General features: G+C 46.4%; 3 protein-coding genes across 4 annotated transcripts; all 3 read left to right on the top strand.

Moving 5' to 3' along the window:
- Positions 1 to 1,059: 1,059 nt before the first annotated feature.
- Positions 1,060 to 28,238, top strand: UBOX5 (U-box domain containing 5; the record flags this gene model as incomplete). The annotated part of the gene is given in 6 exon segments (XM_081876903.1): positions 1,060 to 1,083; positions 1,085 to 1,224; positions 1,226 to 1,304; positions 20,008 to 21,187; positions 24,291 to 24,452; positions 27,705 to 28,238. Coding segments are annotated over 6 exon segments (1,794 nt in total). The 3' UTR covers positions 27,914 to 28,238.
- A 15,760-nt stretch (positions 28,239 to 43,998) lies between these two features.
- LOC309350367 (vasotocin-neurophysin VT-like) lies at positions 43,999 to 49,882 on the top strand. The gene is made up of 3 exons (XM_081877411.1): positions 43,999 to 44,221; positions 47,386 to 47,587; positions 49,543 to 49,882. Exons 1-3 carry the CDS (start codon positions 44,090 to 44,092, stop codon positions 49,710 to 49,712), a joined length of 504 nt encoding a protein of 167 aa, XP_081733537.1. The 5' UTR covers positions 43,999 to 44,089; the 3' UTR covers positions 49,713 to 49,882.
- Positions 49,883 to 55,478: 5,596 nt separating this feature from the next.
- Positions 55,479 to 59,472, top strand: LOC309350379 (neurophysin 2-like). 2 transcript variants are annotated; one of them, XM_081877426.1, is made up of 3 exons: positions 55,479 to 55,743; positions 57,908 to 58,109; positions 59,323 to 59,457. In XM_081877426.1, the coding sequence occupies exons 1-3, from the start codon at positions 55,579 to 55,581 to the stop codon at positions 59,358 to 59,360; spliced, it is 405 nt and encodes a 134-aa protein (XP_081733552.1). In that variant the 5' UTR covers positions 55,479 to 55,578; the 3' UTR covers positions 59,361 to 59,457. The 2 variants fall into 2 exon arrangements, with proteins under 2 accessions (XP_081733552.1, XP_081733553.1); XM_081877427.1 differs by lacking the exon at positions 55,479 to 55,743 and adding an exon at positions 56,355 to 56,853 and having other exon boundaries at positions 59,323 to 59,472.
- Positions 59,473 to 60,507: the final 1,035 nt, after the last annotated feature.

Here is a 60,507-nt window from a genome sequence, read left to right as displayed (position 1 = left end):
CGCTGTGAGATCACATTCACCCGGTGCTATACCAGCTGCACTGGCTCCCGGTGGAGTACAGGATCAGGTTTAAGGTGCTGGTTTTAACCTTTAAAGCCCTATACGGCCTAGGACCCTTGTACCTACGGGACCGCCTCTCCTGGTATGTCCCACAGAGGAACTTATGGTCTTCAAAGAAAAACACCTTGGAGATCCTGGGCCACAGGGAGGTTAGGCTGGCCTCAACCAGAGCCAGGGCTTTTTCGGTCATGGCCCCAACCTGGTGGAACGCTCTGTCACAAGAGACCAGGGCCTTGCGGGACTTGACATCTTTCCGCAGGGCCTGCAAGACAGAGCTGTTCCACCAGGCCTTTGGTCAGGGCGCAGCCTGACCCCCCTCCTTCTCTGGCAATCTGCACAGAATTTTGCTCATTGGTTGCCATCAATTTGATTTTAATTAATTTTTATAATGAAATGTTTTTAGAATCGTTGGATTATTTTGATTGTTGTTAGCCGCCCTGAGCCCAGCTTCGGCTGGGGAGGGCGGGATATAAATAATAATAATAATAATAATAATAATAATAATAATAATAATTATTATTATTTAATATTAATAATATTAATAATATTAATTTAATATTAATAATATTAATAATATTAATTTAATATTAATAATATTAATTTAATATTATTAATATTATTATTATTATTATTATTATTATTATTATTATTATTATTAATAATAATAATAATAATAATATCATTCGGCTTTGGCCTGTCCAGAAATGGAGGAGAGGAAGTCACGCAACTCAAAAAAGTAACGGGAAGGCGCTCCGCTGGGTAGCAGGCAGTCCGGACCGGCCCCTGGCGCTTCGGGCCTGTCTCGGAAGCGTCCCTTGACGACGCCGACCGCGCTCGCCCCTAGGAACAGCCGGGGCGACGCCTCCCTCTTGCGCCTGCGCGGCGGCGGCGGCAGCACTTTATTCCACGCCCCTTTCCCCTTACTGGAGCATGCGCACCGCGGAGAGGCACTCGGGCGCGTGCGCAGAACTGAGCTTTCCCCTCGGCGCGCCTGCGCGGATGCGGACTTTCCCACCCCCTCTTCCCTCACCGCCAGCACTTTACGTCAAGCACGCGGAGGCAGTTGAGCCCACCCGCTTGCCGTAGGGCCTCTCCCGGAAGTGCGCGGCCGAAGCGGGAGGCACCGGAAGCGTTCCTGAGGAGAGAGGTCGCGCAGGGCGGGGGAAGAGGAGGCTTGCCTGACAGGGGCCAGACCCGGCGGCAGCGGAGGAAGGAGGACGAGGACGGAGGCAGCGCCGTTCCCGGTGAGTGAAGGGCAGGCCGAGGAAGAGGAGGAGGCGCTGTCGGTGTCCTGAGGGGGGGGGCGGCCCTCTCGAAAATAAATACACCCCCCACCATACAAAGCGGGGGGGGGGAGGGTGACGCGTTGAAGCGGGAGGGGCGATGCTTGGAGCCCCTGCGCGGCACGTCACAGTCGCCTCTCCTCAGCCCCCGCCCGCGGCTCTACGCTATAGGACCCTGGGGAACACGTCATCATCTGGGAGTGACGTAATCTGGCCGGTGCTCTCTCTCTCCCCCCCCCCCGCTTATCTCCCCCCCCCGCTTATCACGCCCCCCGTGTTTGCGTCATAGACCCCAGGTGCCTCCTCTCCCCCCCTCTCTCTGCTGGCACTTCCAGACTTTCATTGATACCAATGGGAGGGGCAAAGGCTGATTTTCCTCAAAATAATAACAATGCAGGGTGAATTGGTAGCAAATGCGTGTCTGTGGAAACACCTGCAGGGAGCACCAGGGACTATGAATGGCTCCTAGCCACGATGGCTATGCCCTGCCCTCTGCGGTCGGGAGCCCTGATGCTTCTGAATGCCGGCTGCCAGAGGCCACAGGAGAGGAGAGTGTTTCTCTCGTGCTCAGGTCCCGCTTGCAGGTTTCCCAGAAGAGGCACCTGGTTGGCCACCGAGAAGACAGGATGCTGGGCTAGATGGGCCATTGGCCTGATCCTGCGGGGCTTTTCTTATGTTCTCAGTGGAAACAAAATAAAAAAATTCCTTCCAGTAGCACCTTAAAGACCAACTAAGTCAGTTCTTGGTATGAGCTTTCGTGTGCATGCACACTTCTTCAGATACACTGAAACAGAAGTCACCAGACCCTTCTATATAGTGAGAAGGTGGGGAGGGGTATTGCTCAGAAGGGTGGTGGGAATGGGTGATTGGCAGATAGCTGTGATGAGCCTGTTGACGACTCTTAACGACTGCAATAGGTCTTACAGGAAAAAGCAAGGGGTGAGAAGGTGAAAAATGGCTTTGTCATGTATAATGAGATAAGAATCCAATGTCTTTGTTCAGACCAATCAGATCGCACAGCAAGCACTTTCCTTAATGCTAGCGTGTGAAGCCGCCCATCCTCTAGCGGCCCAGGATTGTCTGCTCAGCAGCCATCTCTTAGGTCTCAGGCAGAGAAGGGTCAACGGAGGAGGCCTTGATATTCCGCCATGTGTATTCTGCCCTTTTCGTGGGTGACATTTGCAGAGCAGCACTGCAGTGGCAAGTATCACATGTACAGACACCAGGCACCTGCAGATTTCTTGTGCATGGTGTAATATGATTATAAAGAATGCCTAACATTCCCTGTGGGGGCTATGCATATGTTTCTTCTCCGTTATAATAATAAATTAGTAGTAATAACATTTCCAATGGTCTTCTGTAAATGAGGCACTATACATAAAATACACAGGCTGAACTTTTATAAGCTAAATAAGACAAGGTACACAAGGTAAAGTGAATTGTTTTGGGTATATATCTGTTAATACATCACAGGCAAGGAGAAACACACTGAATGCATACACCATGCACACAAAAGATGGTAAATTTCTCTTTCTTGGAAATCATAAAATCATATAATTGTAGAGTTGGAAGGGATTCCAAGGATTTTCTAGTCCAATCACCTATACTGCTAGAATCTCAATTAAATCATACATGACAGATGGCAATCCAACCTCTGCTTAAAAGCCTCTAAGGAAGAAGAGTCTGCCTCCTGTACTGGGAGTCTGTTCACTGTCAAACAGCTCTTACTGTCAGAAAGTTCTTCCTGATGTTGAGTTGGAATCTCCTTTTTTGTAACTTGAAGCCATTGATTGGTACGGGTACTACCCCTGAGTGGGAGGAAACAAGTTTGTTCTATCTTCTGTGTGTCAACCTTTTGCTAATAATAATAATAATAATAATAATAATAATAATAATAATAATAATAATTTATTATTTGTACCCCGCCCATCTGGCTGGGTTTCCCCAGCCACTCTGGGCGGCTTCCAACAAAGATGAAAGATACACTAAAATGTCACATATTAAAAACTTCCCTGAACAGGGCTGCCTTCAGATGTCTTCTGAATGTCAGGTAGATGTTTATCGCTTTGACATCTGATGGGAGGGCATTCTACAGGGCGGGCGCCACTACCTTCTGCATATTTAAAGATGGCTGTCATATCTCCTCTCAGTCTCCATTTCTGGAGGCTAAACATACCCAGCACTCTCAACTGTTCCTCATAAGGCTTGTTTTCCAGATCCTTGATAATATTGGTTGCCCTTCTCTACACACGTTCCAGCTTATCAATATCCTCCTTAAATTATGATGCCCAGAACTGGACACAGTTTTGTGTCATCTGCAAATTTGATGAGCATCCCCTGGATATCTTCATCCAAATACAGTGGTACATTGGGTTACAGACGCTTCAGGTTACAGGCGCTTCAGGTTACAGACTCCGCTAACCCAGAAATAGTGCTCCAGGTTAAGAACTTTGCTTCAGGATGAGAACAGAAATCGGGCCCCGGCGGCGCGGCAGCAGCACGAGGCCCCATTAGCTAAAGTGGTGCTTCAGGTTAAGAATAGTTTCAGGTTAAGAACGGACCTCTGGAACGAATTAAGTACTTAACCTGAGGTACCACTGTAGTTTGTAAAGGTGTTGAACAACAGTGAACCTCTGACAGAACCCTGTGTCACCCCACTTGTCACTTTTTTCCAGGATGGTGAGGAACTGTTAGTGAGCACTCGGTTGGTCAACCAGCTACAAAGCCACCTAACAGTAAACTTGTCTTCCAGCAGATATTGGAGTAGTTAAAATCTCCCGTGTCTCTTTTTTGAATGTTTTGTAATCTTCTCTAGGAGCGCGTCACCCAAGTCTGTCATGGAAGTCTATAGCAGACACCTTCAGTAAGGTCACTGTTGTTTCCCTCTCCTACAGTTTTTGCCCATATACTCTCAATCTGCCTTTCATGCTCCAAGTCATGCATCTCTTCACAAGTGTAAACATCCTTTATTTATAATGCTGCCACTTCTCCCTTCCTGTTTGAGGTATTCCTTTTGGACAGATTTCTCCATTTCAGTCACGAGTCTCATCCCACCAGGTTTTAGTAATGCCTACATGGTCATATTTGCTATCCTGTTTTAAAAGCTCCAATTCATCCTACTTGTTTTCTATACTCTGTGCATTCGTGTAGATACAACTGAAACCATGAGTCATCCTCTGCACAGTGGCCCTTCTATAGAAACTACATGGGGGCCTCTAACACAGAATACGGGCAGGTGTCTTTTAACCCATTTCCACTGCAGGCTGCAGTCTTTTCTGCATCTTTTGCACTTTGATTCAGCTTCCCTAGATGTGCATGAGCCACCCTAAAAAGGCACTAGAAGCCCCATTTTCTCTGTACTCCCTTAACAAATATGGCCTCCCTACTCTCAATTCACTTATTTCCTCCCCACCAGCCCGGCAACTTCTTGTAGCAATGCAGGAAAAAGAAGCCAATCAATTAGTCCGGCCTACGTATTACAGGCATACTGTTCTGACATGTTTTGCTTTTGCCCACTGCATGATGGGCTAGAAATCTGAGCGGTTTTCCAAAAAAATAATAATTGTAAGCTCTGGGCCTTTCTTTTTTCTGGTTCTGTGGTGGCTCCACTTTCTCAACACCAGGTGGCAGCAACAGACTCTTTTCGTCTCATCTATGATCAATTACTACTGACAGAACAGCATATTGTGTGGTTCTGCTAGTTTTTGAAACAGAATTTATTTTATTGTGTTTCCGAGCACAATTCAAAGTGTTGGTGCTGACCTTTAAAGCCCTAAACGGCCTCGGCCCAGTATACCTGAAGGAGCGTCTCCACCCCCATCATTCTGCCCGGACGCTGAGGTCCAGTGCCGAGGGCCTTCTGGCGGTTCCCTCATTGCGAGAGGCTAAGCTACAGGGAACCAGGCAGAGGGCCTTCTCGGTAGTGGCGCCCGCCCTGTGGAACGCCCTTCCAGCAGATGTCAAAGCGATAAACAACTACCTGACATTCAGAAGACATCTTAAGGCAGCCCTGTTCAGGGAAGTTTTTAACGTGTGATATTTTGCTGTATTTTTGCTTTCTATGGAAGTCGCCCAGAGTGGCTGGGGAGGCCCAGCCAGATGGGCGGGGTATAAATAATAAATTATTATTATTATTATTATTATTATTATTATTTATTTGGTTTACAGAAAATCCTCAGAGAAAGAGCTGCATTGAGAGTTTAATTTTGATGAAGAAATGGGCTGGGGAGCAATGGTTTAAAGAACCTCTCTTCTCCTCATCAGCCTTCAGATTGCCGTCTCAGGTTATCTATATTTTGTAAAACAAGAGTGTAAAGAGAATTTCAGGCCAATGCAAAAATACGGTGTTCTACTTTGCAATTCATCAGGGTTTTGTTTGCTTGGGGAGGAGCTTAACACAGTGGTAGATCATAGGGTTTTCATGGTTGCTGTGATCTCAATTAAAAAGGATCAGGTAGTAAGTCAGGCTTCCTCAAGCTCGGCCCCCCCCAGATGTTTTTGGCCTACAACTCCCATGATCCCTAGCTAGCAGGACCAGTGGTCAGGGATGATGGGAATTGTAGTCTCAAAAACATCTGAAGGGCTGAGGTTGAGGAAGCCTGTAGTAAGTGATGAGAAGCATCTTCTGCACCCCACCCTGGGGAACTGCTGGCTGTTTAAGATGGGCAGTACTGGGCTAGGTTTACCAGTAGTTTCTGTCCTGATATGTCAGCTAAATAAGCTGCCTCTGTCCTCATGTGGATCATTTGGTTCATAGCCTAATTTGTCCTGAGGTGGGTGGGCAGCTATAATAGCTCCTCCAAGGGTTCTTCAATTCAGTTGTGACCAACCCTGCTACTACAGTGGTGCCTCGCAAGACAAAATTAATCCGTTCCGCGAGTCTCTTCGTCTAGCGGTTTTTTCGTCTTGCGAAACAAGCCCGTTGGCGGCTTAGCGGATTAGCGCTATTAGCGGCTTTTAGCAGCTTAGCGGCTTAGCGGATAAGCAGATAAGCGGCTTAGAAAAACGGGGGGAACCCGTAGGAACTCGCAAGACATTTTCGTCTTGCAAAGCAGGCCCATAGGAAATTCGTTTTGCGAAGCGCCTCCAAAACGGAAAACCCTTTTGTCTAGCGGGTTTTCCGTCTTGCGAGGCGTTCGTCTTGCGGGGCACCACTGTACTTAAATTAGACCACAAGCTTAACACTAGTCAACAGTGTGATGCAGCAGCTAATGCTATTCCAGGCTGCATCAACAGAAGTTTAGTGTCCAGATCAATGGAAGTAATAGTACCTCTCCACTCTTCCTTGGCCAGACCACACCTGGAGTACTCTCTCCAGAAGAGACTGAGAGGAGATATGATAGCCATCTTCAAATATGTAAAGGGTTGACACATGGAAGATGGAGCAAACTTGTTTTCTCCTGCACTGGAAGGGAGGACCTGTACCAGTGGCTTCAGGTTACAAGAAAGGTGATTCCGACTCAACACCAGGAAGAAATTTCTGACAGTAAGACCTGTTCGACCGTGGGGTGGAAGGTGGTGACCTCTCCTTCCCTCAAGGTCTTTAAGCAGAGGTTGGATTGCCATCTGTCATGTATGCTTTAGTTGAGATTCCTGAATGGCCAGGGGTTGGACTCGATGACCCTCGGGATCCCTTCCAACTCTACAATTATATGATTCTGTAGCTATTATTTCCCCACTCTGACACATCGCTCACATCTTGAGGAAGCAAAGCAAATTCAGCAGATTAACTAAAAATACTACTTTTTTGTCCTGCATCTCCCACCATTCATCTTCATTGGATAACCTCGTTGGGTTTTAGTATTATATCAGAGTGGGGAGGGGAAAAAAATATCTCTCTACTCCACACTTCTTCCATGTTCCCTCTTTTCACATTTCTTCTACACCAGGGGTGCCCAAACTTTTTTCAAAGAGGGCCAGATTTGATGAAGTGAACATGTGTGAGGGCCAACCAAAGTTGTTGACCTTTTTAAAGGATTGGACTTGTTGAACTTTTTTTTAAGATAGAAGTTGTAGAGCTTTTTTTAGGATTTTACCCCAGGAGATAGACTGCCATAGGGGCCAGATTAAACCGACTGGCGGGCTGGATTACACCCCCAAAATGGACTTTCCACATGCCTGTTCTACACGAAATAGTCTCAAATGTTTGTAATATTTCCTCATAGGAGAGTTGCGCCAGGCCAGTGAAAATTTTGGTTACTATTTTTGGCATCTTCTCCAGGTCTCCAATATGCTTTTTGAGATGTGGTAAACAGTATTCCAAGTATGGTCGCACCATAAATTTAGCTATAGTACTACATCTAGACTTTGGCGTCTGTTAAGTTATTTCACCATGCTTTTGCTTCTAATTAACCCTCTGTGTAAGCAGATTAGACACAGAAGAGAGTTAATGGTTGTTTTGCTGGCTGGGGGTGGGGGTCTTTTTCACTGACTTGACTTTGAAAAAACTGCCTTCTGGGAAGTGGTGGCAGTTCCTGGAGAGCTAACTGAAAACCGTTTTAACACCAAATCATTTTTTTTTTTTTTTACTCAGTTTCCTTGTCATCAGTTACACTGCATCGACTCTGTGGTTTAGCATTTGAAATCAACGTTGCAGTAGTAGTTTTAAGTTGTGCTTAACGCTAAGCAAAATCCTTTGGACTTAACTCAGACATCATGTTTCCACCTCCCTATTCTTCCTCTTTCTACATGTGGATTTCCGGGCTTGCTAGAATCATAGTTTGAACCAGATTATGTCTGAACCAAACCAGTAACATCTCACACTGTCATTGTGTGGCAGACATACAAATGTGCTGAAAGCCTCTGGTCTTTGCTGATTCCAGAGCAATACAAATTCATTTGAAATACAGTCATACCTCCACGAACATCCACCCCCTTGAGCGTCCATTTTGGCGGACATCCATGGCAAACCCAGAAGTACCGGAACGGGTTACTTCTGGGTTTGCTGCTTTGCACATGTGCTGAAGTGCAAAACCGCTCCACGCGCACAGCGACGCTCTGTCAAGCGTCTCTTTCGTCGGGCGTCCAGGGCTCCGGAACGGATCCTGGATGCTCTATGAGGTACCACTGTACATTCAAAATGGAACTGCCATTTTGTTGGAAAGCTGGATGTTGCTGAATGTAAGGTGGTTCTTCAGGCATAAATCCAAAGCCATCTTCTCTTGCCAAAGCCGTATGGACCTTTACTGAATCAGCAGGCCCATTGTGCGTGGGGCATTCATGTAGCCCTCAGCCGTGGTAGAGCGTTCAAGAACTTCCTTCTTCCATTTTTTTACATCTTGTGGTGAGCATCTATGCCTAAAGAACAGCCTGATAAGGCTTCAAAGTTCACAGCTTCTAGATATCTGAGTGATCCTGTTAAAAAAAAGGCATTTTAAACTACCGTATTTTTCGCCCTATAGGACGCACTTTTTCCCCTCCAAAAATGAAGGGGAAATCTGTGTGCGTCCTATGGGGCGAATGCAGGCTTTCGCTGAAGCTTGGAGAGCGAGAGGGGTCGGTGCGCACCGACCCCTCTCGCTCTCCAGGCTTCAGGAAGCCATCAGCAAGCCTGGGGAGCCTGCGGAAGATTCCGCAGGGCTCCCTAGGCTACGGATAGCAGCCTGCTTCCTGGAGTGCGGGGCGCACTGAAAGCAGAGCGCCCCGCGCTTCGGGAAGCTATCCGCAGCCTGGGGAGCCCTGCGGATAGCAGCCTGCTACACGGAGCGCGGGGAGTGCTGAAGCAGAGTGCCCCGCGCTTCGGGCAGACATCAGGCAGCCCCACAAGCTCGGGGGACAGCGGGGAGGCACAGCGCTGCCACCCCGCTGTTCCTCGACCTGGTTTGGATTCCCCGACCTGGTTTTGCGTCCTATGGGACAAAAAATACGGTATCATTTATTTCCCATTTTCTGGGTCCAGCATGTCTCCAGTACCATTGTCTTCCAAAGACCTGAAACATTTCATATGTCCTCATTGGACTTGAGGGTTGGGGTGCTATTTGGTAGTTATAAAGAGCTTTCAACTATAGTTGTCACCATCTCAATTGGTTCCTCAATGATGTGAAAAAAGAATAAGAACAATAGTCCTGCAAGGGAGTGAGAATGCTTTTGATAGTGCTTTTTCTAAGGACTTGAAAACAATTAACCAGGGCATTTGATTAGTCAGTCAGAAGTCTGAACATCACAGCCCGGCTTCTTGCACTTTTTAAGACTTTGGATTGGATCCCTTTCCACTTCAGCCAGCAACCGCTTCGGCCACTGATAGTGGATGTGGGAGGTTTGATCACGCTAGTCATTCAAGCTTGCAAAGGCAGCACAAAGAGTTGTTTCTTTATGGTCAGGAATGGACCCCAACTGGTGTGTCCAAAATCTTTGTTTGAATGCTATTTGTGAATTTCTTATGTAAAATGTTTGAGAACCACTGTAGGCCGCATACTGCTAAGGGGGCTTGCTGCTTCTTTCATACTAAAGATTTGCACAAACCTTAAATATTCGAAGTTAACATAGGATATTATCTGCATAGGCATGCACTAATGTATGGATACAATTCATAGCGTATTCTAGTCCTAAAAGAGATTCCTGTAGTAACCGAGCACCTAATCTCTTAAGATAAGGGACCTGTCCTTCACTTTTGCAGAATACCTTGGTTGCGTGAGAGGATGGAGCAGGATTATTGGCTGCTGAGTATAGTCAACTTTCTGGTGGATATCCATGTGCTGAGATTGTTTGACGTGCTGGGTAAATGCTACCTCTCAGGGCATGTCTTACTATAGTGTTAAATGGTTAAGTCTTTTTAAAAAAGGAAAAGAGAAGCCATCATGACGGATAAAAGCCACTCATTCTTCATCTGCCCTTTTTTCAGTACCTGGGACCATTTCTGACCTGGTAATTGTGACCATGGCTACGAGGATAATATGCCGAAGATTTGCAGGGCAGCCTTGCAGGGCAGCTGCGTTTTCTACTACAAGCAAGGCTGGGGGCAAGACAGTATTCTTCCGAAAGGCAGAAGAAGGCGGCCAGCCCAGCAAAGAGGCGGGAGAGGGCTCTAAACCCGCCACCATGCTCATACTGTGGAAGCCTGCAGGATACCGGGTATCTTTTAATCCATCCGCCTACCCAGGAACCAAAGCCATATCTCGTAAGGAAGCCTCAAGAAGTTTGGAGGAGGGTCCGCTGGAAAGTGACTGTCCCAGGATTAGTGCCAAACCGTTACAGAATGCCTGCAACGTTACCTGCTCACGGAAGCTTTCGAGCATGCAGAACACACTTCTGGATTTGGAAGGCAATCACACTCGGCCCATCCGACCTTCTTTGGAGCAGCCAACTAAACTGGACCCCATGAAAGGCAACGGGGAAGCAGCTGACGTGGAGGCTTATGACCCTAAGGAAGATATCAGGCTGTTCCAGAAGCAAAGGCCCGAATACAGATCTCTGTGCTACAATCGAGATGAGTTCCCTCAGCCCATTTCCATGGAAGAATGTGACCGGATATTGCAAAAAATTGCTGTGTTGAAAAGTAGCCTGAAACCAAGAGCAATCGCAGAGTATTTCTTCAAGCTGAGCTGCTTGCCAGTGGAACAACAAGTAAGCATGAAGTCCAACCCAAGGTTTTCTGTGCTATGCCGCTATGGAATTGAGAAGGTCCAGCTCTTCGATATTTCTGAGCTCATGATGGTTTTAGAAGCATTTGTCTGCCTGGCCATCCCACCCTCCCACTCTATGTTGAATGTGTACGAAGCAGAGTACTGCCGCCGGGTCTGGGACATGACCCTAGACCAGCAGCTGATGGTGGCTGACCTGTGGCGGTGCTTAGGCCGCAGCGTCCCCCAGTACTTGGAGAGCATGTTGAGCTGTGTCAACGTGCGTTGGAAAGAACTCTCTTTGCCCCACCTGGTCCAGCTGGTCTACATCATAGGCGAAGGCCGTAAAGCCCCTGAAGAGTTAATGAAGAAATTAGACTTCTTGGTGTTAAAACATCTGGACTCTCTCAATCTAGAGGAAGTGGGTGCCATTTGCTTAGGGTTCTTCAAGTCACACAACGGTCTTTCAGAACATACCATGCGGAAAATTGGAGATAAAGTCTCTGCCCGTATGTCAGACATGAGCTCTTTTGCTTTGGTGAATGTCCTCAAGATGTACCGTTATACTCATGTTATTCACCTTGACTTCATGAATCAGCTTGGGAATGTTGTTCCTCCCATGATACCAACTATAGGCATTCAAGGCGTCATGCACATCACCCTTGCCTGTTCAGCTTTGCATTATCTGAATGAAAGGATTATGAACGCTGTTGCTGCCTCTTTGCCTTCCAGAGTTTCTTATTGCCGGAGCAAAGATATTGCCAAATTCTTGTGGTCATTTGGATGCTTGAACTACGAGCCCCCCAATGCAGAGGAGCTTTATGCCAGCCTTGAGGAAGAGATGCGCGCAAAGATGCATGAAGTCCAGAAATTCCCGGAGCATTTCCTCACCTTTTTGTTAGCTCTGGCATTTGCAGAGCGGTTCCCAAATGACTTGATAGACTATGCTTTGGGTCCTGAGTTTGCAGAATTAATCAGCAAGAGTGAATTTGACCTTAGCAAGGACTTGTTCACTCTGGATGGCACGGTGGAGATTGAATGCCCCAGTTACACAGGCCATCGCCTTGAGCCGCGGCTTAGGCAAGAGGTAGCAGAGATGCTGTGGAACGTTGCCAAGAAGGATATTTTAACGAAGCCGGAATCGACTGAAGCTCTGTCTCTACTGGGGGAGATGTTGGGTGGGCCCCAGTATGTCAAAAGTCACATGCTCTTGCCTCATACCAGATCTGTTGATTTGGAGATTCGTTTCGACTCTGACCGAAAGCCGTTGCCGTTTAACTCTCAGGCAGTTGTAAAATTGGAGCTGAATGAAGGTGGAGTTTCCCTTACAGATGACTTGATGAGTCAGCTTTTAAACAGTAGGCCTAGTCGCCAATCTCCCGTGAATAATACTGAAAGCAAGATAGAAACGTCTACCCCAAACAGAGCAGCAGCAGCAGCATTGCCACAGGATCCGCCCCCGCCCACTTGGGATCATTTTACGTTTTCGAACGGAGTTCCACTGACGGGCGCCATCTTGAATGCTTTAACCAAACCCAAGGCCTCTTCGTGCGAAGGTCCAGCCCCTCGGTTGAATGAGCTGCAAGGCCAGGATGTGAAATTAGCCGTCCAGGTGTCTAGCAAGAACCACTACTGCTACAGCACCAAACGCCTTCTGGGGTTCCACAGTTTGAAAAGGAGGCAACTACGTCAAATGGGATACGTAGTGGTAGAACTGCCCTTCTGGGAGTGGCTGCCTTTGCTCAGACGTAGCCGGTCGGAAAAGCTCAGCTATTTGCACCACAAAGTGTTTGGCGCTTTAGATGACATAAGTAGTCAGTGACCCATCTGCAGGTTTTCAGAACCAAAATTCTGAAAAGTTTCCTCACACACTGATGCTCTTGGTCTCGGGCAATGTAGCTAGGTAGTTTAGCATTGCTGTATAATGTACCTTTTTGAAGCGGCGCGGTTGCCAGCATCTCTTTGCAGGGTCTGTGCTTCAGTATTCTTAGGAATGGCAACATGCCCCTGAAGTGGTCCCTAGCTTGTGAATGTCTCTCGCAGTGATTATCCTGTAAATAAAATGTTTATTCTAATAGAATTTTAAATGTGGTCTTTTTCCTCCCTGGAGTGACAACTAGCTTATTTGAAAGTGAACAGGGAGCAGGGAAAGCTCTTCAAGCGTTAATGGTACCGATATAGACCAGTGGTAATGTCTAGATGTAATCCCCAGTTCACTTATCACTCTAAATGAGTCTTATTCTCCATCTGCAAAATGAGAATTAGCTTTGCCTGCACAACCGGGTGGGCTAGGAGAAATGTGAGCGAGAGTGATGCTGTAAAGTGCTTGGCATTTTAAACTGTGTATTTTGTTTTTCGCAATCTCTTCTAGAAGAGGCTCTCCTTTGTTGGAAATTTTTGAACCGAGCTTGGGTGGCCATGTGCCAGAGATCCTTTAGCTGTGACTAGATGGCACTTGGGGTCCCTTCCAGCTCTGCAATTCTATGATTCTAGGAAAGGCATTGTGGGTAATATGGAGTGTTTACATAAACTTAATAGGTTTCCTCCATCCTTTATTACACTTTAATCACCTCCTTGTTTAGAATTCCTGGGTGGATTTTTCTGCTGCTCCAAATGAATGACTGGAACACACTTTGAATGGGTTAATACACATTTATTGATCTTGAGCGCACAAAACAGTGATTAATAAGGAATTATCCTTAATCAATTCCTTAATTAATAAGGAATTGCCCACATAAGATTCCCAATTGTGGAAATATAGGCAAATAATGTTAAGAGCCACTTCCATTCATATGCAGTTTTTCTGTGACATGGGATTTATTGCCTTGCCTTGCCTTTGCTTTACAAGTGGCATATAGTTTTTGAAAGGGGTTTTTCATGATTTTTTTGTCAACGTCCCTATAACATTGCATGCGTCCCTCTGTCAAGGCCTTCTGTAGGGTTTAGAAAGTCTCAGATTTTTATTTATTTTTTTTTTTTTTTGGCAGGGGCACAGGCGGCAGCGTTCTACTTTTAAGCTAAAATTGGGCTGTGACCTATAGCTGTTTCCAAGTTTCATACATATTCTCATCTGGCTCCGTAAGCTGAATGCTTTCCTGGCAAAGGGGCATAATTCTCAAATGGAGAAATGTGGTAGTGATATCTTTTAGCTTCCAGGACAGTGTTGTCAATAGCTACTCCACTCTGGCAAGTATGAATCTCATCCAAGCAAGGAAGCTTTTGTAAAATGGAAGCCCCTGACCCTTAAACAGCTTTTCATGTGCCACAAATGGCAATGCAGGTATGTTTGCTCACACAGGCTTACTTTAAAAAAGAATATTCTGCCGGCTAGTTTGCAAGGCAGATGTGGTCTGTTACAACGTGGGCTTGGCTGAAAATGAAATGTTTCTTGCATTTCGCTTGACTAAGCTCCTAAGATAAACTGGGTTTTGAGGGAGAGGGGTAGGATGTAGAGCTGGGTGACAAGCAAGGATTCAATAGAACACCACACAAGGAATATTCACTCAGAGGAGAAAATGGGCATCAGCACAAATAAGATGAATTTGGGACAGCAAGGGTCCTTTTGGGGAGCCTCATAATGGAGAGGAAAGGCTTGTTGCACCACCCTGTTCCCCTCAAAGCATCTCATCTGTGGGCTAGTGGAATGAATCCCTTTCCATCTCTATACCTGCTTCTGCACTCCCACCTTAGGGACCTTTCCTCAGCCATCATTGCTCCCGCAATAGGGCGGTACAAGCAACACCTGCTGCATGACCTCAAGTTGTTAGATTTCTGGGATACCTTCCTTGGAAACCCTTTAGGAGACACTCCTTGCTGCAGCACTCGTAGTCAAAGTAGACATCATTCTTAACTGTGTGGCTAGGAAACTGCCTGCTGGCTTCCTACAGGCATCTGGCTGGCTGCTGTGAGAACAGCTGGACTAGCTGGGTCTTTGGTCAGCTCTTCAATACGCACAGGTTTTATTTCTTTTTAATAATGGTGTGAGTGAAGGAGCATTGTTCACCGGGAGTGCAATGCCCAGGGAGGCAAGGTCACTCTAACCTTTCCCTTCCCATATGAGATCCCCAAGAAAATTGCATCCTGCTAGACCAGTGGTTCTCAAAACATTTTTCTCTCGGACACACCTTTAGAATAAAAATTTCCTTGCGCCACACCATTTTTAAAATTATGATAAATACATTGGAAGACAAAAAAAGAAACAACTACCAGTGCCTGATTCATAACATAGAACACAACTACTTTATAATATGATCATGGAACATCCAGAAAGTATAAAACGGTCCAGCTAAATAAGAATGTGAATGATTTCCAAAATATAATTATAAATGAGCCTCTTACGTATGTTCATTAAGCAGGTATACAAACTTAGTGAGGGGTGTGAGATTGCTTTTGCCAGGTAATCTCATTCATATTAGGTCTAATTTGAGACTAGCACTCATCTCATCAACACAAAGAAGCTTTTCTCTTTTCCTCATTCAATGTCAGTCCTGAACAGCTGCAATTTGCAAAGGTGTCTCTAACCCACTCTAAATTTTCTCAGATGATGGGAAATAATGGTCAATCTTTTCTTGCAAGATGTTCTTGTACGAGGCCATGTAATTCATTGTCTTTTTACCTGTGGGAACATTTTCAGGGTATGTTGCTGAAGCTTTTTTTTTTTTATGCAGCTTGTTTTGTCTGTAGCTGCGAGGATATTGTCATTGTGGGCTTGCATACTGGCATTGATCTCATTCAGCTGGGTAAAGATATTGACCAAGTATGCCAGCCTTGCACACCAGTCCTTTTCATTCAGTTGGTGCTACAAAGGGTTCCCTTCTTGTTCCCAAAACTCTTAGTTTGTTCTTCAGTTCCAAACCTAATCTAAAACTTCTGCCCAACAGCCAGTGAACCAAACTACACTAAAGCGTTTAAATGTTTCTTTGATTGTCCTTGAATCTTCCCACTGCACTTGTCATCCTCTCCTGCCTCACCCTTTGAGATCTACTGTGCTAGACCTGCTACCTTTCTGTCAGCACTCAGCCTTTGCTGTCCTGGATTCCCCCTTCCCAAACAGATAAGATTCTGCTTGTTGAAGGGAATCGGAAGATGTCGCCAGTAGGCAGGCTTCATGCTTGAGGAGAGAACTAACCAAGCCTTCTCAGCGTCAACATAATCATGGATCAGAGATCCGTCTCAAAGACCTTTTCATTTAAAGTTATATTGGGAGTTATTGCTGAGCTAAACCAGAGAGGGTGTTGACGAAACTCAAAAGGGTTACCAAGCTGAAAGCAGTGTTCAAAATTAGCCAGGCACATTTCGCATCTGGCTATCGGCCACTTGCAACCAAGGGAAGATGCCTGGGCACCAGGAGTGGTGCCTGACGTCTCAACCATCTGCAGGTGCATGCCGGGGGTCTTTGGATCTTGACTGTTTCCACACACCAGCAACGCATCCTGTAGAATTCTGGCTGTGACTGGCCCAAGGTCACCCAGTGATCTTCGGGGCTGACTGGGGATTTGAACCCTGGTCTCCCATGTCTTGGACACTCCAACCATTATGCCACACTGACTCTTCTGTTTCCCAAGGAGAGGAATGCTGGTCATCAACCCTGGCCGTGACTGCAGGTTCTGCTCTCACATCCAAGGACCATCTTTTCATCCATCCTGCTCGAGCTGATATGATAGAAGCAGAGTAGTATAGTAGTATAGGGTTACCAGACGTCCCTGATTCCCGGGAACAGTCCCTGGATTTGCAGATCTGTCGCTGGACAAATTCTGTCCCCGGAATGTCCCCAGATTTGCAGATCTCTCCCTGGGAAACGTGGCAGTGGCAGCCTCAGCAGCCTGGAGCCAGCCTGTTATCGCAGTTGGCTCTGGCTGGTTTCAAGAGCTGCTCGCTGCCATGGCACCCGCCATTTTTCCTGCGCCACAGCAGCGAGCAGCTCCTGAAGCCTGCCAGAGCCAACTTCACTACCAGGCTGGCCCCTCCTGGGCAATGGCTGCCCGCCTGTGACTCCCAAGCCTCCCCTGATCTGCCAAAACAAAGGGGGAAGGCTCGGGAGTCACGGGCAGGTGGCGCGCCATTTCCCAGTTTTTTGAAAAAAAAATATGCATATTTATGTTTCACAGGGTGCGAAAGAAGGGCTTTGCACCTTTATACAATATGCATGTGTGCTTGGGCCCAGGGTCTTTTGCCTCACCATCCCCACGGCTGACTCCCTGTTGCTACTCAGCTTCAAAAAAAAGAAAAGAAAAAAGTGTCCCCGGAAAAAATCTGGTAAGCATACTGTAGTACGGCGGGTCCTAGCTACCCCTTTCTGGGGGTGGGGGCACATACAGTCGTGGCTGGGGCAATGAATGTAAATATTATTGTATAGTTGGCTGGTTTTTATACACACACACAAACACACACCTCATCCAGACAAGCAAGAGGCATTAACAGAGTCCAAGGACACATACCAACCTGCCCAAACGCTCCAGGATAATAAGGGGTGTACAGTGTTCAAAATTAGCAGGGCACCGGGCACATTTTGCACCTTGCTTTCGACCACTTGAGACCAGATGAAGATGCCTGGGTGCCTGGATGGCTCCTGACAACTCTGTCATTTGGAGGTGGATGCCTGGGGATCACTGGATCTGGACTGTTTTCACACACTAATACCACATCCTGTGGAATTCTATCTGTTATATTTTGTCTGCACAATCGGAATGAATTTCTAGGACCAAAATGCTTTTTCCGTGCAGCCTGAGCCAGGAGCAGCAGCCATTAAGAAAAAGAGGTTGGAATATGTGTGTGTGGACTGTCCCTGGATCAAATGACTTTTCTTCTCTTAAGTTCTCAGAGTTCTTAACCTGGTTTAAGGTTGTCTTCTGAACTAACCAAATGTTTAATCAATCACAGCCAGTCCATCATTTGAAAAAATAGGACTTTAGAGCCGTCCAAAATGGCAACTAGACATTCCGTTTCAGTGACTGCAACCTTGCCTTGGTGCGTCAGTCTTCCAAGGCCTGGAAAGCCCTATTTAGGCCTGGGCATCGCTTTGTTAAAACACAACATTACTATGCTGTAATGCAATCTTCAAAACACCAAAACAAATGTTATCATCAAAGCAGCAATTTCTGTCACATCACTTGTTCACCATAGTTATTAGTTATTTAGTTATTAAAAAAAACTTTTGTGTGCTTTATTTTAGAGCCAAGTTGAAGATTGGGGAGCTGGTTTCCACCTTGAGCCACAAAGATGGTGATAAATGTTTGCCTCCCGCAATTCAAGCCAAGAATTCACTGCAACAAGGTACTCCACCACCACCCCACAACCCACCTTGCTCCAGGTTAAGACAACAGAGGGTGGAGACTTGGCGCAGCATCTCAGGGTCAAAGGAGTTAACATTCTAGAGATCAAGGAGTGCTTTGACTCAGCGGCTGGTTGCAGGACTAAATTGACACGGCTTATGCATGGAGGCTTCCTGCTGCTGCCCCTGCTGCTCATGCATATCCTTTCTGAGAAAATGTGACTTAATGACACCCAGGGTTGTCAACGTCTGCAGCAGATCATTCTGTGCAGTGTAAGCCGCCTAATCAAGCAGCAGGTGGTTGGGTTCTGTAATCCTGTCCCCGCACCAGCATCACCCTGCAAACAAAAACTAGATTCTTCCAGCTTGCCACTTTCGGCTTGGACTGGTAGGTCCACCTTGGCCCTACAATCATGATCAGACAGCTGTTCCCCCATCCCTAATAAAATCAGTAGCTCAGCAAAAGCCTGATACTGTACAGTGGTGCCCCGCAAGACGAACACCTCGCAAGAGGCGCTTCGCAAAACGAATTTCCCTATGGGCTTGCTTCGCAAGACGAAAATGTCTTGCGAGTTCCTGTGGGGTTTTTTCCCTCCCCCCCCCCTTTCCTAAGCCCTAAGCCGCTTATCAGCTGATCCGCTAAAAGCCGCTAAACCGCTAATCCGCTAAGCTGTCAATGGGCTTGCTTCGCAAGACGAAAAAACCGCTATACGAAGAGCCTCACGGAACGGATCAATTTTCTCTTGCGAGGCACCACTGTATTTGTTTCTGGTGGAGCTAACAAAAAGCATGAATTTGGCTGGACCGCCTCCTGTTGCAAGTCACTGGCCAGGGAAGTGACATCATAATGGAAGATCAGAAACTAGAGTACTAGCAAGACAGGTCAGTGTGAGCCTTGCTACTTTACAGCTTGGTCAGTTGAACTCTCTTGTAGGCAGATGTTTTAGTACTGGAGGAAAAACCAAAGCTCCCTTGTGGTGGGAGCTTCAGGCTTAGAGAGAGTCTTCCCTTGAACACCACCAGAGGTTGAGGCCTACCTGGAGACTGGCCACTGTGGGGAGAAGGATGAAGGATGCTGGAGCAGAGAGGCCTTTGATCTGATCCAAGAGAGCTCTTTGCACGCTTTTCCTCCTCCAGCTTTTCAAGAGAAGGTTGTACGAGTGTATCTGCTTGGGATATTTAAGCTGGGCTCCCCACCATGTGAAGATTGCAGATTTAGAATAAGGTGGCGGGGTGATGAGAGGTTCTTTTGAAACAGATGCCCCCCGCTTTAACTTTTTCTTCTTTCGGTAGGGTGCAAAGTGCGTCTGTGTAACTCGAGCCAATCAGCCACAATAAAAAGGTGGAGAGATTAGGGGCATGCGGTAAAGAAAGCTAAATGTTCCACTCCCAGTTATTTCAATCAGAGAATTTTAAGCATGTGCTTTAACTCTCCTGTTGAAATCCACGGGAGCTTTCATTGAGGGTGAGTCCAATTTTGTTGCTGCAACAGGATTCCAGTCTCTTTCTGTGTTGTTACTCCGGCATGCCATGCAAAGACTGCAGGAAAGATTGTCAGTCCTTCTCTTTGAGAGCCAGTGTGGTGTAGTGGTTAAGAGCAGTGGACTCGTAATCTGGTGAACCGGGTTCGATTCCCCGCTCCTCCACATGCAGCTGCTGGGTGACCTTGGGCCAGTCACACTCCTCCGAAGTCTCTCAGCCCCACTCACCTCACAGAGTGTTTCTTGTGGGGGAGGAAGGGAAAGGAGAATGTTAGCTACTTTGAGACTCCTTCGGGTAGTGATAAAGCAGGATATCAAATCCAAACTCTTCTTCTCTTCTTCTTCTCTACCCGTAGATCTCCGCTGACGGATACGAAGTAGAAAATCTGGTCTCAGAAGACCTTGCCAAACGCAACCGAGGCTTCCGCTGTGAATACTTCATCAAGCCCCCGGTCCACGTGACTCTCTCTTTCCCCTTCAACGTAGAAATCTTCCGGATTAATATAGACATCTCCTCTGGGGGCTATCAGAACATCACCGGGCTGGATATTTTCACATCTACCTCACCCAGCAAAGCCTCTTGGAGCAGTTTGGACTCTCCCTTCTCAGGTCTGGATGCTCAGCCCCCGTTGGACAAGGAAGCTTTTACGCTGGTGGGCAAAGCGGTGCTGAAGAATCAAAGCAAAGTGACCTTCAGCCACCGAGGCTTCCGGCCGAGGCTTCCATTCCATCAGCAGATGGACACTCTCTTCTCCTTCCCTGGCTCGGCGTCTCTGGACCTGTGGAACAAAGGCCCGAGCTCCCTGAGCTGCGTCTCGCACTTGAAGATCTGCATCACCCATGTGGCTGGTGGCGGTCTCCCTTGCATCAAGAAAGTGGAGGTTTGGGGCCAGCCGGCCAAATCCTGCCCCCACGAGGTGGTGGACGACGTGCTGCGGGCCGTGCAAGGCTTCGGAGGGCAGGCTGCTGGCCTCCCGTCGCCAATGGAGAGCGAGCTGGCGTCCTTTGGCAGCCCGGACAGCCAGGAGCAGAAGCTGATGGACGCCATCCCGGACATTCCCGAGGAGTTCCTGGACCCGATCACCCTGGAGGTAATGACTCTCCCCATGCTGCTGCCCTCGGGCAAAGTGATCGATCAGAGCACGCTGGAGAAGTGCAACCGGAGCGAGGCATCCTGGGGGAGAGTGCCCAGTGACCCCTTCACGGGGGTGGCCTTCAGCCAGCACTCGCAGCCCCTGCCCCACCCCTCTCTCAAGGCGAGGATAGACCACTTCCTGCTCCAGCACAGCATTCCCAGCACTCGCCTCCTGGGGAGGGCTCAGGCCACGGGGACGGTGGTAGCTTCCTCCATAGCCATGTCTTCCCTCAAAAGGAAAATGGACCTCGTAGAGCAGAAGCCGGGCGGCCAACGCAGCAGCACGGAGCCCTTCCGTTTCCCCGCGACAAACCTTGTTGCCACGTCTACCTCTGAGTCCCGTGCTAAAAAAATGAAAACCGATTGCGATGCCAACTCCTCCCAGATGGACTGCTCGACAGGTACTCCTCTGTCCTCTTAATATGCAGAAGGAGCCTGTTTGCGAACAACCTGGATTGCTGGCGCTGCTTCATTCAAATCCTCTTTTTTCCTTTCCTTTCCTTTTATTTTTTTAAAAAAGCTTTATTTGACTGTTCAGGTCTATAATGTGACTCTTTGAATGGCGAGTGAATGGGGAGCAGAGCTGTGGGAGTGGGGGGGGGAATGACTTTCCTATGCAAACTATATTATTGGATACTTTGCATGGGGCAATTTGCATGGATAAATTTTCAGTTTGCATCAGGAAATTTTCTGGCTCCTTAGAGCAGCCTTTGTCAACCTGCTGCTCTCCAGATGTTTTAAGTCCCATCTGCTCCTGCCAGCACCAAGAACATTCAGAGGGGCGTTGTTGTCCCCAGTGTTGCGCTGGCCGGGCTGGCTTCATCTAGGGAGTCAGGCATGCAGTTCTGCTGGTCTCATATTGCTGTGAGGTTCAGCCAGCATCCTTGCCTTTTGAGTTTCAAACATCTCTTGAGGACATTTTTCTGGCGATGGGCCCATGCAGCTGTTTAAATTGATTAACCAGTCACTTTAATGGTTATTTGCATCGTTTGGGATGGCATTTTAAGTTGTTGACGTACACCATTATGATAAGGCAGCACAGAAATAAATAAACATCTGGAGGGCACCAGGTTGGCAAAGACTGCCCTGGAGAGCAATCTAATTTAGTAGATAACAGTTAAAAACCTTGAAGCTGTCCAGCTTTCCTAATGTTGCATCTGCAATTGGCATCCATAGATTATTACCAATGAATTAACAAAATGGGAGCATTTTCAGCATTGGAAAATTAAGCTCCGCTGCAGCAGGAATAAGCTACACCTTTGTCGCTGCAGCTGTAAGATGGTTAGAGTGGCATCATGTCCGGGCCATTTTCACAGGGAAATTTTCTTCTGGGATTTTCACAGGGATTTTCTTCTGTTTTGGATGCATCCTTCCTCTTGGCTCTGCTGCATTCTTTTGCTGGTTAATTTTATGACCTCCATTACTGTTTGCCTCCTTTTCTGTTTCGTTTGAGTCAAGTCCTTGATATTTCCAGGCCTGTTCATTCTGCACGTCTCCATTGGGCAATAGGGAATTCTGATCTTAAAAGTATCTGAGAACCTCTCTAAAAGAGTCTTTAGACTCCATCGTTTCAAAGATAAGAAGCAAAACTGGTCAGTCTCCACCGAATATTTTAGCATTTTTGTCCCTATAGTGGTCAGGAGGTAAAAATGCCATATTCCACCCCAGGTTTTCTATTGCCCAGCTTTGGCCATCTCTGTCAGCTTGTAGATTGCCCTCCTGCCTTTCTGTTTACCATCCCACCCAGACAACCGTGTTCGGTGTCAATTTGTTTGCATGGTGGGGAGATGACCTTGCATCAAAATAAATGTCATCTCACACTTTGCAGTTCCTTTTCCTGTCACTTTCCTTATTGCAAAAAGTCCAATTTTGTGGTTGTTTGTTGCCCAAGAGCACTAATTAGGTACAATTTCATGCCCTAAATTTGCTGGCGTGTGATTGGATCCCACTTGGGGATGGAAATGCCCTCATCTTTCCAAAATAATACAGTCTCAGACAGTGCTTTTTTCCTAGAAAAATAGGTGCCGGTACATCGTTGTTGCAGTAAGTGCTGCATTATTTAACAACAACGAAAAAGGATGCCAGTACTGTGCATGCTTGAATACCCCCTGGGAAAAATGCATTTGTTTCAGACACGAGGTTACAAAATGTGTATCCTCCTTTTAAGAAAAAGAAAAAGGATTAGCTTCATTTTCATAATTTGTTTTTTAAAACATGCATAAATAACTTTGTGATTTTGCCACAAAGCTCATTACAGCTTCATGGTCTTCAGCCTTCTTCTTCCTGTTTCAAATCAACAAGACTTGGGTTTGTGCCCCTTGCCACCCTCCAACTCATCTTCAAGGGGGTGTTCGGAAGCTTTCACTTTTCCTTAATGAAAAATTGCTACATTGTCCAGTAAGTTGTGGTCAAACAAGCCAGCACCTTGAACCTCCGTTTGAAGTTGGCTTGTTTCAAGCTGGCCGTAGTTAAGGTCAAGTTAAGGCTGGGTTTGGATGATACAGCAAGCTGCGGTTATTGTTTTTTATTCAACTTCTGGCCTCAAAGAAGAGGAGGAAGTCTGTCAACCAAAAGCTCACAGTGGCTTGTTAGCTTCGTGATACACCACAGTCATAGTTTGTTGCCACGTTTGAGCAAGTCAGTGACGGTTACTTTCTGCCAAATCTACCGTATTTTTTGCTCTATAAGATGCACCAGACCAAAAGACGCACCTAGTTTTTGGAGGAGGAAAACAAGAAAAAAAAAATTCTGAATCTCAGAAGACAGAACAGCAAGAGGGATCACTGCGCAGTGAAAGCGGCAATCCCTCTTGCTGTTCTGGCTTCTGGGATAGCTGCGCAGCCTGCATTCGCTCCATAAGACGCACACACATTTCCCCTTACTTTTTAGGAGGGAAAAAGTGAGTCTTATAGAGCAAAAAATACGGTACAGTATTTACTTTCCCCTCTTCCCTCCACTGCTTCTTGTTTACAAGTGATTGCTCTTTTCTTCATAAGGAGTCCATCCCATTTCCCCCTTTATTGCTAGGCTGTGCACAACCTCTGGACATAGGTCAAGTCGATGTGCGATTTTCCTTGAGTGGGTCAAGGCAGCTGTATTGACCTGGGCGGCTTCATCCAGAGTGATCCAGGGCTGTCAAAATGGGGTGTTGGGTGTAGGTTGACCACATGCTTAATTAGGATTTAAAACATTAATTGAACATGGGTTTGGAAGGGTGGAGAGGAGGGGATTCAGATGAGAGACTCTGCCTTGACTCTTCTGCTATGCAACTCCTTTTATCGACCCCCTGCGCTAGCAGACAGAGAACATTGGATCCTAGCCGCTGGTAGGAAGAAGAGCGCTGGAATCCTTCCATTTTATTTTTTAAACTTGCCTTTTTAATTTTGTATTGCAGCACAGCATGAAAGACTGAATTGCCCATTGTTTTGCTGCCTGCTCCCTTTGTAAACCCAGAGTGACTATTTCCAGATGATGATGATTTTGATTTTGCAAATCTCTCCGCAGATCTGCTTTCTCACGAACAGAGGCTTTCGGACAGTTTAGATAGCGCCTTGAACTCGGCGCTCAGCTCCATGCCGCTGTTCACAGCTAGCTTGACGAAAGGGCAGCAGCAACCACATACCGGCGGCGGCTGCCCTGGCCCGTGGAACGCGAGCAGTGGACACGGTAAAGAGGCAGCACGACACTGCAGGGGTGCTGGACTGCGGAACGGCGGTTCTTGCCTTCCTCTTTCGGAAAGGGGGTGGTGGGAGGCAAAGTTTGCAAAACGCTCCTAATGCTTGCTGCGTGAGGAAGAGCCCTCAGCTGCCCAGCAGCCTCGCTAGATGTGGATTGCACAGGTGGGCAACTTGCAGCCCCAGGTCTAACTTCAAATGCTGCTTGGAAGTGATCACTTCATAAGAACGCAAGGAGAGCCTTCTGGATCAGGCCAATGGCACCTCTAGTCCAGCATCTGGCCTTCAAGGTGGCCACACAGTTGCTTGTGGGAAACCGGCAAGCAGGATTCGAGCAAAAGAGCAGCCCTCTCGCCTCCTGTAGTTTCCAGCAGCTGATATTCAGAAGCATGCAACACGTTGGCAATTAATATACAGAACAACAATTATACATACTTTATCAAAGTCTCAAAGTCTTGAGAGGTATATTGATAAGTATGGCTAAGCAAATCAGTCTCTTAAGCTTAAGCCAAGAAAGAGTATTCTCTATAAGATTGAATATCAATATACGTATCAAGACTTTGAGATTAGACCACTGAAGAAGCCCGGAAAACTATTTTGGGAGTGTGCTACCTGCAAGCCCCAGTAAAAGGGCCCCGTCGGGGGCGAACAGCAGCCTCTTGATTACTTGGACCGCCAGGGCGAAACAGCTGCAATACGCCGGCACCCTGCCTATTAACATCTATCTACAGTTCTACTAGCATCTCTCGGTATTGTGAATAACACCAAACTTACCTTTTGTTGGTATCTTCATGAACTTATCTAAAAGACTCCTCTGGAACGTGTCCAGAGGAGGGCAACCAAAATGGTCAGAGGCCTGGAAATGATGCCTTATGAGGAACAGCTAAGGGAGCTGGGCATGTTTAGCCTGGAGAAGAGGAGTTTAAGGGGTGATATGATAGCCATGTTCAAATATATAAAAGGATGTCACATAGAGGAGGGAGAAAGGTTGTTTTCTGCTGCTCTAGAGAAGCGGACACGGAGCAATGGTTCCAAACTACAAGAAAGAAGATTCCACCTAAACATTAGGAAGAACTTCCTGACAGTAAGAGCTGTTCGACAGTGGAATTTGCTGCCAAGGAGTGTGGTGGAGTCTCCTTCTTTGGAGATCTTTAAGCAGAGGCTTGACAACCATGTGTCAGGAGTGCTCTGATGGTGTTTCCTGCTTGGCAGGGGGTTGGACTCGATGGCCCTTGTGGTCTCTTCCAACTCTATGATTCTATGATTCTATGATTCTATGACTGAGTTAAGCATTTGAAAAATCTATTGAAACCAGACATTATAAGTTCATTTTAGGCTGGGTAGTTTGCAAGTTTTTGTGGCTTTGTTTAATGTTTTGTATTTTTCTCAGAAGGTTGATAAAGTATGTATAATTATTGTTCTGTATATTAATTGCCAACGTGTTGCATGAGCAGCACAGCAGCACAGGTTGCATTTTTCTAGCGATATTCAGAAGCATGGCTGCCTCCAGCCATGGAGGTAGAACATAGCCATCCTGGCTAGTAGCCATTGGTAGCCCTTCATGAATTTGATTAATCGTTTAAAGCCATCAAGGTTGGTGGCCATCACTCTTGCGGGTGTGAGTTTAATCACGCGCTGCAGGAAGAACTTCTTTTTGCCTGTCCTGAACCTTCCAACATTCTGCTGCACGGGATGTTCTTGAGTTCTAGTATTATGAGAGAAGGAGCGAAGCCTCTCAAGATTGTGGTTGCAGCCACATCTTGTGGCCGTGAATTCTACAACGTTGTGGTGTTTCTCCTGCCAAGAGAATTCACATCAGAGAGCCATTAAAGGAAGCCCTGGACCTCATCCACCCAGGATATGTGTGCTCTGCAAAATTAGCATGCCTTAAAAGACAGGAAACAAATCTGGCTTATTCACTTGTGTAGATTTGCTGAGCACATGCGGTCAAATAGGCGGGGCCTTAAGTCATGTTTATATGTTTAAAAGAAGGTAACCAGAAAACGGTGACCTCGGATGTGCTCCTCAGTTCGGAGGGCAGGGAAACTATCAATCCTCTGAGTGGTTTTATTATCTAATATGCATGTTGACATTCTCCTTGATATATACAGATCCTATGTTCTGAGTGCATGTCCCAGAAGAGTCAGGCTATCTTCCATCCCAGAGGCTGGTGACAATAGCAAAATAGATTGAAATACAGGCTGGTAGTGTAGCGTTTAGAGTGTCAGACTAGGAACCTGTGAGAGACCAGGATTCGAATCCCCACTCTGCACTGAAGTTTGCTGGGTCGCCTTGGGCCTGTCACTGCCTCTCAGCCTAACCTACCTCACAGGGTTGTTGTGGGGGATTAAATGAGAAGTGGATGGACGGACCATGTATGCCATCGTTGAGCTCCCTGGAAGAAAAGGGGGAATATAAATGCAGTAACAATAATACATAATATTCCATCAGACTTCCCCACCCTTTTCCAACTCGCGTTGACCAGAGTTCCAGAGGCTGGGTTTTGCAAAAGGTGCTTAGGCTTCTACTTGGTGGTGTTTGCAGTGAGTGTTAGTATTTCACACAGTCCGATGCTGCAGATAACATTGTTATAAATCACATGCCTGTCTGAGAAAAGCGTGAGAAACGGAAGACAGTCTTATTTCTTCCGCTGTACAGTCATACCTCGGCTTACAGCTGCTTCAGGTTGCGTTTTTGGGGGTTACGCACCTGCCGAAACCCGGAAGTACCAGAATGGGTTACTTCCGGGTTTCAGCGGTCGCGCATGCGCAGAAGCGCCAAATCGCAGCCTGCGCATGCGCAGGCGCGCCACTGCAGGTTACGAGCGTGCATCCCGCACGGGTCATGTTCGCGACCCGAGCTTCCACTGTAATGTACTTTTACTTGTCCTGTTTGTTCTCTCCGAGCTGGAGAGAACAGACGCCAATATGCCTTTGTCTGTGCATAGTGTGTAAATAAATAGATTAGCTCTACGATGCTTCAAGCTTCTTGCTGCGTAAGCTAGAAGATTAGTGTGCATAATAGCAGCTGGTTTATGTTGCTGAGCGCACTGGAGATGAGGGGAGAATGCTTTCTCCAGAGCTGCGCATACTGGAGGATGCTCGGAGTTCCAGGGGCTTGCATGCTCACCCCCAGGGGATTTTTCCAACAGTGAGTGGGAATTCCCATTATTTGGGTTTGTATCGCTGACCGGGAGACCCCAAGGGGACTCACGTGTGCTTCTTCCTCCTTTGTTTTTTTGCAGAGCACAGTAGGAGTGACTCGGCCCAAGGGTGTTCTTCCTGCTCCCGGACCTTCTCCGTGTACTTCAAAACGGAGCCCGTTTACCAGCTCCCTTGCGGCCACCTGGTGTGCCGCCCTTGCTTGGCCGAGAAGCAGAAGTCCTTATCGATACTGTGCATGAGTTGCAAGAGGCTGGTTGCCACACACGACATCCTGAGGGTCCACTTCTGACACCGTTCTTACGACGCTTTCTCTGGAATTTGGATGAAAAACAAAACAAAAGTGAGCTGTTTGTGGGGGGGACCAAGGAGCAGAAGAGACCCGTGGCTGTTCCTCACGCTTCCCCCCATCTCCTTTGAGTCGTGCCAGGATGGGAGACCTTGCAAAAGGAAACTCTGCGAGGTTCTGAAGAGGACTGGTTGCCTTTGGAGAGAATCTCGGTGCAGCTACAGCGTTGCACGTTGTGCCAGAGCTAAAGCGATCAAAGGATAATAAAGCCATATGCTTCTCTAATTTAAAAAGGTCATTTGTATATAAAAGTGGTGTCTCCATCTAACTGTGCTCCATTATTTTGCTACTTTCTAGGTGGCTCAGGCCTCTGCGGCTTCTTGTTCCTCATTTCCCCTGCCTAGAGAGAGCTTTTTTGGTTATAGAAAGGAAAGTAGGTGGTTAAGGAAAGCCTACCTGATGTGGTGCCTGCCACTTAATTTGACATCCGACCTTGGGGGTGCGGGGAAGCTTGCAGAAACTGTAGGCTTCCTCTTCCGAAAACCAAGTAACTCTCCATATGAGACCCTTGAACGGTGACAGTGGCCATTTTCATTAGTTGTGCAATCTGTATAAAAAGCCAGCGTGTTTACACACAAACACAAGCACACACACATCTGTTGTCACTCTTGATTTCTGTTGTGCAACTGGAGAGGAGGGGTGGCTATAGCAGCGGGGGGAAATAATAAGCCTTAATAAAAAATATGATCAGAAGTTGCTGATCTCCTTTGGGCTTTCAAATCTCGTGGTTTGGTTTTTTTTTACACAAGGGAAAATGTTTATTTTATTGCCAATTCACAAGCCGCCTTTCAGTGGAATTGCCCTCCCAAGACAGTGTGCAAAATAAATAGGCATTTAAAAAGTTAAATTAAAATCTACATCATTCCCCTTCAGTTGAGTGACACAACTTCATTAAAGACATAATCAAAAGCAGATTGAAATGAGGATGTCTTTAGCGTTCTTTTAAAAGTCACCGGTGATGGGAGACCATACTTCCTGGGAGAGGACCTTCCATAAATATAGGGCCAACCACTAAAAAGGTCCTGCTGCTAGAACACACCTGTCCCAATGTACACACCTTATTTAAATCCCTCTTCCCCTCAAACCTAGTTAGATTTTATTTAATATTCTGTTCTACTTTTCCAACAACAAATGTAGAGCTCAAAGCGGCTCATGATGATCGCAAAAGTACTAAGAAACAAACTTTACAATCACTTTCTGTCAAACGCAATAACATATATGAACATATGAAGTTGCCTGTCAGCAGCAGCTAAGGCCACTGATCGGTCTTGCCACCATTGTCCTCTCCTAAGACTGGTAGCTGTTGTCCAAGATCTGATGCCTTGGTCTTTTCCGGCCAGCTGACTCTGGAGAGATACACCCCCTTGTAGCCCCCAGCCATTGTAGTTAAAGCACATTTGGAGAAGTAGGCTTCCTAGAGTGTAGGTCTTCCTAGAGAGTAGGTCTTAAAAGACCTACACTGGCTCCCAGTACATTTCTGAGCACAAGTCAAAGTGTTGGTGTTGACCTTTAAAGCCCTAAATGGCCTTGGTCCAGTATATCTGAAGGAACGTCTCCACCCCCATCGTTCTGCCCGGACACTGAGGTCCAGCGCCGAGGGCCTTCTGGTGGTTCCCTCGCTGCGAGAAGCCAAGTTACAGGGAACCAGGCAGAGGGACTTCTTGGTAGTGGCACCCACCCTGTGGAACACCCTCCCACCAGATGTCAAAGAGAAAAACAACTACCAGACTTTTAGAAGACATCTGAAGGCAGCCTTGTTTAGGGAAGCTTTTAATGTTTAATAGGTTTTGTATTTTAATATTCTGTTGGAAGCTGCCCAGAGTGGCTGGGGAAACCCAGCCAGATGGACGGGGTATAAATAATAAATTATTTATTATTATTTATTACTATTATTATTGAGTGGAATTCTCCCAAGCATCCTTCAATAAGGACATCCGTGTTGCCTTTTCATTGCTGCCCTCCGCGGCATCCTTTAGTTGCGAACGTTCAGTGGGAGAGAGTTTAATGATGCATCCCTGCCTGCGATAGATGCTCCCTGTTGTCCTATTAGTTCTCCGCCATACCTCATTTGAGGATGTTTGTCAGACATAGGCAAGCTTTGCTTGGGCTGAGCATGCTGCCTGGTGTCCACTTTAAAACCCGGCCATTTTTCTGCCTTTTCTGAAATGGTCACTGCTATAGCAAACAGCAAAATGCCATTTGTATGCAAGGCCAGGAGTGTAGTTTATAACATGCATGTACCACAATTCATTAGCATCTGCAAGCCTGGGCTGCTCAACCGCTGAATGTGAACTCTCCTTGAAAAGCAGTGGGTGACGTGGAGCTGGGCATGTTTAGCCTAGAGAAGAGGAGGTTAAGGGGTGATATGATAGCCATGTTCAAATATATAAAAGGATGTCACATAGAGGAGGGAGAAAGGTTGTTTTCTGCTGCTCCAGAGAAGCGGACACGGAGCAATGGTTCCAAACTACAAGAAAGAAGATTCCACCTAAACATTAGGAAGAACTTCCTGACAGTAATGAGCAATGGTTCCAAACTACAAGAAAGAAGATTCCACCTAAACATTAGGAAGAACTTCCTGACAGTAAGAGCTGTTTGACAGTGGAATTTGCTGCCAAGGAGTGTGGTGGAGTCTCCTTCTTTGGAGGTCTTGAAGCAGAGGCTTGACAACCATATGTCAGGAGTGCTCTGATGGTGTTTCCTGCTTGGCAGGGGGTTGGACTCGATGGCCCTTGTGGTCTCTTCCAACTCTGTGATTCTATGATTCTATGTTAGGACTGGGTGATATATCTGGCTTTCAATATTATTATTGTTTGTTTGTTTTACACACACACACACACACACACCCTGCCCATCTGGCTGGGCTTCCCCAGCCACTCTGGGCAGCTTCCAACAAAATATTAAAATACCGCAATGCATCAAACATTAAAAGCTTCCCTAAACAGGGCTGCCTTCAGATGTCAATATAATGATATATCACCAGCTATACATCGTGATACACCAATATATCACAATATCTGAAATAGAGATGGGAAGGCCGGGGGGGATAGAAAAATGGGGGGGGACCCCAGTTTTCCCCCTAAAGCTGTTTTATTCTGGAAAATTGGGAAAGTGTGTGGAATAGTCAAACTATATCAAACTTTTTTTTTCTTTTCAATTTTTCCAGGGGGGGAAAATGGCTTTGGGGGAAAAAACTGTCCGTCCGTCCGTCCGTCCCGTCCCCCCCCCAATTTTTCCAGGTTTTTTCCAGGCCTTCCCAGCTCTACTCTGAAATAAGGATGGAGCTATGTAGAGGCATTGGCTGGCTCCCCCCCCCCCCCCGCACTCTGATTTTTGCATAGCACACACATCATGATTCGCAATATATTGCCAGATCAATAATTATGAAACCGATATCACAATGTGGACTTCAAACTGGTTTTGGATGATATATTGCCCAGTCCTAGGTGATTTCCACAGGCTTCTGCAATAGGACTTCCGTTTTCTCTTGGCCCCCTGCAGCTGCCTTTGTGTCCGCCCTCTCCTCCCTCCCCATGCCAATGGCTCCCCCAACTCACCAGAGCAGATTTTGAGGGTGCCTAGAGGATGTGGGTGGCGCTTTGGGTTAAACCACAGAACCTAGGGCTTGCCGATCAGAAGGTTGGCGGTTCGAATCCCCGCCACAGGGTGAGCTCCCGTTGCTCGGTCCTTGCTCCTGCCAACCTAGCGGTTCGAAAGCACATCAAAGTGCAAGTAGATAAATAGGTACCACACTGGTGGGAAGGTAAACAGCGTTTCCATGCGCTGCCCTGGTTCGCCAGAAGCGGCTTAGTCATGCTGGCCACATGACCCGGAAGCTGTACGCCGGCTCCCTCGGCCAATAAAGCGAGATGAGCGCCGCAACCCCAGAGTCATCCACGACTAGACCTAATGGTCAGGGGTCCCTTTACCTTTACCTTAGAGGACAACAGAAGAAGCGAGAAAGGAGAAGCCCAGCTGAGTGAGCCCCACATGTTATGGTGGGTCTCACCTAGTATGTTTGAGCTGAGAGGACATAATTGGGGAAAGTTATTGTTGTTTTTTAAAAAGTGTATACTGCCCTATACCTGTAGCTCTCGGGGCACTTCACAACACAAAATTACAACATTAAAAAACCCACTAAATGCGTAATAAAAATAAGAACAAACACAACCCAGTAACCCCTGACTTCCTCAACACATTTAAAAGGGCATTGGTTGTCAAATCAGCCCAAAGCCTGGTTGAAGAAAGACATTTTCACCTGGAGCCTAAAGTTGTATAATGAAGGTGCCAGCTGAACCTCCCTGGGGAGAGCATCCGACAAATGGGGAGCCACTGCAGATAAGGCCCTGTTCTCGTGTTGCCACCCTCTAGACTTCTCGAGGAGGAGGCACACGAAGGAGGGCCTCAGAGGATGATGTCAGGGTCTGGACTGGTTCATGGGGGTGGGGGAGAGACGGTCCTTGAGGTATTGGGGTCCTGAGTCGTTTAAGGCTTAATAGGTCAAAACCAGCACTTTGAATTGGGCCCAGAAACTAACTGGCAGCCAGTGCAGTTGGACCAGGAAAAATGTAAGGTGCTCAAAACGTCTTGCCCCGGTGAGCAACCTGGCTGTCGAATTCTGCACCTGCTGAAGTTTCCAAACCGCCTTCAGAGGCGTTATAACACGTAAAAAGGGCATCTCTTCCCCAACCCCCCATGATGAATGTCTCAACATTTGTCAGGGTAAAGACTCTGCCACCCCCACCCCCTGTCTTTGTTTTTTGGTGGCACCTCTCTAACCCAAGCTCCGGAGGAAGGTGGCTTGACTTATTTTTTAGGAAAGGGACCTCTGACCATTAGGTCCAGTCGTGGCCAACTTTGGGGTTGTGGCGCTCATGTCGCTTTATTGGCCAAGGGAGCCGGCATACATGTGGCCAGCATGACTAAGCCACTTCTGACGAACCAGAGCAGCACATGGAAACGCCGTTTACCTTCCTGCCGGAGTGGTACCTATTTATCTACTTGCTCTTTGATGTGCTTTCGAACTGCTAGGTTGGCAGGAGCAGGGACCGAGCAATGGGAGCTCAACCCGTCGCGGGGATTCGAACCACCAACCATGCTAAGTCCCTTGCTCAAATCCCACATTGGTTAATTTCAGAAGTTATGGGGACAAGCTGGCACCCAGCAATTTTAGGGGACCCTTGCTCCCTGCAAACCCATAGCAGTTGTTTTTCACCTTCAGCCTCTGAGCTGATGCATTGCCTGATTTCATTAAGTGATTCCAGGCTGTGTGTGAGAGAGTCTTCCTTAACTTGGAAAACATTTTCATTAACCTCCCTTGGCTTTAAAGAGTGTAATTGCATTTTAATCTTTCATTCCTACATTATCATTCTGGAGACGGAGTCATTTAAGGGTGGATAATTCCTGCTAATGTAATTTTAAGATACAGTAATCTGAAGTCTGGTCTGGTCTCGCAGTGGGTTCATTCAGCCTAGAAAGCACACTTGGGACAGCGGTCAGCTTTTTTTAAAAAAAAAACAGAGTCCTTCCTTTCCGTGTAATAATTCACTGATTCACTTGGAAACTTCTGAGGTGGGTTTCAAAAGTGGCAAAGTTCTGAAGGTGATGGGAGATGATATATGAAGGCACCACCTTGCTTCAAGCTAAGCAGGTCTGGGACTGGGCAATGCCTGGATGGGGGAGCCACAAAATAATAAATCTCCAGTGATGCCAATGGACAGTTCACACAACACACACACACCATAAGAATCCTAGCCCTGTGGTGATGGTGTCAGAAAAACTCCATTGCTGTCTTGGAAACTAATCCAGAATGTGGCAACTAGACTTGGCGACTGGGAGCGGCCACCGAGACCATGTAACACCGGTCATCTACATTGCCTTCCAGTACGTTTCCAACCACAATTCAAAGTGTTGGTTGTTGTTTAGTCGTGTCCCGTCTCTTCGTGACCCCATGGACCAGAGCACGCCAGGCACTCCTGTCTTCCACTGCCTCCCGCAGTTTGGTCAAACTCATGCTGGTAGCTTCAAGAACACTGTCCTACCATCTCGTCCTCTGTCGTCCCCTTCTCCTTGTGCCCTCCATCTTTCCCAACATCAGGTCTTTTCCAGGGAGTCTTATCGTCTCATGAGGTGGCCAAAGTCTTGGAGCCTCAGCTTCACAACCTGTCCTTCCAGGGCTGATTTCCTTCAGAATGGAGAGGTTTGATCTTCTTGCAGTCTATTGGACTCTCAAGAGTCTTCTCCAGCACCATAATTCAAAAGCATCAATTCTTCGGCGATCAGCCTTCTTTATGGTCCAGCTCTCACTTCCATAAAGTGTTGGTACTGACCTTTAAAGCCCTAAATGGCTTTGGCTCTGTATAACCTGAAAGAGGTGGGGTGAGCACTATTTTGGGGACCAACTAGAGCTTTTTTTTTCCAGCCAGAACTCACCAAATCTCAGCTCCGGCACCTTTCAGGTGGGTGGCATTGCTATTTTAAGAGAACAAGGGAGAAGTTCATGGTAAACTCTGGCACCTCTTTTTCTAGAAAACCAGCAGTGGAACAAGCCAACCTTAATGCAGCCTTGGGGGGCTACAGGAATCTTTTAATTGGAGATGCCAGGGATTGGACTATTGGAGTTTCACCTTCATGTAAAGGTAAAGGTACCCCTGACCATTAGGTCCAGTCATGGACGACTCTGGGGTTGGGCGCTCATCTCGCTCTATAGGCCAAGGGAGCTGACATTTGTCTGCAGACAGCTTGACTAAGCCGCTTCTGGCGAACCAGAGCAGCGCACGGAAACACTGTTTACCTTCCTGCTGGAGCAGTACCTATTTATCTACTTGCACTTTGACGTGCTTTCAAACTGCAAGGAGATCAAACCTATCCATTCAAGAAGATCAAACCTATCTATTCTTAAGGAAATCAACCCTGAGTGCTCACTGGAAGGACAGATCCTGAAGCTGAGGCTCCAATACTTTGGCCACCTCGTGAGAAGAGCAGATTCCCTGGATGTTGGGAAAGATTGAGGGCACAAGGAGAAGGGGACAAGAGAGGACAAGATGGTTGGACAGTGCTCTCGAAGCTACCAGCATGAGTTTGACCAAACTGCGGGAGGCAGTGGAAGACAGGAGTGCCTGGCGTGCTCTGGCCCAGGGGGTCACGACACGACTAAATAACTAAACAACAACAACAAAGTCGGCAGGAGCTGGGACCGAGCAACGGGAGCTCACACCATCGCGGGGATTTGAACCACGGACCTTCTGATCGGCAAGCCCTAGGCTCTGTGGTTTAGACCACAGCGCCACCCACGTCCCACTACACCTTCATGTAGAGATGTATTAAGACAGAATCCTGAAAAAAGCAGAGCCTGGAAGTCTGGCCACCTTACAAGATGCTGTCTGTTTAAGCAAGAGGGGCTGGTGGACAAGACTTGGGTCACTATGACACTGATTCTCCTCTGTGAGCCTTTTTTGCTGCCTCCCCCCACCCTGCCCAGATATTAATTTCTTACATGGGTGAAGACTGTATTACGGCCATTTCAGCAAGAGTGCATGTGGCTATTTTATGAAGATGACTTTTCATCCTTCGGCGTAAATTGCTGAGCCGTGATTCAAAAGCGTAATGTCCACTCATTTCCCCATCTCCCTGTAAGTGACTCTGACAGCCACTTCGCAGGCACGCCAGTCCTCTGCCCTGACTGCCAAATGGGCATCAGATGATATAATTGTGTATAGATTCGGCCGCTGAAGGAAAGTGGAGTGGCAGCAATTTAAACATCTCCTGTCTCTGTGTGACCCCCCCCCCTTTCTTACAGTCACCCATCAAGCTTGAGGTTTCCTCCTTGCATGCCTGCGAAAAAGTCCAATGATCTGCAATTATTGCAGGGTTGGAATTTTTGCACCTTTTCTATCGCAGCACCTTTCTTGGCGATTTGAGATAAGGCGGTACAGTGGTAACTTGGTTCTCAAATGCCTTGGTAGTCAAACAACTTGGAACCCAAACATTGCAAAACCGGAAATAAGCGTTCCAGTTTGCGAACTTTTTTCAGAAGCCGAACATGCTCCATTTTGAGTGTTACGCTTCCAATTCGAGTGCCACACTTCCATTTTGAGTGTTACGCTGAGGTCTGTCTGTTTTTGCTATTTATTTTGCATTTTTGTTTTTGCGGCTCTTTTTTGTTTTGTTTTGTTCAGCTACTGATTGAATGATTGATTGTGTGACTGCACTACATGGTTTATTGCTTTCATTTTATGGATCAATGGTCTCATTAGATAGTAAAGTTCATGTTAAATTGCTGTTTTAGGGGTTGTTTTTAAAGTCTGGAATGGATTAATCCATTTTGCATTACTTTCTATGGGAAAGCGCGCCTTGGTTTTGGAACGCTTTGGTTTTGGAATGGCCTTCCAGAACAGATTAAGTTTGATAACCCAGGTACCACTGTGCTTTGCTTGGTTTCTAAAGAGGTTGCAGCTGCAAACCTGTATCATTATCCGGTCTTATAGATTGAATCTATCATGGTGTTATAGATTGGGAGGAACCGCTCCTCCTGAACCCTAAAAATTAATAAATTGTGAGTTACTTGGCATGTGAAGGGATAAATATAAGCTGCAGAGGAAATCATGAACTAGCCTATGCAAAATGACCGGATCAGGCTTGAGCCATTAAGAAACAATATAGGGCCATTGAGAGCCATGGGCAATGCAACAGTCCTCCTTCCTTGCCCTGAAATGTGGACAGAGACTCAGCGTTTGGAAGCTTGCCATAGTAACTGGGTGTGAGGGGACAGGGAAAGAGAGTTTTCAGCAGGAGTTGCTGAGAAGAAGAAGGGGAAGAAGAAAGACTGGGATCCATCTTGGGCAGGTTGGCTGCAGGCTGGCTAGAGAGATTCTTTGGAGTCCAGAGATGCACTGCTGTGAGCGACAAACCCCTCTTGAAATGACCATGCTGTAAAAACTGGACTCCCTCCATGCAGACTGAAGGTGTAAATAAATAAATAAATAAATAAATAAATAAATAAATAAATAAATAATATTTTTTAATTTATATCCCACCCTCCCCACCCGAAGCTGGGCTGAGAGTGGCTAACAACAATAAAAGTAACACAACATTCTAAAATCAATTCATTATAAAATCAATTCAAAATCAAATTAATGGCAACCATTGGGCTAGAGTTCTGTGAGGATTACAGAAGGAGGGGGCCAGACTGTGCCTTGGCCAAAGGCCAGGTGGAACACCTCTGTCTTACAGGCTCTGCGGAAAGATGTCAAGTCCCGCAGGGCCCTAGTCTCTTGTGACAGAGCATTCCACCAGATCGGAGCCACGGCCAAAAAAGCCCTGGCTCTGGTTGAGGCCAGCCTAACCTCCCTGTGGCCTGGGACCTCCAAGATGTTTTTATTTGAAGACCGTAAGGTCCTCCATGGGACATACCAGAAGAGGTGGTCCCATAGGTACGAGGGTCCTAGGCCATATAGGGCTTTAAAGGTTATAACCAGCACCTTAAACCTGATCCTGTACTCCACCGGGAGCCAGTGCAGCTGGTATAGCACTGGGTGAATGTGATCCCATGGTGTGGACCCTGTAAGGAGTCTTGCCTCGGCATTCTGCATCTGCTGGAGTGGATAAATAGGTGAACAAACCATAATTCTTAAAGCTACACCTGTCTCTGCCATGCTTCAATTCTCTGACAGGGCACGGACCCTGGGTGAGTGCTGGGAACGCCCTGGGATTTTGCCACCACTCAGCAGAGAGATGGGGAGGCGCCCAACTTTTGTAACAATGTTTACATCCCACCCTTCTTCTAAGGAGCTCAAGAGAGCACACATTGCTCTATCAAAACAATGCCTCACTGTTTTATCCCTACAAAGCATGTTCTCCTTCATGGAGAGCACGTGTTGCGGTGGGGGCTGCCAGGACACTCCAAAATTGGGGGCGGGCTAATTGATTGTTGGCCACGGATGCGATTGGGGCTTCCCTTGTTGTTGGGAAGAAGTTTATGTTGCCATTTGTTGATTGACAGCCAGAAATGCTAAAACTCCTTGCACGAGGCTAGGGCTTCCTCTTTTCGACCGTGCATCAGATTGCCCGTCCCCCCCGTCCCTAGAATAGGGTTGTTTGCTTTGACCTTGCTATGCCTGTCATGGGGTCGTCTGGGCAGGGGTCCGGTAGGAATTTTGTCCATCTGGCTGATTGGCTGGGGCCATTTGGTTTTTGCCTACTGCGTAGCAAATCGTCACAACTTGTGAGGTTGCGGTTAGGCATTGGTTTATGATTTGGTTGGTTGAGGGGCATGAATTGGCTGTGCCTGCCCCTCTAATGCTGCTGCTGCAAGGGGTTCCGTTAAAGGAATCAGGGGCTAACTATTGCTTGTCCACTCTGTCAAGGGGGCTCGGGCCATAACAATGAGCTCCTGGTTGCATTTGAGGAGAGCTGAGGGCAGGTTCCCTGCTCTGTCGCTACCCCCAAGTGTATTCCCCTTTTCTGACTTTCACATCGTGCCCCATGGTGGGAGCAGATAGTCGCAACCAATGCCTAAGCAACCACTCACATTTTTGTATTTTAATAAAGTTGTGGCCAAAATTATGCCAAAAACCATAAACAAAAATTCTGTGTGATGTGTGAGTTATTGGGGTGGCCCTGGGGACCTTGACACGCAATAACCCTGCAAGGGAGGTTAGGGTGAGGGACTGTAAGTGGCCTGAAGCTACATGGTGTACTTCATGCCTCCTGGTCCAACCACTTTGTCACATTGACTTTTCTCCTTTCACACTCTCATCCTCCATTAATAAAAACAGCGTGTCTCTGCCCCCGATGGAACAACTTTACATTCATAAACGAATATGAGCACCATACCTTCTCACAACACATTTCTCCCAAATTTATTCACCGGAAATAAACCTCCTTCCCTTCTCTGCCTACCTGCTATGTACTTCTTCCCTTCCTTCTGAAGCAAGCTGCACGCAGCAGGAATTTCGGATGTGATGTTCTGCAAAGCCGTCACTACCCTCGCCCCCTCCGCTCCTCATTTTCCTCTTAATTAAACAATGAACAGCGACCTTTCATAATTCCTGTTGAAAGATGAGAAGAATCTGCCATGCTGATCTGCCCGGGCAGCAACGGGCCCTCTGAGAGGGGTTCGTTGACGCGTTTGCAATTCACAAGATTCCCCTTTGCATATTAATTCCACGTTCCTAAGGTCATTCTCTGCTGGTCTCAGGTCTGGGAAGCGTCTTCCTTTGGGGACCGCACTGCAGGGGTGGCGTGGGGGGGCATCCGAGGAGAAGTTGCTTGGAGATGGGGGGAGTTGTTTGGGCCCAAACAAACCACAACACTGCAAAACAGAGGGAGGAGGGTTGTGAGAGTTGACTCACCAATGGGCACTACGTTGGCAGTCCTTGAATCAAAACATGGAGGTAGCCTTCACACTTCCTCTTTTCTTTTTCCCCTCTTTTTCCCTTTTTTTTTGTAAAAAAATATTTTTGTTGTTGTTTTTGCTGCTGTTGTTTAGTCTTCATGACCCCATGGACCAGAGCACGCCAGGCACTCCTGTCTTCCACTGCCTCCCGCAGTTTGGTCAAACTCATGCTGGTAGCTTCGAGAACACTGTCCAACCATCTCGTCCTCTGTCGTCCCCTTCTCCTTGTGCCCTCCATCTTTCCCAACATCAGGGCCTTTTCCATGGAGTCTTGTCTTCTCATGAGGTGGCCAAAGTCTTGGAGCCTCAGCTTCACAACCTGTCCTTCCAGTGAGCACTCAGGGCTAATTTCCTTAAGAATCGAGAGGTTTGATCTTCTTGCAGTCCATGGGACTCTCAAGAGTCTCCTCCAGCACCATAATTCAAAAGCATCAATTCTTCGGCGATCAGCCATCTTTATGGTCCAGCTCTCACTTCCATACATCACTACTGGGAAAACCATGGCTTTAACTATATGAACCTTTGTCAGCAAAGTGATGTCTCTAATTTTTTTGTCCCCAGGACTAAGTGGGATGGTACCCTTGTCACCTCACCGACAAATTCCCAATGATCTTTTTTGTGGGCCCTGCCCACGCCTCACTCCCAGCAGAATCCCAGAGAGGATGTCTCTCTGCCAGGGTGCAGATGGCACCCCCACGCAAACACCACAACCTGATGGCTGTGCGGCCGTTCAGCCCCGGTTCATGCAGCCAAAACTCATCCTCCACAAAAATCCCCATCTGTGTGAGGATGAACGACTTCCACGATGGCCTTCTCCAAAAGGCCTTCTAAGGTTTCTCATTGTGGTTTGGGAGGAAAGCAAACTGGGAGAACTCAGCTTCTAACCCCAAGGAGAACTTCTCTCTGCCTTTAAAAGCTGCAGCAAGAAGCGCCAATATCTTGCCCGCTGCAGATTTCGCTCTTTGCATTTGGCAAACTTCGCCAGCAGAGTTGTCTCCATCTGTGTTGGCAAAAGAGTTGAATGTGCTTTTATTACCCTCCAGCATTATTATTATTATTATTATTATTATTATTATTATCCCTTAGGAGGCAGGGCAGCATGCAGATACACAACTTACAAACAAAAACATTACAAAACAGTTTCAAACGCTGTAGAAATAATTACAATCAAAAACTTTCTAGTACAATTAAACTGCAGTTAAAAAGACAGTTCCATCCAATGTTCTTGAGGTTTCCAGCGACAGTGTTCCTCAGCCACTAAATGCCTGGGTAAGTTCTCAGATTCCGCCTGCAAGTTAATAATGATGGAGACGGGCTCACCTCACTAGGGAGGGCATTCCACAATGGGGAAGTCACCACTGAAAAGGCCCCGTCATGGGTTAGCGTCAAACAAGCAGCCCCTGGGAGGAGGGAAGATTCACCATGCCAGATGTGGCCGATATTGGGATGGCAGTGAGACTCTTGATGGCTCAAGCAGGACCTGCGTGCCAAAGGCAAAGGGCCAGATGGCACCCTCACCAAATCCATGCACAAAAGTTGGTAGTAATATTTTTCTTCAACACGGGATTTGAGGGAAGGAGACTCCCTTAGGGAGTGCAGGCCAGGCAGCGTAGAAAACACATAGTCCTATCCACCCCCACCCCCACAGAATCTGCCGCCTGAAGCTAAGGATGGGGGAGACTTTTTAAAAAGGGAAGAAACCACGAAAGACTTCAACAAGGGACAAGGAAGCGTCGTATAATAATCAGGATCAAGAAAGTCAGCAGAGGGGGCATGGAAGTGATTTGAGAGCCTCAGACATTAGAACACCGGACTGAAGGTTAAGACTTAAAGGGAAGAAAGGACGGACACAACCCGAAACCAGGAAGAAAGGGACGATGGATAAAATTAGAAGAGAACTTTCTTTTATATATCTTGTTATTTCTGAGTAATATTAACAAAATAATAGATTGTGCTGGAAAGGAAATAATTGGCTTTAGCAGAAAGACTTGAAGGCATTAAGTATAAATATAAATTTAAATTATAAATTTTAAAGTTTATGGTTTGGAAGGTAAAGATAAAGTTAAAGATAATATTCTTAAATTGAGATAGATTGTTAAGATAAACTATTTTTGACAAATATGGGAAGAATTTGCTGAAATAATGATTAAATTGGAATACAAAAAGGGAGGTATGAGGAGGTCTAAGACACAAGATAATGAAATGAAGTAATTTTGAATTTATATACTTTTTTCTCTTTTCTCTTTTTTCTGCCTTTTTTCTTTTTGTTTTTGTTTTTCTACTCTGTTGATGTTTTTAAATGCTTTTGTATTTTTGAAAATTTGAATAAATATCATTTAAAAAAAATAAAATATATATTTTTATTGAGCAAATTTAACAAATCAAACTATAAATCAATATATCCAATTACTTTCCCCCTCCCTCCCTTCCCCACCCTGCAGAGACTTCCCTCAGCTCACCTCTCTAATTTGTTTACACATATTATTTTCTGCATGTTGTAAAATTGTACATATCATTGCCTTATCTATCCTATGTTCTACTAATAAATTTGTGGATGTTTATTCAAAACCTGCCAAGAAGTCCAAATCCTTTTGTTGTCTTTTAAAATAGTTTGTAAAGAGTTACCATTCTTCCCTGAAGTCATGGTTGTCCTTCTCACATAATTTATATGTTAACTTTGCCAACTCCACATAGCTCATCAGTTTTTCTTGCCGTTGTTCTTTCATTGGGATTTCCTCATTCTTTCATCCTTGTGCTAACAGGACGCTTGCCGCTGTTGTAGCGTACATAAATAAGGTCTTTGTTTTTCCTGGTAGGTCTTGTCCTAAAACCCCTAACAAAAATGCTTCTGGCTTTTTTTACAAATGTCATTTTGAATTTTTTTCAATTTATTATATATCATCTCCCAAAAATTTTAAACTTCTCTGCATTCCCACCACATATGATACAAAGTACCTTCTTTTTCTTTACATTTCCAACATGTATTTGACCCGGTTTTATACATTTTTGCCATTTTTGCTGGTGTAGTATACCATCTATACATCATTTTCATATAATCTAGAAATTGTATAGCCAAACCCTTTTTTTGTTATCTTCCTTGTACATCTCATATAATTGTCTGTAATGCAACCAACTCTGAAAATGGTCTTTGATTTCTTCATAATCTTTTAATTTCCATTTTCCTTCTTGATGTCTCAGTAAGTCTCATAGGCCACTTTCCCTTTTTACCAAGTGGTTTAAGTAATGAAGCTTCAATTGTTGATAGCCACCAAAGTGTTTTTTGTTCTATTAGGTCTTTGTACCTCTCCCACACTCTCATTAATGATTTCCTAATTATATGATTGTAAAATCCTTTATGTACGTTCCCTTTCCCATACCATAAATATGCATGCCATCCACATCTGTTATCATAACCTTCCAAATCTAATGCTTCTTCCTTTTCCAGTTTTATCCAGTCCCTAATCCAAACTAAACATGCAGCCTCATAATACAATTTAAAGTCTGGGAGGGCGAAGCCTCCTCTTTCTTTTGTATCTGTAAGTATCTTATGTTTAACCCTTCACCTTTTGCCCCAGGATGGGGGAGACTTTTGATTCACGTGGCATTTAAAGATCAGCCCTAACTAATTCTCACTTTGCAGAACAATATGCAAACTGAAACATAGCCAATCATTGAAACTTGCCCTTCTTCAAATTTTGCATTGCAGCTCCACTGCCAAGCAACGTGCCCCAAACCGCATGAGTTGGGTATATATAAGTGGAAATCGCATGCAAAAACTGGATGTTGCTTTGCACAAATGTGCATATTAGGCAAAATTGCATACAGATGTATATGTTCTGGGAAATTCTAAAATTCCAATGAATTTTCATGAGGACTTCTTTAAAAAAAAAACAACACCTGAAACAGGACTGGAAACATGAGAAACTCCAAGAAACCAATACACACACACACACACACACTGCTTTATATTTTTAATACAAATCTCAAAGCGGTGTACAGCATATTAAAATCAATCAATGATGAAAACATTAGCTGGGCGATGTTCCTCCAGCCTCATGAGGAGTCTCTTCAGTGGGGCTGGTGAGTGTGGGCCTCACCCCCTAGGCCAGGTGGAAAGGGCCTTGACAGATTTGACAGATATGGGCATCCCCTGTTGAATGCAAGGGCTCAAGCAGCCAAATTATTCCACAAGCCGCAGGGAAGGGTATAAAGATGAGTGGAATTATGTAGAAATTGTTGCCAGAAATTTGTTTTTGATGCCGTCAACGCCTGGAAAAAGAAGTACTGCACACACAGGCAGAGAAAATTCACCCAGAAGGCCTCTCTCCTCTTCTCAGGCAGACTCCCCTCCCTGTGTACTCCAGTGCTGCAATCCATCCTACTCAAATTTATTATGATGCACGTATTAATAATATTCTTGCGCCACTTAAAAATAAAATAAAACAAACAAGAGAGAGAGAGACTTTGGGGACCTGAGCTTGGCTCTGCACTGAATTGGTTCAATTATTATGTGATTTCAAGTCCAGCTTGGAGGGGTGGAGAGGTATGAGTTGTGCGGAGGAGGGTGGGGGCAGAGAAAATAAACATCCTGGCCATGATGATAGAAGTGTTGCGTCGATGCAAAGGGGAGCTGCGAAGGGTATAAAGAGCCAGGTGGTCCAGGAAGGAGGCAGATACAGGAGGCAGAAGCCAGGAGAGGAAGACAGCCTGCGAGAGAGATTTGCATGCCCACCAAGATGCCTCAGACCTCACTTCCAGTCTACGTCCTTTGCCTGCTCACCTTGTCTTCGGCTTGCTATATCCAGAACTGCCCTCGGGGAGGAAAGAGAGCATTCCCAGACACAGAAATCAGACAGGTAGGAGAGAGAGAGAGGATCTCAATTGATGCACCTGCAAATCTCAATTGATGCTCCTGTCTCCAAAAGAGACTGCTTTTCTGCTCCTTTGCTGGTTATGGGGGAATTGTTCCAAAGGTGTCTTTGTGTCCCTAATCCCTTTTCTGCCTTGCTCTGCCTCTCAGACCTCTTTCTGCTCTACAGGGATGGAGCACTGCTCCTTATGGAAGAGAGAGAGGTGCTGCAACTACTGTAGCAAAAGAGTGAAGGAATGCTCCCTCAAGGCTGCAGAGACAACCATACCTTTAAAGGACATTTAAAGCGCACCCGCCCCAAATCCTGGGAATGGCAGTCTACCCCTCACAGAGCTACAATTCCCAGGAGCCTTAACAAACTACAATTCCCAGGATTATTTAGGTGCTTTAAATGTGTCCTGAACACACGGGGTGTGCGCTGCCATAGATTTATATGTCTATATGAGAGGGAGATAAGACAGTAAGCATCTTAGGAAAGACTTTAATTTAGTAATGGTGCAGGGATCTCGAAGCACAGCTTCCAACCTTCCATGCCAGCCCATTTCTGTTGCCTGTGTTAAGTGCTGCTCTTCTCTGTACTTCTGTCCCCTAGAGAAGCTTGCAGGGCTAGCAGAGCCAAGTGTGGTTTCTTGGGGTTCAGATTTGGCCCACAGCTTGCCACTAACCCATAGGTTAGACATGTGTCAGTCTCTTCATTTATCTGTGAGCTGGACATTGTGAAACCCTCCTTCGAGGGAAGCAATGAGGTCATGCTCTGTGCACAGCTCGTGCACTAGGAACATTGCAGATTAGATTCATAAGCATTTTTCATACCAGCATTCGTACTGTAGCATTTACTCCCTTTTGATCCTCTTTTTCCAAGCACCATAGCGAATACTCTGCCTTCCTGCAAGCCCACTCCTTTTCAAAGGCCTCAATTAATGCCTCAATAAATTAAATGAATGTGAGTGTGGCGCAAGCCGATACATAGCTACTCAAAAGTAAAGGGACCCCGGACCGTTAGGTCCAGTTGTGGCCGACTCTGGGGTTGTGGTGCTCACCTCGCTTTATTGGCCGAGGGAGCTTCTGGGTCATGTGGCCAGCATGACTAAGCCGCTTCTGGCGAACCAGAGCAGCGCACGGGAACACTGTTTGCCTTCTTGCCGGAGCGGTACCTATTTATCTACTTGCACTGGCGTGCTTTTGAACTGCTAGGTTGGCAGGAGCAGGGACGAGCAACGGGAGCTCACCCCGTCGCGGGGATTTGAACTGCCGACCTTCTAATCGGCAAGCCCTAGGCTCTGTGGTTTAGACCACTGCACCACCCGCGTCCCAAAAGTAAGCCTTATTGAGTTCAGTAGGACTTGCAACCAGGTAAGTAAGTACAGGATGGTAAAGTAAAGCAAGGGTGAGGATGCTGAGGTCCTCCAGATGTTGTTGGACTACAAGTCCCAGTATCCTCTGGGGTATTGGGCCATGTTCCCTGGGGGTCTGACGTGAGCTGCATTGCAACACCAGCTAGAAAGCCGCATGTCCCCCACCCCTGAATTTAAGCTCCTAGCCCTACTGCTTTTAACTACTTTCTCTACACACAGACCAGTGCAGCGTTGCCAACTGATAAGAAGAAAAGGGCCTGGTCTGCTCTTGTGCCTTTAACAGCAACTTAAAGTGAGCAGGTGGTTTTCCCAGCATGACCGTCTATTATTGGATGGTGTCTGCACATCAGGCACACCAGCGGAAAAGTTGGGAAACTCACTCCAGTGGTCAAAACAAAATAAAAAAATTCCTTCCAGTAGCACCTTAAAGACCAACTGAGTTAGTTCTAGGTATGAGCTTGTTGGACTACAAGTCCCAGAACTAACTCAGTTGGTCTTTAAGGTGCTACTGGAAGGAATTTTTTTATTTTGTTTTGACCATGGCAGACCAACACGGCTACCTATCTGTCACTCCAGTGGGTGTGCGTACGAAAAAGGAATCTTCCCCCTGGCTTTTAGATGCTCCGTGTTCAAAGTGATTCTTCCATTGTAGCACAACTTCCAAGTTAACCCATTTTCTCCAAATAGCCGTTTTATATTAAGTTGTGCTGCTCTTCTGAAGAGACCTTTTATGAATGAATGAGGGCCATTAAAAGAAGTAACCGTTTACGACTGAGGTGCATCAAAGGCGTTTCATCTGTGTTAAGCAATAATTGAATGAATCCCTTACCCCAGATGTGCCCAGTCAACAGCTTCAGTCTATAGGACTGGCACTGTTACAAGCGATCAGCCTTTTAGTGTGGCAACACACAAACTTTGGAACTCCATCCCTATTGACACCAGGCAACTCGCTTTGCTGTACTGTTTTCAGCACCTACTTAAAACACTTTTATTTAGATGATTTTAATACTTTTTGCAAATTGCTTAAATGCTTCATTACAATCAAGCGGGATTTGTTAAAGAAATAAATACTAATTGGTGAGGATCAGCCTGTTGAAATAAACATTCACATTGGCACTTGGTTCAAATGAAGATTCCTGGTGTGATTGGAGTAAAAAGAAAGTCCATTTCTGAACTTTGCTAAATAGAAAACAGATTCAGAGAGAGGCACATCACTCTGCCTGGTAGATGTGGTGAGAAATATTAAATATAAGATGATTTACTAATACAATGCCAGTATGAAATCCTTCTCCCCAAGGATGGAACCGTACACCACCTTGAACTCCTTCGAGAAAAGGTAGGCTATAAACGTTGTCATAATCATGATAATGTGCATTAAATTCAGGGTGTCTACCCTGAGTAACGTTAAGTGGGATGTCACCCATGGTGTTTAGACCTAGGACAATATGCATAGGACTGTAGCCTCAAATGGTTTTCAAAGGGGAATTAGAGAAATCCATCCTGGCGGACAGGTCTGTGTTAGCCAGCATGGTTGGATGAAACCTCCAGCTTCAGAGGCAATATACCTCTGAATACCGATAGCCAAGGCAGGGAGAGGGATTCCCCTGCTTGTGGGCAGCACCTGGCAGCATCCGGCTTGTTGCTGTGGGACAGGGAATGTTGGTCTGGATGGATTTTCGTGAGCCCTGCTGGATCAGACCAAACACCCATCTAGTTCAGCATACCTGTAGTCACGTTGCCGTAGCCAAACTCGAACTCAGCACCACCCCTCACTCTCTCTCTCTCTCTCTCTTAGTGCATTCCTTGTGGTCCTGGAAAGAAAGGGAGCTGCTTTGGCCCCAGCATCTGCTGCGGAGAAGAATTTGGCTGCTACTTTGGCACCCCGGAAACTCTGCGGTGCCTGGAGGAAAATTACCTGCCTTCGCCTTGCGAGGCCGGCGGGAAGCCCTGCAGTGCAGGAGGGAGGTGTGCAGCGTCTGGCATATGCTGCAATGACGGTATGGGTATCCGTGCGCAAGAGATGGAGCACAGCAAGAGGGGGTGCAGGGGGGGAGGAAGAGGGGGGATGTGAGTCAGTGGAAAACTAGCTCCAAGGCAAAGACACATTCACTGCTACAGGTCATGACCATGAAAAGGGCACACCAAGAACTCAGGCCAAAGGAAGGGAGTGGTCCCTACTCTCAAATGAATAGTCAATTGTAACAAAACCTAATCCATTCAAAAGTGTGTATGGGAGTGGTCCCTACTCTCAAATTAATAGTCAATTGTAACAAAAACTAATCCATTCAAAAGTGTGTATTCTGACAAGGATTACAAACTCAAACAGAGATTACAAACTCAAACTTGTAAGGATATGTATGACACAATAATTTGTTACAGGATTAGAGATAAGAGTTTATGAGTAGAGATAAGTTCATGTTAGTCCATAGAACTCTATGCCTCTAAGAAGATCTAGGGGATCTCATCTACCCCTTTAAGCACATATAAAAGGTAATAGGCTTTCCTACATATCCTTATGAGTTTGAGTTTGTAATCTCTGAGTTTGTAATTCTTGTGAGAATACATACTTTTGAATGGATTAGTTTTTGTTACAATTGACTACTGATATGTGAGTAGGGACCACTCCCACTACTGAAACTTATACTGGCCAGAGTTCTTGGTGTGCTTTTTCCTTGGTATATTTAATAACAAGAACTGCAACATATTTAACAAGTCATGACCATAGCATAACAGAATTGTAGAACTGGGAGGAACCCTCAAAGGTCATTTAGAACAACCCCTGCAATGACTGAATCTCAGCTAGATCACACAAGACAGTCGGCCATCCAACTAACCTTTAAAAACTTCCAATGCCAAGCAGCTCTTATGCTAGGAAAGTTCTTCCTAATGTTTAGTCAGAATCTCCTGTCTTGTATTTGAATCTATTGCTTTGGGTCCTGGAGCAGCAGAAAAGAATCTTGCTCCGTCTTCCATGGGACAGCCCTTCAGATATTTGAAGACGACTCATATAACCTCTCCGTCCCCACTCCTTCAACCATTCCTCATCAGGCTTGGGATCCAGACCCTTGGTCACCCTGTTCGCCCTCTTCTGAACACATTCCAGCTTGTCAATATCTTTCTTAAACTGTGGTGACCAGAGTTGGACACAATGATCCAGATTGGGTCTGAGCAAGGCACAACAGAGTGGTACTGTTCCTTCCTTTGACCTGGACACTAGACTTCTGTTGATGGAGCTTAGAATAGCATTCACTTTTTTTGCTGCTGAATCACACTATTCTCTCATGCTAAGCTTGTGGTCTACTAAAATCCCAAGATCCTTTTCACATGTCAGGTGTCACTCATCCTCTATTTGTGCACCTGGTTATTCCTGCCTACGTGTCAAACCTTACATTTGTCCCTACGGAAATTCATTTTTTAAAAAAGTTTGGGCCCAGTTCTCCAATTTGTGATGCTCATCTTCAGTCCTGATTCTCTGAGGTCTTAGCTACCCCTCCCAGTTTGGTGTCATCTACAGATTTGATGATCATCCCCTCTATGCCTTCACCCAAGTCATGTTGAACAACAAGGGGCTCAGGACAGAACCCTGCAGCAGTCCTTTTCTCCCAGGATTGTGAGGAACCATGGGGGAGTCCTTTTGGGCCTCAGTTAGTCAAGCAGCTACAAATCCACCTAGCAGTTCACATCCTGTAGTCCAGTGTTCCCCAACCTTGGGCCTCCAGCAGTTTTTGGACTACAATTCCCATCATCCCTTGCCACTGGTCTTGCTAGTCAGGGATGATGGGAATTGTAGTTCAAAAACAGCTGGAGGCCCAAGGTTGGAAACACTGCTCTAGCCCACAGTTTACCAGCTTCACTGCAAGAATAACAGGGGAGACTTTGTGACCAACCCAGAAAGGTTGCCAGAAGATTAAAGCACAGGAAATTTCATTATTATTTTTTGCTCCTTCCACAGAGAGCTGCACCACAGATGCAGCATGCATGGATGAAAACAGCGACAGGAGTCGAATGCCCTCTGAAAGGAACCTGACTGTGCTGGACAGCTCGGCAGGGGATCTCCTCCTCAAACTGATGCACATGGCGAATGCAAACAGGCAGCAACAGGGGAAGCAGCAGTTTTACTGAAGTCCACGGGGAGGCAGCCCCCAGAACATCGGTTCTCCAACTTATATTCAGAACGCCCTCAGACAAAGAAGAATCCCAAGAATCCCCTAAATAGCGTAAAGAAGAAATAAAAATTGGGAGACGAAAATGTAAATACACAGCAAATAATAAAAGTCTTTTATTGCATTGTGTTGCATGTTTTGTCCTGTGTCATATATGCAGGGAAACGCTTGATATTTTCAAATACATGGTGGGGATACTTTGGGCCCCTTAACGCTGCTATTTTATTGCAGCTGTGTTCTGGACACAAATCCACACTGGTAGTGAATTTAGGCTGCTTTAGATGGTTAGAATAATAGAATCATGGAATTGTAGAGTTGGAAGGGACCATGTGGTTCATCTCGTTCAGGGGTCAGCAACCTTTTTCAGTCCTCCGTCCCTCAGACCATGTGGTGGGCTGGACTATATTTTGAAGGAAAAAAAATAATGAATTCCTATGCCCCACAAATAACCCAGAGATGCATTTTAAATAAAAGGACACATTCCCGAACCGTCCACAGGCTGGATTGACAAGGTGGTTGGGCCGGATCCAGCCCAAGGGCCTTAGGTTGCCTACCCCTGATCTAGTTCAACAACCTCCTGCAGTAGGGCTCGAACCCATGACCGTGAGATTAAGAATCTCATGCTCTAACAACTGAGCTATGGTTCTATCGGGACAAATTGCTGCTGTTGGGAGGGGCTGCAGCGTAACAAAAGCACAGTAAAAAAGTAAACAGGAGTATTTGTGGATGAAAAAGTTATGGGATTTCCACAGGTAGTGGCAGGATATGCCCTGATTGGAAATGCAAGGGTGGATCTAGACACTGGGGGGGGGGGGCGGGGACCCGCTATAAGTAAGTCAGGAATTGGATCATTATAGCAAGAGAAAAATCAGGTTTTAGATTTTCCTGCTCTCTGGGGCCACCTGGTGTTGCATGTTTACAGCACATTCAAATCGCTGTTGTTTTTTTTACTAACGTAGCTGAGTCCCAACTGTGATTCCACCCCTAAACTTTTGCAGACACTAACAGCATTGATAGTGGATTGGAGTGTGACCACCCTGTTAACATCATGTGCACAGTTCATCACTGATGTGCAATAAGAAGGATGTTTGGAGAGACCCTTTGAACTCTGACCTAGCAAAACCTCTGTGTTACTGTCCTAAAGTACTATGGCAAGGGCAGGCCGGCAAAGCACCACTAACGTCTTCTTTTGGTCTGAGCTTAACGTAATAGGCTCCGAGTCGGACACCTCCAGGGAACATCCATACTACAGATTGAAAACTGGTTTAACCCTGGAAAATGTGGGTTGAGGCCCATTGGCTACCCTCACCCGGTTTAGCCTGCCAGTGGAAGCTGTTCCCCAGGTGTGGACACTGTCTCATACTGACAGTTTCTAGGAGCCACAGGTGGGAGCTGAGCGCAGGATGGGGACCAAAGGTGGACAAGCTACCCCAGAAGGAGCATGATGTGTCACCCACCAGATGTGCTAACCACCCCTAACACCCCATGCACCTAACCTGAGTATAAGTGGGTAGTAATAAATCTATTTATACATACATACATACATACATACATACATAAGGTAAAGGGACCCCTGACCATTAGGTCCAGTCACGGACGACTCTGGGGTTGCGGCGCTCATCTCACTTTATTGGCCGAGGGAACTGGCATACAGCTTCCAGGTCATGTGGCCAGCATGACTAAGCCATTTCTGGTGAACCACAGCAGCGCACGGAAACACCCTTTACCTTTCCGCCAGAGCGGTACCTATTTATCTACTTGCACTTTGACGTGCTTTCAAACTGCTAGGTAGGCAGGAGCAGGGACCGAGCAACGGGAGCTCACCCCGTCATTGCGGGGTTTCAAACCATCGACCTTCTGATCGGCAAGTCCTAGGTTCTGTGGTTTAACCCACAGCGCCACACGCGTCCCACACATACATACATACATACCCCGCCCATCTGGCTGGGTTCCTCCAGCCACTCTGGGTGGCTCCCAATAGAATATTAAAAACATGATAAATAACAGATCCCTGGGAGCTCCCCCTTTTTCTTGGAGTCCCGTACACAGCAGCGACACACATCCAAAAGATATGTGCACACATTAGCAGAGTCATCAAAAACAAGTCGTCTTGACTTCCGCCCACATACACACAGTGGTAAGAAATTGAAACATTGGATCATGTGACCCTTTGCAATAGTTGGCAGTGAAAATACTGGCATCCTCCCCTTATTTCATGCAACTATTGCATTTAGCACAATTGCAACATATGTACAAACACATTTAGTTGTTCCTTGTTAACAACCTTTGAAAAGAGATGAGCAGGAATTTCTTTTCCTGGCATATAGGATACATTTATCAATCCTCTCTTGATACAGTCTCTTGCATGAAATAACTTGATTTGCAAGTTTCTTTCCTTGCAACCATCAGAATTTAGCAAAGCCAAGCAAGATTTGTTATCTTGATAAACCTGTATAGAACAAGACACATTCAATCCCGTCTTTACATGATTGTAACAACCACTCAACATCCACGAGTGAATACATCAGAGCTTTAAGTTCAGCTTCACAGGAATTTAAACTTACAGTTGTTTGCTTCTTGCATAACCAGTCAAATAAACAGTTGTATATATAGCACACACCATTTATGGCACACGCCTCTAGCCCTCCAATCTGCGGCTGTCCCCGCATTCATGAGTGGGGCTGGGGCGTCCTCCGACACGACATGCCATAGCTTCTCATGCAGCAGCAGACTCTCCATTCAAAAGCTCCATGTGGCGTAGTTCGTTGCATCTAGGCAAGGAAATGTGAAAGCCTTGTTTCCACCCTGGGTTGCGGCCATCTCTGCCATTCTCTTCAGCCAGCAAATGCAGCCCACAACAGCAGATATTTATGACTGGCAAAGCACTTCTCGTTCAGGCTAATCAGCAAACTAGCAGCAAAACAGACAGACATGCCTCATTAGCAGCTGGACTTGACCCACTTTCCATCATGTCGCCATAAATCACACAATTCTGGACCCATAACCGATAACAGATCACAGGACGCTCCCCTTGTTCTCTGAGTACCATACACAGCAGCGACACACATCCGAAAGATATGTGCACACAGTAGCAGAGTCAGCAAAACCAAGATTGTGCAGGAAATGTAGCATTAAGGATTTTACTTACAGCAAAGAAAACAAACAAACCGAAAGAATAATGGCGTGCTGTGAGAGCGTCTTCTCACACATCCTCTCTGTCTGGAGAGAGAACAAAGAGCAAAAGTTGTCGATTTGACTTCCGCCCATATACATACAGTGGTAAGAAATGTAAACATTGGATCATGTGACCCTTTGCAATAGTTGGCATTGAAAATACTGACAATAAATACATGAAACATTAAAAACTTCCCTAACAAGGCTGCCTTCAGATGTCTTCTAAAAGTCGGATAGTTGTTTATTTTCTTGACATCTGATGGGAGGGCGGTCCACAGAATCTGCCATGCTAATCTGCCCGGGCAGCCATGGGCCCTCTGAGAGGTTTTTTGGGGGAACCACGATGCTCTCGTGGTCTCACCCTTCTTCAAAGCACTGGGGCTCTTTCAGCCGAAACAGCTCCCGGCTGCCATACCGGGAGACCAACCGGAAGTCAGCACAACATTGCATATTAATGCCAGGTTCCTAAGGTCATTCCCTGCTGGTGTCAGGTCTGGGAAATGTCTTCTTTGGGGGACCACACTGCAGGGGTGGGGTGGGGGGCATCTGAGAAGAAGCAACCTCTGCCACTACCTTGCAATTGGGGAGCTAGGCACTGGATATCTCAAGGGGGTCAGTTGTCAGACATCTCTCTTCTTTGTGTGTGGCAGGGAGGGCCTATGGGGATATCTAGGCACAGGTATGTTCCACTGTGAGGAACACCTCCTCTTTTCTGCTCTGTGGAACCATACAAATCTGATACGGACAAGCAATTGCTCTACGAAGCAAGGAAGGAGATTCTGTACCTATTAAATTTTACTGGTTCTGCTCTGTGGAACCATACAAATCTGATACGGACAAGCAATTGCTATATGCAGCAAGGAAGGAGATTCTGTACCTATTAAATTTTAGTGGTTGGCATCTGTCTGTCTTGCGAGACAATGGAGCGTGCCTCTACCTTCGCAGCACTGAAATGACCTCCTTGGGGTGCAAACCTGGGCAGGGTGGATAATGACCCTGCCCAGATGACAAGACCCCCTCTCAGCCTTGCTGATGTGGTCCAAAAGAAAGCAGAGCAAGACGTTTGGCACCAACTTAGTTGTAGGGCTTATTCTTACACGACTGCCTGCTTGTTGATACCGATACAGTGCTACCTTGGTTCTCAAACTTAATCCGTTCCGGAAGTCCATTCCAGAGGGATTGTTTTCCCATAGAAACTAATGCAAAATGAATTAATCCATTCCAGAAACTTTTAAAAACAACCCCTAAAACAGCAATTTAACATGAATTTTACTATTTAATGAGACCATTGATCCATAAAATGAAAGCAATAAACAATGTACTGCAGTCACACAATCAATCAATCAGTAGCTGAACTGGGTTCCACACAGTCACAAAAACAAAACAAAAAAGAGCCGCAAAAATGAAAAATATATAGCAAAAACAGACAGACATCAGCGTAACAGTCAAAACGGAAGTGTGACACTCAAATCGGAAGCATAACACTCAAAACGGGGAATCTTCGACTTCCGAAGAAAGTTCGCAAACCAGAACATTTACTTCCAGGTTTGCAGTGTTTGGGTTCCAAGTCATTTGAGTACCAAGGCGTTTAAGAACCAAGGTACCACTGTAATTCATTTTCAAAAGCACTTTCCCTGTTACATGCCAGCATGAATAAAGAGCAGAGGTGGTCTATTTTGCTGGGAAAACTGGACACGAAGAAAGGGTTTAATTTCCTTAATGAGTGTAAATCACCCCAAGAATGAGATAAGCCAACAGGCGCATGGTCAGCCAAGCCAGTTGCTATGGCAACAGCCCAATGCCGTCCATATAAGTGATTCTGGCACATCAGCTCATTGTGTCCGGGGTCTTGTGCTGCGTGTTGGGGTCAGGCTTGTGAAGTGAGGGAGTCTGTTCGGAAGTATTGATTTGGAGTCTGTGTTACGTCTTCAACTGCTGGAGCAGCAGAGATACTTTCTACTTGTATGTATATATCTGCAAAAGCTATATGTATCAACATCTGGAACTGTTTTACTGAAGCCTTGTCTTCTGCCACAGTAAACGATTGGGACCTTAGGCTGCCTCTGTGGGGTGAGCGGAACTGGGGGCAACTTCTGCTACCTGGGTATCTCACCTCAGATTGCCAACACATCCCCGTTCCAGACTTTCCTCCTTCTGCAAGGCAAGTTACTCATCCCCTGGAGTAACGTTGCACACAGAAGCTAAGGTGGCTGAAAATGAGGAAGAATCAGTCCCTTCTCCACCCCCCGCAATGAAGACCCAACAAGTGCATTTAAATTCCTGCTAATGTTTTGACCTGTTTACAATGATTTTGTATCTACATTATAAACATTTCCCATTCTTTTTAAAATTTCTTGTCTTCTTGATTCCTGAGCTTCCGGAAGTATGGCTGTTTTGTGGTGGCTGCAATCGTGGCAGAGGAGGAGGAGGAGGACGCAAAGGGAGGGAGGGAGTGGAGGGGGCAGGGCCAGAGTGAAAGTGGGCGGGGCCAGGGTGAGAGGGGCGGGGCCTCCATCGAGGTCATGATGATAGAAGTGTTGCGTTGATGCAAAGGGGAGCTACGAAGGGTATAAAGAGGCAGGTGGTCCAGGAAGGAGGCAGAAGCCAGGAGAGGAAGACAGCCTGCGAGCAAGATTTGCAAGGACACCAAGATGCCTCAGACCTCACTTCCAGTCTACGTCCTTTGCCTACTCACCTTGTCTTCGGCTTGCTATATCAAGAACTGCCCTCGGGGAGGAAAGAGATCAGTCTCAGACATCCAGAATTGGCCTTGGCGAGGAAAGAGAGGAGAAATAGAACACAAAGAATACAGACCGGTAGGAGAGAGGGCGGGGGGGAGAGAGGATCTCAGTTGATGCACTTGCAAATCTCAATTGATGCGCCTGTCTCCAAAAGAGACTGCTTTTCTGCTCCTTTGCTGGTTATGGGGGAATTGTTCCAAAGGTGTCTTTGTGTCCCTAATCCCTTTTCTGCCTTGCTCTGCCTCTCAGACCTCTTTCTGCTCTACAGGGATGGAGCACTGCTCCTTATGGAAGAGAGAGAGGTGCTGCAAATACTGTAGCAAAAGAGTGAAGGAAGGCTCCCTCAAGGCTGCAGAGATGACCCTTCCTTTAAAGGACATTTAAAGCGCACCCGCCCCAAATCCTGGGAATGGCAGTCTACCCCTCACAGAGCTACAATTCCCAGGAGCCTTAACAAACTACAATTCCCAGGATTATTTAGGTGCTTTAAAGGTGTCCTGAACACACGGGGTGTGCGCTGCCGTAGATTTATATGTCTATATGAGAGGGAGATAAGACAGTAAGCATTTTAGGAAAGACTTTAATTTGTGTCTTAGATTGTCAAGAAGATGATGCACCAACATTTATTCTGCCACAATCTGAGAAAGAGGCAAAGCCTCTATTAGTCACGGTGCAGGGATCTCGAAGCGCAGCTTCCAACCTTGAATGCCGGCCCATTTCTGTTGCCTGTGTTAAGTGCTGCTCTTCTCTGTACCTCTGTTCCCTAGAGAAGCTTGCAGGGCTAGCAGAGCCAAGTGTGGTTTCTTGGGGTTCAGATTTGGCCCACAGCTTGCCACTAGCCCATAGGTTAGACATGTGTCAGTCTCTTCATTTATCTGTGAGCTGGACAATGTGAAACCCTCCCTCGAGGGAAGCAATGAGGTCATGCTCTGTGCACAGCTCATGCACTTGAAACATTGCAGATTAGATTTATAAGTATTTTTCATACCAGCACTTGTACTGATGCATTTACTCCCTTTCAACGCTCTTTTCCAAGCTGCATGGCAAGTACTCTGCCTTCCTGCAAGACTATTCCTTTGCAAAGGCCTCAATTAATGCCTCAGTCATTAAATGGGAGTGCAGTGCAGGCCTAGACATAGCGACTCAAAAGTAAGCCTTATTGAGTTCAATAGGACTTGCAACCAGGTAAGTAAGTACAGGATTGCAACCTTGATCGCACAAAGCAAGGGTGGGGATGCTGAGGTCCTCCAGATGTTGTTGGACTACAACTCCCAGTATCCTCTGGGGCATCTGGCCATGTTCCCTGGGAGTCTGATGTGAGCTGCAATGCAACACCAGCTAGAGAGCCCCATTTCCCCCACCCCTGAATTTAAGCTTCAGCACCTACTTAAAACACTTTTCTTTTATTTAGATGATTTTAATACTTTTTGCAAATTGCTTAAAGGCTTCCTTACAATCAAGCGGGATATAAAATTTGTTAAAGAAATACATATTAATTGGTTGTGATCAGCTTGTTGAGCCAAACGTTCACATTAGCACTCGGTTCAAATGAAGATTCCTGGTGTGATTGGAGTAAAAAGAAAGTCCATTTCTGAACTTTGCTACTGTAAATAGAAAACAGATTCAGAGAGAGGCACATCACTCTGCCTGGTAGATGTGGTGAGAAATATTAAATATAAAATGATTAACTAATACAATGCCTGAATGAAATGGGGAGGGGGAGGGCAATGTGACCACCTTGAACTCCTTCGAGAAAAGGTAGGCTATAAACGTTGTCATAATCATGATAATGTGCATTAAATTCAGGGTGTCTACCCTGAGTAACGTTAAGTGGGATGTCACCCATGGTGTTTAGACCTAGGACAATATGCATAGGACTGTAGCCTCAAATGGTTTTCAAAGGGGAATTAGAGAAATCCATCCTGGCGGACAGGTCTGTGTTAGCCAGCATGGTTGGATGAAACCTCCAGCTTCAGAGGCAATATACCTCTGAATACCGATAGCCAAGGCAGGGAGAGGGATTCCCCTGCTTGTGGGCAGCACCTGGCAGCACCCGGCTTGTTGCTGTGGGACAGGGAACGTTGGTCTGGATGGATTTTCGTGAGCCCTGATGGATCAGACCAAACACCCATCTAGTTCAGCATACCTGTAGTCACGTTGCCATAGCCAAACTCAAACTCAGCACCACCCCATTCTCTCTCTGTCTGTCTCTCTGTCTCTCTCTCTCTCTCTCTCTCAGTGCATCACCTGTGGTCCTGAAATGAAAGGAAACTGCTTTGGCCCCAGCATCTGCTGCGGAGAAGAATTTGGCTGCCTCATTGACACCGAGGAAACTCCCCGCTGCCTGGAGGAAAATGACCTGCCTGACCCCTGCGCGTCCGGCTGGAAGTGGTGCGGTGAAGACGGGAGATGTGCAGTGCCCGGCACATGCTGCACTATCGGTAAGGGTATCCGTGTGCAAGAGATGAAGCTCAGCAAGAGGGGGTGCTGGAGAGAGGAAGAGGGGGAATGTGAGTCAGAAAAATGACGCGGAAAACCACCGCCAAGGCAAAGACACATTAACAAGTCATGACCAAGGGTCATTTAGAACACCCCCTGCAATGACGGAATCTCAACTAGATCATACAAGACAGATGACCATCCGACTTACCATTAAAAACTTCCACTGCCAAGCAGCTCTTATGCTCAGAAAGTTCTTCCTAATGTTTAGTCAGACTCTTCTGTCTTGTATTTGAATCTATTGCTTTGGGTCCTGGAGCAGCAGAAAAGAATCTTGCTCCGTCTTCCATGGGACAGCCCTTCAGATATTTGAAGACGACTCATATCACCTCTCCGTCTTCTCTTCCCCAGGCTAAACATACCCAACACTCCTTCAACCATTCCTCATCAGGCTTGGGATCCAGACCCTTGGTCACCCTGTTCGCCCTCTTCTGAACACATTCCAGCTTGTCAATATCTTTCTTAAACTGTGGTGACCAGAGTTGGACACAATGATCCAGGTTGGGTCTGAGCAAGGCACAACAGTGTGGTACTGTTCCTTCCTTTGACCTGGACACTAGACTTCTGTTGATGGAGCTTAGAATAGCATTCACTTTTTTTGCTGCTGAATCACACTATTCTCTCATGCTAAGCTTGTGGTCTACTAAAACCCCAAGATCCTTTTCACATGTCAGGTGTCACTCATCCTCTATTTGTGCACCTGGTTATTCCTGCCTACGTGTCAAACCTTACATTTGTCCCTACGGAAATTCATTTTTTAAAAAAGTTTGGGCCCAGTTCTCCAATTTGTGATGCTCATCTTCAGTCCTGATTCTCTGAGGTCTTAGCTACCCCTCCCAGTTTGGTGTCATCTACAGATTTGATTATCATCCCCTCTATGCCTTCACCCAAATCATGTTGAACAACAAGGGGCCCAGGACAGAACCCTGCAGCAGTCCTTTTCTCCCAGGATTGCGAGGAACCATGGGGGAGTCCTTTTGGGCCTCAGTTAGTCAAGCAGCTACAAATCCACCTAGCAGTTCACATCCTCTAGCCCACATTTTACCAGCTTCACTGCAAGAATACCAGGAGAGACTTTGTGACCAGCCCAAAAGGCTTGCCAGAAGATTAAAGCACAAGAAATTTCATATTTTTTTTTACTCCTTTCTTCCACAGAGAGCTGCACCGAAGATCCGGAGTGCGTACGTCCCTGAAGTCCGCGGGGAGGCAGCCTCCGAAACATCGGCTCTCCAACTTGTATTTCAGAACGCCCTCAGAAAAAGAAGAATGCAAAGAATATCCTAAATAGCGTAAAGAAAAAATAAAAATTTGCAGACAAAATTTGCAGCTGCTCCTCTCGTACATGTTTGTTACGTTCTTTTATTTGGCTAATTAGTAGAAATACATTAGGTGTGCTGCAAAACCTCCGCAGCTTCACTTCTGTTTTACTCTGCTGGGTTTGGGTGCTCACATGAGCAGCTGTGAGTCCACAGCACCAGGACCTGCTCCTCCAGAATGCTGCGTTTGTGTTCCTGTTACCGGAGGAGTCATCTGAGGGTCCGAGGAGGTGCTGCTATCGGCCAGCTCAGAGAGAGGCTGCCAACATCTGGTGTTGCGTGTTTATAGTACATTCAAATCGCTGTTTTTTACTAATGTAGCTGAGTCCCAAAGTGGAGCTTTTCAAACTGAATTCCATAACCTTTGCAGCTGTGGGACACAGAGCCGTCTTTCCCTTTGGTGTTAGTGGTACATTGCGCCAGGGCGCCAGCCTCTCAGGGGCACCCTAGAGAGTGGGGGAGCTGCGCGGCTTTGCTGGCAGCCTCCCCTTCCCCTGCACGCCTCGCTAGCTGTAATATGTATCTAGGAACGTGGGTGGTGCTGTGGGTTAAACCACAGAGCCTAGGACTTGCCAATCAGAAGGTTGGCGGTTCGAATCCCTGCGATGTGGTGAGCTCCCGTTGCTCGGTCCCTGCTCCTGCCAACCTAGCAGTTCGAAAGCACGTCAAAGTGCAAGTAGATAAATAGGTACCACTCCAGCGGGAAGGTAAACAGCTGCTCTGTTTGGTTCACCAGAAGCAGCTTAGTCATGCTGGTCACATGTTATGTACTGAGTTGAATAGGATCCAAAATGCAGCAGTCTGGGGGGCTCCGCTAGGGGCGCCACAGAAGATGGCCGACAATACCATCTGTCCAGCTCACACGAGGTAATTTAGAGGCTGAGATGGGAGTAATCAGCCTCCCAAATTCTTCCCGGTGGAAGGGAAGATGCAGTCTCATCTGCGGCTGCCCACAAACCACCCCCAAGTTCGTAAAGAAGGAGGGGGTGGGGACACTGGATGGAAAGCCCTCGAGGGAGCTCAG

This window comes from Podarcis erhardii (genome assembly GCF_964252035.2).
Source record: "Podarcis erhardii genome assembly, chromosome: 9".
Lineage (NCBI taxonomy): Eukaryota > Metazoa > Chordata > Lepidosauria > Squamata > Lacertidae > Podarcis > Podarcis erhardii.
The sequence above is the reverse complement of the archived record's forward strand: the minus strand, read 5'-3'. Positions and strand labels throughout refer to the sequence as shown.

Excerpts from the sequence above, each read along its gene's own strand:
- LOC309350367 (XM_081877411.1), top strand. The coding sequence starts at position 44,090 with ATGCCCACCAAGATGCCTCAGACCTCACTTCCAGTCTACGTCCTTTGC. Across the intron at positions 44,222-47,385 it reads CAGACACAGAAATCAGACAG|TGCATTCCTTGTGGTCCTGG; the intron begins GTAGGAGAGAGA and ends TCTCTCTCTTAG. Across the intron at positions 47,588-49,542 it reads TGGCATATGCTGCAATGACG|AGAGCTGCACCACAGATGCA; the intron begins GTATGGGTATCC and ends CTCCTTCCACAG.
- LOC309350379 (XM_081877426.1), top strand. The coding sequence starts at position 55,579 with ATGCCTCAGACCTCACTTCCAGTCTACGTCCTTTGCCTACTCACCTTG. Across the intron at positions 55,744-57,907 it reads AACACAAAGAATACAGACCG|TGCATCACCTGTGGTCCTGA; the intron begins GTAGGAGAGAGG and ends TCTCTCTCTCAG. Across the intron at positions 58,110-59,322 it reads CGGCACATGCTGCACTATCG|AGAGCTGCACCGAAGATCCG; the intron begins GTAAGGGTATCC and ends TTTCTTCCACAG.